We start from the raw sequence: 72,089 nt of genomic DNA, 5'->3' as shown, positions 1-72,089 counted from the left end.
TTTCAAACAGTTCTGCCGTTAAAAGTGAAAATGTAGCAGTATTATTCTGAGTAACGTTTTTAAGCAGTGTGGTTAACATACAATAGGAAAGATGGGTGAATACAAGACCCATTTTACATAGAGAATAAATCAAAGATATTGTGGCTTAGCCTATATTTTGACATACATATACAATTTGCTAGAACTCCATGTAAAAGTAATAAAGGTCTTATTCAGGATACGTGAATGGTTTTGCACGTACCTTTGCCATCCATTCTGGCCGGAATGGAGTGCTGAGTGCATTCCCCATCCATTCTGGCTGCCGGAATGGATGGCTGAGTGCGTTCCCCATCCATTCCGGCTGTCGGAATGGATGGCTGAGTGCATTCCGCTCCCGGAATGGAGTACTGAGTGCATTCTCCATCCATTCCGGCTGCCGGAACAGAGTGCTGAGTGCATTCCTCATCCATTCCGGCTGCCGGAATGGTGTGCTTAGTGCATTCCCCATCCATTCCGGCTGCCGGAATGGAGTGCTGAGTGCATTCCCCATCCATTATGGCTGCCGGAATGGTGTGCTGAGTGCATTTCCCATCCACTCCGGCTGCCGGAATGGATGGCTGAGTGCATTCCACTCCCGGAATGGCTTTCTCAGTGCATTCCCCATTCATTCTGGCTGCCGGAATGGATGGCTGAGTGCATTCCACTTCCGGAATGGATTGCTGAGTGCATTCCCCATCCATTCTGGCTGCCTGAAAGGAGTGCTCAAATCAAAATCAGTATGCGGGGGAACACACAGCCATATTTGTGCTCCCAAGTGAAGCCACATATACTACACCCAGCACAAGACTCTATCTGACATGTGCAACGTTATGAAGTTTGCTGAAATCCCCTATTTTTAAAAAGGGGCATGTTTTACCAAATTGTAAAAAAACTGTAACTTTCTCAAACTTGTGAACCCTCAAAGGCACTCTTCCACCCTAATAGCTTTCTAACAAAACTTAGCTCGTGTCTTTAAACGTCCTGTACACCGAGTTATACTCTCCCAAAAAAAACAGAAAAACAGCAGCTATTGCGAAACTGGAAGTGGAAAAAAATGGCGAGATTTTGAACTTTAGATTGTTCCTAAATTGTCATTTTTTATTCTTTTTTTCTGAAATTTCACATGCAGCACCTGTGGACAGTTCTCCATTCGCATGCCTAATTGCAAATTGATGTTTTTTTACATGTAACCTTAATATAAGGGCACGACTGTGCCCTTGTAATATAACTACCCCTGGGTGAGGAGAACATAGTTCTGTTTCAGTTTGCTACTATAGCGAGCCATGGAATTCTCAGACTTGTTTTTCTTGTGAAGACCACTGTGCTTAAAAAGCAACATAAGAGGTAATTTACTATCATGCACTAGATAGGTAAACGCTAACTAAAGATTGGTTTCAGGGGTCTAGTGCAAATTATACACCTAAATGCAGTGACAGTAAATGAGCCCTACATACTTTAAAGCTCATAAGTGCAAAATCACAGTTTAAATGGACTTTTGGGATGTCACACACCTACTTTTGTGAAAATGTTTCCAGTTTTACTATTATTGAAAGAGATGGGCAGATAAGGGGCATTTATTGTTAAGTATAAATTAGATGCATGAGTTTACCTACTTTTTCACCATCATCAAGAACGAAATTTGTTTTTCCGACACAAAACTCTTGAAATGAAACAAGGCTGTATTTAGCAGGAAATTTCCTGTTTTGTGGCAGGGTGCCACAAGAACTTGATATTCTCAATACGTCTAAGGTGATCGGGTCTCTTCCTATAATTTTAAAAGGAAACAATTCTAACCATTCAGTTGGACTTCTGTGAAAAAGCTAGTGGCACAGTATGATCTGTAGCCTTGGGAGGAGATTCAATTAGCCGCGATGTTCCTCAGAACTCTGTGACTGTGTCACGACTCGCGGCGGTGCCTTAAGCCGCCACGACTCACTGTGCCTGCAGGATGCGTCCTGGCCGTCTCCATGACGACCGGGACGTCACTTCCTGTTTTCGCCCCGGCCGTTGCCTACACAACGGTCGGGACTTTTTAAACTTGTAGCGCCGCGTCCTGGCATTAAGGGCAGCCTGGGCACGTGCGTACACTTAGGAATACTCATTAATTAACCAGCCCCTGAGGCTGATTTACCCCAGGCTGGTATCCTGGTTCCTATGGGCCAGTCTCTGTATATTTGGCAGGGGGGGCTTAGCCTCCGTGCCGGTTATAGTTCCCAGTTTCTGTGTGCTAGCCTGCTCCTGTGCTCTGAACCTGTTTTGCTGTTTGATTCCTCGTGTATGACCCTTGACCCTGTTTATTGGATTTGATTCTTACTGGTTACCCTGAGCTTATACTTTGTTTCTGGATCCTCCTCGTTTGCTGCCAGCCCTGACACCTTGCCTGATTCTGACCACGGTACCTTCTTCAAACCTAGACCTCGGCCTGTTTCTGACCACGCCTGATTCTTTACCCCGCTCCTCTGCGCTACGGTACATTCATAAATCTGTACTACTTTAAGTATAAGACCTGGGGGCATCCGAGTACATATAAGCATAATGAGCTCTATAGGAAAGGAGGTTGCTATAGGTGAAGACCTCTCCATTTTGTTCTACTGGTTTATGATAAGACCGTTAGCCGTAACAGACTGCATATTTTTACCATTACTACGCTAAATTCTCAGCTGATCTCTAGTAAAAAATCCTGTGAACACAATGTTCCTCAGAACATCGCGGCAAATTGAATCTCCCCCTTATAGTCAAGCTAATGGTTCAGTACACAGTAGTGGCAAGGTATGATCTGTAGCCATAGTCAAGCCAAGGGTTAGCTAGATAGCAGTGTCAATGAAGGGTCAATGCCCAAAGTTTAGTAAGACAATGAAGGGTTATCTTGGTCAGTATAAGGCAAGGATTTGGTACACAGTAGGCGATCAGGAGCATAGAACATGATACACTGGTGCAGGCACTCAATAATCTGCCAACCTCATGCTAGCTTCATATATCAGCAGTACATAAACAGTATTTATTAGGAAGATGCTTGTAGGAACTAGCCCTAACTGACCTGATCACATATTGCTCTAGTCTGTGACAGCTGAGGTGCATAGTTACAATGATTCATTCTTCCAGTTCCATATTTGGTTCTCAATTATTGTTGGGGAATGGATAGTAGTAGCACAGCAAAGCATTGCAAAAGCAATAAATGCAGCAACTCAAATTGATATAATTGATCTTGATTTGGTGTGCAAGAATTAATGTTACTACTGGATATTAATTATTACTGGCTAGAGTTAACACCCTTTTTGATCTTCTGTTAAGTCTTTTTCTTTCACAAACTTATAAAAGGTGTCTATGGTTGGTCATACTTCCTGGTCATCATTGTTCAGATTACGTTTAAACGCATTGTAAAGTGGCCCATGAGCAGGCAGTCCCTGGCCTCTCTTCCCAGACTGGCCAGTCTCTTCTGAGACGTCAGGACAGACTTTGAGAACTGGGGAAATATTGGAACTAGAAGTACTGTATTTGGAATTTATAATGAGTTAAACTTACTAACAATTTACTAACAATGTACAGTAAATGTTTGTACAGTTTTTCTTTCCCCAGGGGGAAATGATGGTTTTTGTGATGCAGAGTGGCTACCATACCGAATACAGTAAATGGTCCACTCATGGAATGAGAAAACCTGATCTACCACATTTTACTTTGTATTTACACTGTATATAATATATAGTGCTTAGGAAACAGACGTTGATTTGCAGATAATGGCTCTGTGAATATCTTTTTCATTGTACTGTATTGTAATTTTGAATAAAATAATGATCAGAATTAGAGCAGAGTGCACTGCTAAAAAGGGGAGGTTTCCAAAAGATCAAGCATATGATTTTATTTAGGATTTTGTATATGGTCACCATAATTCCAAAAGGCTTCAGTGGTGTGTATGGTGTTAACTCCTTTCCAAACTGTTTGGGACCATTGTTATTTTATATTCTGTATTAGTTTGTTGTATAGTGTAAAGTTTCTAAACTGATATTTATTTTAATTTAAGAGATCTGTCATAGAAAAATACTACATCATTAATATACAGTATTTCTGATAAAATATTGCTTTCAGGAGAATCACGTTGGGCTAATAAATGGGAGGATATTAGCACCTATATATTTAGACCTCCATTTTTTACACACTGAGGAACAAAGTGTTACTTTTGAAATGCATAGCAGGACACTGACCTGTGGGTTGGCCTGTTAGCCTTAGCAGTAGGCAGGGACATAATAATAGGGGGCACAGAATGGGGCCCGGAGGTGAAGGGGGCCTGGCAATGCGCCCCAACCCCCTTATGAAGTCCCCACTCCTCCCAAGGCCTCCGCTGTAATCTCATAAGAGCAGAGTAGAGACCACTTTTGAGAGTCGCATGCACATTGGAAACGTGCTGGACAGCACATGCTCAGAAGAAGTCCTTTGCCCTCGTGAGCAGAACAGGGACCTAGGCAGTGAAAACTGCATCACTGGGATCCTAACCAAAGTTTGCTATGGGGCCCAGTGATGCACTGTTCCACCCCTTGTGTTTGGAATAAGCCTAAAGTGTTCCATGGTGATCCACATTCTATGGGGCATATTCAATTAGGGTTCCGGTCCGCGGTAACGCGTGTTACTGCGGAAAGTGCGCACTATTGCCGGTAATACGGTACCGCAATAACGCAGATTTTCGTACGCAACCCTATGGGCTGTGAATGAAAATCCACGTTATTGCGGTACCGTGTAGTAAGTTCGCGGCCCGTTCCGGCGCGATCCCGCGGACCGGAATCAGAATTGAATATGCCCCTATAAGTGTGATTCCTTTGATTTGATTGACCTGTGTGGCAGCTCATTCAGGAGAGATAGATCTACTTCCGGATGGCAGGTACAGCTGCATTGCGCATCGATAATATATCTTTATTGTTTAGATTAAGCGCTTTCTGCATCTTTTATTACTAGCTTGTAGCATGAAGCATGTCTGCTCTGCTATGGATCTTTTATACCTGTTCCAGGGAGACAGAGTATGAATTCATTAACTGTTTGAAGTGGTGCCTATATATTTTTTTTTATTGTTGATTGACATCTGAAACAAGCTTTTGTTGTTATTGTACCATTATTAACTGAGCTGATTCAAAGCACTTTCTGCCTGCTCAGTAATTGATTAATGTTATTATGCTGCTGCTATTCAAGCTAGCACAAGCGCTTTCTGTCTGCTCTTGTATCGATCTTGTCGTCCTGCTCGTGTATAACAGACTCACAAAATGTTAACAACGTGGTCAGCTGAGTCAAATAAGGTATCAATACTACTAAATACTTCTACCAAATATGGTTTTGTGTGGTACAGAAAGCAATGAACATTAACCTTAATTAACAAGGTCAGTGCCTAGGTGATGGTTTTAATATAATAAAAATGAACTTCATTAATACAATATTGAGCTAAAATATTCTTTTTTTATCACATACCATTTTATTTGCTTTTTACTTATTCGTATAACATCATTTTGAATAAATGTAACAAAATCGTGATCCTGTATTACTGGAGTGACCATATTCAATTAATTATAGACTTAAATGAGTTTGTATTTGTACACATAATCATAGTTATTTGTGCTGTATTAAAATGTATTTAATTAATAACATCTACTGTACAATCACAACTGAATTAGTAAGTATTGCATCCCGATGAAAACTTACTCAATTGGAGATTAGCAAATATGTTCCATCTAATACTGTAACCCTATAGAACTTAGCCAATTCTGCGTATACTGTAATTACAATAAGTTAATGTGATAAGTGGGGATAAACCACACTCATTTATTAAAAATCTGTATTTCTGCTTCAGAAAGCTCATTTTTTCACAGATTACTGTGGATTTGTTGCTAAATATGTTTCCATGTTAATTAACCAATTAAAATACATTTAGGGGCAGAACAACAGCTATATTCCGTCTCCATTTTACTAATTTGTTCAGTTTTCGCTCACTCATTGCAATTGTCTGCAGCTATTCTAAACTCAAGTAAGATAATGGGGCCTATTTATCAAGACCCTGCAGTTGTGAAGTCTGGGGTTAATCTGTGCATGTGTTTGCCGACATGCAAGGATGTACACAGGAACTGGAAGCTTAGACTTGGGCTTCCAGATTCACTTAAAAAATAAAGTTAATAAAGAAAATGTTATATATATATATATATATATATATATATATAAAAAAAAATTACACATTGTCAGTGGGTTAGGGGGATAGCGATTGAACGACAGTTGCGCTACTTGTTGTATCATGGGATAGGCTACTGCCAGCAATCTCCCTTACCAGCCTGTGGTCTTTGGGAAATAGGGTATCCCTTTGATAAATAGACTCCAATATCTCTTAAATTCTGTCTAAAAACAGATGTATATAGTTGGCAATTTGGCATTGTTTTGAAACTTGAATCTTGTACATTATTTTTACTGGATTCACACTATTTATGATTGTATTGTACAGTACTATGGTATATTCTACTTGGTGGGACCAAATGTCATACAGAGTTGTCATCTCACGTAGTCAATGTACAGTAAGGGCATGCCAAGCTCGAGCGTACGCAGCACTGTCCAATTCAAGTTTTGGGCATCTCAAAGGTACGTGTTTTTCTGTCGTATCACTAGCACCAGCTATAGGTTTGGTGTAAGTGCAGAGTGATGACAATCACGTATGAATGCTAGAATATGTATTTGCAATCAGAAGCAACTGAAAAAAATTATTTTATGTGCAGTAGTCATTCATGATATCTTAATAAATGTATTTTATAAAAAAAAAAAAAGTATTGTTAATAATGACTATATTATTAACAGGTGACATTTTTTTCTGTGTATTCTTTTGTGACTTTATATTCCAAATATGTATTGGACGTGCATTGCATTGTCTGTTAGAGCAGAACGGACCTAGACCCGTATTCATCAACAGACGTATCTTCAGATCTGCTCCTTGTTGAATATGGATTTGTGTATGCACTGTTATGTCTGTTTTTATCATCACCAATAAAGATTGTCCGATGTGATTAATGTGTTTCCAACTCACAAGAGATTTAATAGCAAAATATAAAACAATACAATAAAGTAGAACCGATACATTACTCACTGCACTGGATCCAGTAATCAGCCATCAATCCTGAAGTCCGTATTAGCAAAGAGGCTGAGTGGTACTGTCCAGTGGCTTTTTATACAGTTTGAGTTAACAATAAACAGTGATGATGTCACAATGTACACAACGATAAACTAAGGTCTTCCTTCACTGGTTCAGGGTGTAAGATGGTCCAGTACAATTCAGATCATAGGTCAGTTCAAACGATAGTTCTTTCAAAGGTGGGAGAAATTCACTCAAACAGCTGTGTACGTGTCTTGCCTCAGGAATCGCCTAAATCCAGTTTAAACCAACGTATTAACATGAGCTGCATACAGTATTATAGAGTATCAATCTTATAGAGTATCGCTTAGCCGCTGATACTGGATTTCTGCTGGTGAAATGAGGATTAATATAAGACCAAACACCTTACATTTCTTAGGACCTGAACCATAAATACCTTTAATGTTAATTTATCTTTGTATAAATAACCTTTAAGTCTTACTAATAAAATGATGTGAGTTACAACTTTATTAAAAGTGAACTATTTACAAATGTACATGTGAATGTAAATGTATTTGGTGTTTTTCTAAGTGATTGCGTATTTAACATCACAATCACACAAGATTCTATAATAATCGATATTTATTCATTTAAAATGACTTCATCCAATTATTCGACTTCCGCAGCCCGATTTAAGTGCATTTTTAATAAAAATACGTTTGTTTTACATGCTCTACTTCTATAGTTATGGTGTATTTTTGGACTAATAGGATATCAGGATTTTGTTAGTCCTTAGCAACCAGATTCTAGCTATCATTTATCTTGCACATTCTAGAAAATGATAACTAGACTCTGATTGGTTAATAAGGGCAACACCTCCACTTTTACTTTTTAGAAGCTTAAGTAAATCTATTCCTTTGTCTGCTCATGTGAACACCTGCCTTTTGCAGCCATATATAGCTCTATGTATGGCGCTGCGGACCCTTTGTGGCGCCTTACAAATAAAAGATAATAATAATATATGAATGACTGGTAATAAAACATTACATAAATCTTCTCGTTTCACACATTGTCAAATTTTTGGGACTTTCTCCATGGTCTAAATGATTGTGATGTAGATACAAGAGATAGTGTACAGTGTATTTGTTTTATTTATTATCTGCAGTTTATGACATGAAAAATGCCTGGAGCAAATTGAAAAAAATCTCATTTGAAACAAACAAAATTACATGGAAGTACTTTGGACATTAAAAGCCACAAGTTTGTGATAGCATGCAATGCAACAATTTAAAAAAAATCAACAACAACAATTTATAACCATTTCAGAAATACATAAAGAAGAGTTGAAAAATTATGTATTTCATTTATCTGACCCAGACATTGACTTAAAGCCAACCAAGGACATCGTAATGACTATATGTGCTGCTGGACCTCTTAACTCACAACCTTTCACATGTACACTATATGGACAAAAGTATTCGGATGCTTGACCATTACACCAACAGGAACTGTAATGACATTGTATTCAAATACATCTACTTTAATATGGAGTTGGTCCTCCTTTTGCAGCAATTTCAGCTTCCACTTTTCTTGGAAGACTGTCCACAAGATGCTGGAGTGTTTCTGTGGGAATTTGTGCCCATTCATTCTGTAGAGCATTTATGAGCTCAGACACTGATGTTGGACGAGAAGGCCTGGCTCGCAATCTCTGTTCCAGTTCATCCCAAAGGTGTTCAATGGAGTTGAGTTTAGGGCTCTGTGCAGGCCAGTCAAGTTCTTCTACACCGAACTCATCAAACTGTCCTTGTAGTCCTTGTTTTGTGCACTGGGGCACAGCCATGTTGGAATAGAAAAGGGTTTTCCCCAAACTGTTGCCACAAAGTTGGAAGCATAGCATTGTCCAAAATGACTTTGTATGTTGAAGCATTAAGATTGCCCTTCACTAAAGATAAGGGGCCTAGCCCAAACCCTGAAAAACAGCCCCATACCATTATCCCTCCTCCACTAAACTTCACAGTTGGCATAATGCAGTCAGGCAGGTAATTTTCTCCCGGAATCTGCCAAACCCAGACTCGCCCATCTGACTGCCAATCAGAGAAGAGTGATTCATCACTCCACATGTTTCCACTGCTCCACAGTCCAGCGTCGGTGTGCTTTACACCACTCCATCTGACGCTTGGCATTGGTGTTGGTGATGGCAGGCTTGCATGCAGCTACTCAGCCATGGAAGTCCATTCCATTAACCTCCCCTTGCACAGTTTTATGCTTACAAACTCAGCGGTTTGCACACCTTTTTCAATAATCAGTACCTGTCAGGATTCCTAGCATGAACACCAGAGAGATTAGTAATGTAAAAATAAAGTGTCTTTATTAGGCAGATATTCACATGCAGAGAATGGTGCAGTAAATGATAAACTGAAACACAGTTCAATGCAGCAGATACAAACAGCAGGACTGTCAACATAGCTTGAATAACTCAGGAAGTCACAAATGGTTAAACCGTTCATAAAGGCAGTACAGAGTAGCCAGATACCAGACCTAATTCAGGGGCTGGAGATGCAGAGACAGCTGAAGACACAGGATGCACCACTGTGTCAGAGTACCTGGTAGACTCAGGAGGCACAAGACACTGGATGAACCACAGATATCAGGATATCTGGTTTACTCTGAAGGCATGAGGTACTGGAAGAACCACAGTAAACAGGACTTGAGGTTTTGCCAGGAGGCATAAGGCACTTGATCTATCTGTTGTTGATAGAATAGAGGAGGGTCATACAAGCCAAAGAGTCAAAGCTAGGAGAGCCACAAAGGTACCAGGGAACGAGACTGGAACATAGTCAAGAACCTAGCCTGGTCTGGATCAGAAGATAAGCAGTAAAACCGAGGAACAAGCAGGGGTCAATACCAGGAAGACGGACGAGAACAGACACAGAATACTCTGAAGAATCAGCAACAGCAGGCAAAACAACAATAAACTGCTACAGATTACTGGGAGAGGCATTCTTATAAAGGCAGTGAAACAGGTGTGGGTGCGGATTAGGGAATGAGGTAACTCCTGCTAGTGAGGTGCTATGTACAATGGTCAGACAGCAGCACCTCTGGTGGTAGAGGAGTATTGCAGGTCAGGCAAAATCCAAGCATAGCTCTTAGCAGACAGAAGCTGCAGGAGGCAAGCAGCATCTCTATGGAAGATGCTGCAGTGCAGCTGAGGGCAGATCCCTTTGATCACTGGGTCAACTAGCAATTCTTAAGGAAACCCAGACCTACCAACTTACATCCTTATTAACAAAAAATAACAAGGACATATTGAACGATATGTTCAAGATCCCCAGTGGCACTTGCTGGTTATAAATATAGAGGAACTACAGTATAATGAGCAGTAAATTCAATTTTTGTTCATTATTTTGTTTCTTTTTTAATACATTTGAACAGTATTCATGAAAAAAATATATCATTTGTTTATGAACAGTATAGTAATGTACTGTATGTGTTGCATTCAATACTGTAAATGTATGAGCTGTTGGAGCTAGGAGAAAGTGACATCTGTCACACAGGGCATTGTGGGAGGTTCTGGTTTCCTGTTATTCATTCTGTTATGTCAAAGTTCCCAACCTTTAAAGTCTGGCTTCCGGGAGTCTTGGAGTAGAGAAGGGCGCGAGGGGGCGGGGTTCTGCGAATTGCAACATTTTGGCCCCACCCCTGTAGCGTATTGAGTCATTTTAACACGGGGGTAGGGCAGGCCAAACTGATGCGATTCCCGGAGAATCGCGTCATGGAGACTTCAAATCTCCCCACTTCACTAGGAAGTGGGCAGATGCGGGAGAATTGCCAGCGCTCCCGGGAGTCTGGGAGACCTACCCGGAATTCGGGAGTCTCCCGGGTGTTCCGGGAGAAATGGCAAGTATGTGTTATGTTAGATATCACAAGTAAATATCTCTGTGTTCCATTCCATGAAGTATCATCTCCAGCTGTCATTACACGCTTCTGCAATTGCAAATACTCATGTTTCAATGAGTTGTTAAATTGTGAAGGGCCAATAGTTTATTCAGCACAGTATAAAAGTCAGACAGTATACAGTTAATGATATATATATATATATATATATATAGCTTTTACGTTATTGTGAGAATGGGTACACACATGGTGGGGTAGAAAAACTATTTCTGCTAAGAGATGTTACAAAGAAAAATTAATGTCAAACAGTAAAATCTTGGTGCACATTTTCAATTCCTAAGTGTAAAAAACTTCTGCAAAACATAATAGTAAAGCTAATATGTGGTACAGATTAGTGCAAAAAGCCAAGCAATACATTTTTATCCTGCATATAAAAAAAATACTGGCTGGAAATAACATACTATGGCTGGAAACTGACTACATGCACATCTTGCAGGACAACAGTAATCCTTATTGTAGAAATAGTTATCCATTACAGTATAGAAAGTGCTTACCAATTGTTGCACAATTTAAAGAAATTCCCATTATTAATGAAGATTAAAATGGAAATAAATGTAATACAATGGTCTGTTTCATTCTTCATCATTGATAAAACTGATATCTGTATAGAGTACATGGATCATATGGACATATATCTGTTATACTGGGGTGGGAATGATGTAACTTTACAGTTTACAGATGTTTTTCTTTAATGCACAAACAGATTTTTGATAGATTTAGTGTAATTATTGATCAGCCAATGGGATTGAGGGTCACTCCCATATCATGCCCTCATTTGGCTTTGTGTGGCTCTTTGTCAGGTAGAGCAAAGGAAGTTAGGCAGTTATATAAGGTTGATATAAGTCTGAAGAGTTTGAAGAGAAGTTAAACAGGCTCAGGAATTCAAGGGTGGAATGTGTATGAGCGTGTTTGGGTGGGACTGACCTCTAGAATGATAAGATTGTCTTATTTGGAGAAATTGATGGTAGTTGGAGAATAGAATGGAGCACAGAGAAGTCACAAAAGTCTCGTGGTTTGTTTGTAAGATAAAAAAAAAACCATAAGCTATAATACCTATGTCTAAAATGTATAGTTTTCAAAAATAAATTTTATTGTATTTGACCCATGACTGGAAATAAAGCTATTTTCATTTTTAAAAAAGAACCTAATTACCTCAGGCCACAAAAGCAGCTGGAACCATACTTGGCAGGAATTGAGGATTGTTTCATACAGGGCAGACCATTGTGGCAGCGGACGTTAAATTATACAGCCTTGTGGCATGGTCCCATATATGACAGGAGAAAGAGAAATTATTATGGATGTTAGAAGCTAACTCAAAGTTCCATGACCTGAATAAACAAACCTGGACTGCAACATTCTGCTTTCTATATATGGTTTCAGTTCTCTGAGGTAACGTCTAATATCCGTTTGATTTACATTTTCCCATATATAATTATTTTAATATAAGAAAATGAGAAACTAATATATACAAAATGCCTGCTTTCAAAAAGATAAAAGTGTACATATGATTATTGCTTTGAAAAGATTTCACCTTTGTTATTATTCACAGTACGCATATCTGTAGGAGAGGGAAGCAGGCGAGCCTCAAGCCATTTAGGAAATAATTTACTCACGTCATTTCTTGTTGCCTACCGAATGTTTTTCCAGTACATTTCATAGGATAATGTATAGATGGAAATTCATCTAAGTGAGTATTGTAAAATGCTTCAAACTACGTAATTACAATATTAAACCTAAAACCCAAATAAATACTTGGCAGAGCACAGGATAAAATAAACTACGAGATGATTCTGCCATGAAGAGTAATATTTATTTTTCTGGTTTGATAGAACAGTTCCTTGCAGATGAAGTACAAAGACCGCTAATGTTTCTCCATTCCCTGCCAAAGTGCTTCTTCCCATCCAGATGCTGATGAATCGACTTGCACACTAAAACCAGTCCACTAACTCAATATTCCGCAAGGCTTTGTGCCAAAAACACATTAAGTTGCAGGTTGTCTAAAAATAACAACAGTCGCAGGACAGCAAATAAAGAATGTTTTCTACTATAAGAAAATATATTGCGGAATAAATGCCCAGTTTTCTTTTAGAAATATTTTAAAGGATAACTGTGTGGTATTCTATAAATGATCCAGTGTACATTAGCTGTTGCAGAAAAGGATCTCTAGCAGGATGCGCTTAAGTGCTCACAATCTAGTGCTCCCTTAAAGGAGATGTTCTCCCATTACTTTATTATTCATGTCCTCCAATTGATAGTAAGATGATGTGAAACCTGTGTTATGCTGACTATACACAGTATGACCCTGCCGCTCAGGAGGTCCTATTAGTGCGGGTAGAAGGTGAGTGCTCCACATAGACTAAAAGTCACCTTTCAAAATCATTACCCAACATGTCGGATTATGACCTGGCTAATTTGAATAAATTATCGGACATGGGGTTGTTTTAGAAACCACACACCGCTCTGCTTGCTGATATTGCAATTTTTCAAATACCAATTTTATTAACACATAAATAAAAAAAAAATTGTCAGCAAGTACTAGTGTATTACTTACACTATACACCAACTTCATTGATTTGAAATATGTAATATAATGACCTTGTTTCTTCTCTAGTAACATTAGGTTCAAAATCCTTTTATCCCAGAATGAAGTTATTACATTTGTATTTGGATAACCCTAAAGTCTTTAAAAGATTAATTTAAAGAGGTTTTCAAAAGATGCTGGAATTAGGTAAACATCAAAAATGTTTATTTAAAGCATGAATGCTATTCATATATTCCTCAATAGGCTGTATTAGTGGATCAGCTGGTACAAGCTCAGTATGTATATAATAGAGATGTTCACTGACCCCTGTGTTCTGGTTTTGGTTTTGGATCTGGATTAACTTCGTGTTTTGATTTTGGCAAAACCACCCTTGCATGTTTTGGTTTTGGATCCCTATTTTTTTCTAAAATCCCTATTCTTTTTTTGCTAAAATCACATAATTTTGCTCTTTTTTTCCCTACATTATTATAAACCTCAATAACACTAATTTCAAATCATTTGCAGTCAATTTTGACCACCTCAAAGGTGACAATATTATTTTCATACACTTTCAAAGACTGCAGCGACCTGGCTGGATGCTAAGCGACAGAGCAAACACAAACACCTGGCAGTTCATAGCACATCTAAGAAACATTTCCACACAGCAGTGGCAAAAAAGAAAAGTGGTGCAAGATGGAATTGCTCTTCCACCCACCCTTATGTAAGATATTGAAAAGGACATGTACAGTTTAACAAGCACTCCAGCGACAAGCAGTGCCACTTTTGTGGCTGAAGTGCTTGGTTTGTTTGGGCCCTCACAAAAACAAGCTAACAATGGGCTGCACTTCCGGGTTCAGCGATCACGTGACCGCTACCTAGGGCGGTCACATGATCACCACCAGGGCGGGGAATTCAAATGGGACTCTGCATAAAAACCTAGCTCTGACACTTGGAGAGTGTCAGAGCGACTTACCAGTTCCTGGCTCCTGATTCCTGTGTCCTTCCTTGTTCCTGCTTCGTGTGTATTGACTCCCAGTGTACCGACCCGGCTTGTTCACTCTCTGGATTCCGTTGTCCTCTGTGTATCGACCCGGCTAGCTGACCTCGCTTCTGTTCTTGTGACCCGTGTACCGACCCGGTTTGATTGGCTCCGAGACCGCTTCCTGATTCTGTCTGCATTGCCTGCCTGTGTACCGACCCGGCCTGTCCGACTACTCTCATCTTGCTCCTGCTCCGCTGTACTACACCTTGGGGCAAACCTGAGGACCGCAACCTGCAACTCCTGGCAGCAAAGCCCATCCCGCCTTGCGGCGGTTCTTGGTGAATACCGGGGAGATCGTTAGACTCCGCACCTCAGGTAAGCCAGCGTTAATCAAGGTTAGTAGAGAATCCAGTAAATCCGTTACAGAGCTTAAGGCACCTAAGCAAATAGTGCTGTTAATGAACTCTACTTTGGCAAGTCATGCACCAGTGGAAGCAGTTCTTGCCAGTGATAAGAAGCCATTGTCATGCCTGGGCATAAGACCAAAAAATCCACCTCTTATGTGTGGAATTTTTTTTACACACATCCTGACAACAGTTGTCTAGCCATTTGTAGCATTGTAAAGCCACAGTCAGTAGAGGTAGGGACCTTAACCATCTAGGAACCTCATCCACGTTACATCATTGGAAGCGAGTTCATGGAAAGCTTTTGTGAAAATCATAAACTTATGCTAAAAAATAACAACAAGCAGTCCAGCATCAGCTACCGCCCTTCTCTCAGCTAGATCCCAGCACCTGCAATCTACACCCACACCACCTTCATTATCAATATCCTCACAAGTGATCGTAGTTAGTCCTGCATCCAAGTTGCTAAGGCGAGATGACTCCTCCCCTATCCAGGACTCCTCAGAAGAATCCTTGAGCGTTAGGCCCACTGCTGCTGCTCCTGCTGCTGGGGGTGGATCTTCAACCCAGAAACAGATCAAGAAGAAGAATACTAGTAGTTTACAACAATTGACTGTTAAACAATCCTGTGCAAGAGGAAGCAAGTATGGCAATTGTCAACCAGTTGCACAGCGGATCACAAGCGGCATGGCGACTATACTAGTATTAAATCTTCATCCAATATCCACATTTAATGCAGCAGGAATAAGACAGTTAATTGAGGTATTGTGTTCCCATTACCAAATTCCATCTCAACACCATTTTACTACACAAGCAATTCCTCACCTGTACCAGGATGTTACAAAAAATAAAATTATTGGGCTACAAAATGCCATTCTACCCACTGTACACTTAACCACACATATGGAGTCAAGCGAAACTGGGAAACCTAAAGATTATATGACTGTGACAGCCCACTGGGTTGGTAAAACGCTTTCAGCAGCAGGAACAACAGCAACATCTAAGAAACCGCCAGATATTTCAGAGGCAGGCTACTCTGTGTATCATCTGCTTCACTAAGAGGCATATTATTATTATTATTATTATCATAGATTTGTAAGGCGCCACATTGCTCCACAGCGCCGAACAGTAGGGAAGACAAGGACATACATAAAACAGATCATACGTAAAACAAGAACAGACAAAATAAATGGAGACATGAAAACAAAGGGTATGGAGGACCCTGCACATTAGAGAGCTTACATTCAAAATGGAAGAGGGCACTGCTGAAACAAGAGGAGCGAGTGTGGCTCAGAGTGGAGATTGGGATAGTTGTAAGGGTGCATTAGTGTGAATAGTGTTAGAGGATAAGGTCAACTCTAAAAAAAAAAGATGTGATTTCAAAGAGCATCTAAAGATTTGTGGTTATCAGAGACGGGACAAGACGCAGGTCAGAGGTAATACCACTGACAACCGGTTTGAAAAACTAAGGGATGTCATTTTAACATGGCTTATCCTGCTTGGACTCTCGTGAGGATATGTGATTTCTGATAATGCCACCAATATTGTTAGAGCATTAAAGCGGGGGGGGGATCCCATCACATTCCTGGTTTTGCGCACACAATCAACTTGGTGGTACAGAACTTTTTAAAAAATGACAATGACATGCAGGAGATGCTGTCTGTGTCCCGAAATATTTAGGGTTATTTTCGGCATTCTGCAGCAACATGTAGGTGCAAGAATAATATAATTTAGGGGAAATGTACTTTAGTCCAGCGCAGTGGAGAATACTTTCAGTATTGTGAAAGGTGCTTAAACCACTCGAAGTACTCACCTGTGAAGAGAGTGCAGACACTGTTGGCTTGAGTCAAGTGATTTCCCTAATTAGACTTTTTGAAAAGCAGCTAGAGAAATTAAAGAAGGAAACTAAACAAAGCAATTCCGCTAATTATGTTGGATTTGTAGATTAAGCACTTTATTCGCTTCGCCAGGATCCAACATTTTGAAATCAGATCACTACATTTTGACAACTGGGCTTGATCCTAGGTTTAAGAGCTATATCTTCTCTTTCTTTCCAACTGACCCAGATCTGAAGAGATGCAATGAGCTCCTGGTCAGCAAGCTGACAGCTCAAGTGGTACATGACACAATGACATCTCCTCCTTCAGTTTCTCTGGAAATTGCTGCTAGGAAAAATCTTAGCTTTCCCAAGACACCCAGTGGTGATGCAGATGAGTCTGCACAACATTTTGACATTTGGTCTGGTGTAAAACAATTGCCAAAAATCGTGATAGCTCTGTCGTAAAATTAACTACAAATTCCATGAGGAAGGCCATTACCGGCAATTACATCAAATTACGCAGACTTCTGTGATGGTGGATTCCAGCGGGGATGAATTAGTATTGTTTGAGGATGATGTACTCACTGATGAGGGTGATAAGGTTGACAGTGTAGATTGCAGGTGCTGAGAGAAGGGAGCTAGCTGATGCTGGTATGCTTGGTAATATTTTGGGTAGAATGGCATGTTGGCAATTTAATGTTTTTCTACAGTAAACTTTCACCTTTATTAGAGAGTTTTTTTTCTTTAAAAAGGTACAAGCTTTTTATTTACATTTTTGTTTCCCTGACTTAAAACCACTATGCACTTGAACATAGGCTTTAGCACATGAGGTAGAGGGATTAGTATAATCATGACTGAGACTGGAGAGTGACAAGAACAATGTGACTGGAGAGTGACAAGGCCACTGCCCCCCCTCATGTTTCTGTATGAGCTATGGCACAGTAGAATGTCACTGGAGACTTTTAAGAACACTGCCACCTCTATTATTTCTATTTCAGCAATGAAAATTAGCAATGAAGCAATGGAGTTCTCCTGTTGTGTGTTAGCTAGATAACACAGTACAATGTGACTGCAGATTTAGAACGACTGCCAGCCCTATTATTTCTATTTCAGCAATGACAATTAGCAATGGAGAAATGGAGCTCTCCTGTTTCTGTGTGAGCTATAACTCAGTAGAATGTCACTGGAGACTTTAGAGAACACTGCTACCCCTCCTCTTTCTTTTATAGCTATGACGCTGCCCAACTGCTCTACAGACTGCCAAGAACCGTGCTACACCTTCTGTGTCTTTCTGTGAAATGGCTGGATCGCCGTGGAGGGCGGTACTTATAGAATCCAAAACTCGTGAGATCCGACAATGTAACAATGACGTTTTGCCTCATTTTTAATTCCGAGGGCGCGCAAAAGAACCGAGCCTGAGCATCTCTAGTATATAACAAATTAGTAGTTTTAAAATTGCCTTATCAGATGTTAGTGCAACAGGTTTACATAATATACTTAGCTGGAACAACTCCTTGAATTGCAAGAGAAAACAGAACTCAGCCACACTTAGAACTTTGATCTGCAGCCAAACGAGTCCATGAGGCAAACACCTCTATTCGTTGCTGAAATTTCAGCGTTGATACACAACAAATGAACACAGATCTCCAGGTAATTAAGAAGATCCCTAGAGACTGTCTGTCACCAATGCCTAACGTATTTCTATACCCTTATTGCTTGGAACTGACTCACATTCAGCTATGGCACTATTTAGAGTTACTCTGAACAATCGGATGACTGCTTTAACGTCAGCAATTGTAATTAGCTTCCTCGTTGTCTTGGATATCCAGCGTCAGCATACTACTCCATTTAAATTATGTAAAGAAATCCCATTTCGTAGCAAATGTGGAAAGAAAGGAGTGACACTTAGAGATTCCATTCTATTATGTTTAGACATAAATACTATGAATAAAAAAATATAGTTTACTGCACTTTATTAGTTTCAAAAGCAGTACGCATATCTCTGGATATAAATACATTTTAACCTTAATGTATTCATAAAAAATGTGTGGGCATGATAAACCGATTAAATAAAATATCCAATAGGTATTTTGAACAATACCAATGATTTTTCTAAAAGTAATAGAATAAGGCAAAATAACTAATGTTATACATTTAGAAAATGAATACACTTTGAATCAGACAATACAATACTAATAAAAGGCTATACAACACAAACCAGATTTACCGATAAAAAGCTTGACAAATGCTACACAGCCCATGGAGTTCTATCTTATCATTTAAACCTTTCTCATACATATCCCGAAAAGCTTCCCTCTTACACAGGAGTTTCTAATGGCCAACCCCTCTTTTGGTTACCTTTATTTGTTCAGTTGCTTTTACTTTAAGATATTTTACATCACCGTTCTGGCATAAAACCGTATATCTCGGCAGGCTATGATTTTTTTTTATCAATCAAGGTTCCAAAAATCTAACGATCAAAGATCTAATCATCCTACCGATATACTGCAGTCCACACTTGTATTAAATGAAATAAATAACATAAGCTGATGAACATTCCAAGAAACTCGTAATTCTAAATTTCCCATGTGTTGTGTATGATTTGTACCTTTGATCAGTATAATTGCATGTGATGCATTTAGCCTTTCCGCACTTCTAAAAGCCATTAGGCTTTTGAGATAACCATGTCAGAATTGTAATATGCCTTAATTTTAATATAAATTGTGTTGAGTGTATAAATTCTATCACATGGCTATTCAGGGAGAAATTGGGTGTAGTTACTTTCAGCAGTGTAAGTTTGACCAAGCTGAATTGATAGAAATTACATTGAATAGCTGCCCACATTTGTCTGTGGACAGATGGTTGATTCCCTGCCTCTGTTCATGTAAAACAAGAGCATGGGTATGTAGATGTCTGTGGGAGAGGAATATCGTCACAGGATACAGATTATTTTTATTGAAACGCTCGGACTGTGCTTTTGTGCCCCAAGTGCAAAAAACAAAAAGCGCAAAAGGGTACTGGAAACTTCAGGCCCTCCTTTAAAGAGGAAGGGCCCCTCTATTCCCAACCGCCCAAGAGTAAAAGGTCCCTTAGGGGGAAAGGGTCTTCACATCCTCCTTGACGCAAGACTAGATGTATATCTTTATTTGGGATCTGCCGAAGCTTCAACCAGGGTCTGGAAACTTGCCCACCCCTAGAAAAGAGGCCATCAAATTTTCAGGGGGTGGAGACTTCGGGCCCACCCTGCCACCCTATATCTTCTAGGAATTGCAGAGTCCATACGGGTCTGTCGCACCCCCTAGATCCATAAAAAAAACAAACATAAAAGTGAAGGTGGCAAACCAGGCATGCAATAATTAAATATAGAGTGCTGTGTAGGTATAGCCACAGCCTAATGGCCAGTCAAATATAAAAATCCCACCACCCAGCCAAAAGGCCAGGGCAAAAGAAGACAATTGCATAAAAAGAAAAGTGGAAAAATGTACCTTATAAAAATCACACAGTGTGATTTTCCAGTAGCCCCGGTTCACATTTGCTCAATTTAGCAAAATTCCTGTACTCAAAATTACTGGTGAACTCTGCACTCAAATACAATTTGCAGGAGGATACAGCTGGTATATACACTCCCTGTGAAAGGGTATCTAAACAATTAAAGGACAGAGGTAGGATTTATATGTGTCTAAACAATTTTATATAGTTTATCCAAAGTTAAGGTAGTTTTTTTTCTGCAAAAATGCATTGTAAGCAACATGGACCAGAGACCAATGTCCATAAAACCCAATACTTAAAAACAAATTGAATTTTTCCTAGCATTTGTAAAGGCACATACACACCTCAGCAACCTTTTGGATATAAATTTACATCACACTTTCCTACTTTTGAAAAATTATTTCAGGAAGATTGTGGAACTAACACCAAGGTGCCACATTATGCTGGTTGTGTGTCCTACTCCACCAAAAGGGCATGTCTAGCTGCACCCGTGAGCATATCTAGTGCCACCGAATGGCGTTTCCAGCATCAAAGTTTTTTTTAGTGGATCAGCCTGCAACAGTCCTGGATGGTTATCTTCTCCCTTTTCAAGATGAGGCGGTTCCTGGCAAGCCAAATAGCGTCCTTAAAGTTCATAAGGTGAGAGACCTCCTGGATTGCCCCAATAGTATAAGTCCCAGGAAATAATCCATAAAATACAGAATGGTATAAAAGGCCAGTCTTGGGCACACTGTCCTTAAGTTCATGTTCCAAGATTCCAATAGTGCCTGTGCAGTGGGGCAGTTCCAAACATATGCTGTACTGTTTCCCTTCTAGTGATACAGAAGGGGCAGTGAAAATATCTGCACAGGTTCTGGGAGTGCATGAAAGTCCTGAGAAGCAGACCCAACTGGATAGTCATCCATGCAATCTCTTTATGTCTATTAGTCAGCCTTTTAAAGGCCAAATTCTCCAACATGTGTTTTGCTGTAGCAGCAGGGAGCCCTGGAACAGACTCCATGAGCTCTAATGAGCTTGTGGACAGTTTTTGGCTTCCACAAGTGTGGTTTAAGTCCCTCCAGATGGTGCTCCCTCACAAATTGTCCACCATCCAGGTAAAACCAAGTTGTAGTCCAGTTGTAAGGGAAGGAGCTGTCCCACTTGTCCTAGCCCATGGGCCTCCAAAGAGGCAGGAGGAAAAAACAGGACATGGACTTCCCAGCATAGCAAATATTCTTTTCAATCAAAGTCCTGCGGATGCAGTAAAAAACAAAGAAGGCTCGCAGCATGGTGGGGATGTTAGGTATCCCTTTCCCACCTTTGAGGGTCTCCTTGTACATAACCGACTTCACTCTGTCCATTTTGGAAACCCAGATGAAGTGGAAGACTGTCCTCATGATGGTCTTGCAGACAGCAGCAAGAGGTGGCCAAACTTGGGCCGTGCACTGCAGAATGCAAAGAATCTCGCTGCGCAGCACCAGTGCATTCCCTTCGATGGTAATGTCTCTGAGGCTCCACAAGCCAACCTTCTGTCTCACAGTAGCGAGTCTCTCTTCCCTACACTTCAGGGCCGCTCCCTCTTCCCTCTCCATCAAACCAAACTGCAAGAATCTTGATGAAGTCTGACTTGATTGTGAAGGGGAATGCAGCAGGGAATGACAGGTGCCACTGCCCAAAAAGCATCGCCACTGACTTCCCGCAGTTGACTTTTGCCCCTGAAGCTAAAAGACGAAAGTTCTTGCAAGTCTAGACGTGTGCTGTCACCGAACGCTGGTTAGCGCAGAAGACAGTGACGTCGTCCATTTAGAGCGAACAATTGGCCTCTAGACGATCTGGACCTGGTGCCATGATGCCTCTTATCTTTGGATTCCACCTGATGCACATTGTGAAGAGCTCTATACAACTAACAGAAAGAAGAGGTGAAAGAGGTCAGCATTGTCTGACCCCAGACATGACTAAAAAGGGGTCAGTCTTCCAGCCATTCACCAACATCGAGCTGTAAATATCAAGGTACATCAGCTTAACATATGAACAAAACATTTCTCCCAAAACAAACCTGTGTAAAACCCTAGGCATAAAATCATAAGAAACACGATCAAAGGCCTTCTCCTGATCAAAACTGACCAGGGCCACATGGCGATCTTTGATGTAATGGACCATGTCCCTCAGCAGCACAAGGCTATCTGCAATCCAGACCAGGAATGCACAAGTCTGATGCAGATGAACAATCTGCCCAATGACAACCTTTATGCTGTTGGCTAGTACCTTGGGGGGATCTTGTAGTCCATGTTCAGGAAAGAGATGGGCTGCCAATTTTCAAGGTCACCTCTCTCCCCCGTTGCGCTTTTGCAGGATCGTGTTCAGTACCTCTCTCAGAGTAGGAGGCATTCTGCCCTCCACCACAATCCCCTCGTACAGCTCTAGCAGGTCCAGACCAATGAGGTCCCACAGTACTACATAGAGCTTCACTGGGAAACAGTCACTGCCCAGGGTCCTACCCGGCTTAAAAGAGCAGTTCCACCAATGCCAAGAGGACGTCCATGGCTTCTTTACCTGCAAGATAGTATTAGTTATACCTGACAGGAATGAATCAGCCGCATCTGTGTCGATAGTCTTTAGGGAGTAGAGGTTGCTGTAGTAGTCTGTAACGACTTCCATTACGCCCTCTTTCTGGAAAGGCCGGTCTCGTCTTGCAGCTCAGACAGGGGCATGTGGCCGGAGTGGGGTTTTCTGAAAAAGAAAGTTACATTTCTCACCCTTTTCTAGGTTATCCAACTTGAAACGGAAGACATTGCGACTGGCTTCTTCCTCAAACTGACTTTTCAGGCCCCCATTGGTCTCCACCAAATCATCCTTCACATCCCAGCCACAAAGTTGGGACTGCAGTTGTTGCAGCCTCCTGTAGTTTCTCTTTCCCTCACATGCTTGTTGTCTTCCTGTAGCCTGAAAGAAACTGCGAATTTTGACCTTAATATATTCCCACCAGTTAGACATGCAATCAAAATAACATTTATAATTTTTCTATGTGATGTAGGCATCCCTCAACTCCTCCAACACATCCTTCCTCTCCAACAGAGCACAATTCAATTTCCAAGATCCTGGGCCAGGAGGAAAACCATTTCCCAGAACCCTCTTGAAGAGAATGGCCTTGTGGTCTGAGAAAGGGTAACATGACATGTCTGTTCTGCCTTACTGCTCTCAAGGTAAACACAAAGTCAATCCAGGAAAGCACTGAGCCATCGGGGCGGCTCCTGTATAATTTACAGAGCCAGCCCCCATGGATCTCTCTGCATTCTGCAAGGATGCTTTGGCTACCTTCTCCTGCAGCAACCTAGAAGAAACATCCAGTCTAGCAGTGCTGCTAGTACTACATCCTCCGCCCTCTATAGGACAGTTAAAATCCCCATCCATCACTACCGCCCTGGTGGTCACAAGCTGGGCCCACAGGGTCTGGAAAAGCTCCAAACGCTCATTTTTACCAGGGGTTGCAAACACACAGATTAGCCTGATAGGCTCACCCACCCAAAAGCAATCTACGATAAGCAATCTGCCGCAGACAAACTCCTGAAGGGAATCTAGTGCGAATAGGCTTCTCCTGACAAGTATGGCAACCCCTGCAGACTTACAGTCACTCCCCCCAGACCAATAGGAGGTCCCATGAGACCACTGCCTGCCCAGGTGTCTATAAGAGCTAAAAAAGATCTAAAGAACATTCCTGCAACATGTAAACATCACATTTCTGACTGTCAAGAATAGTAAACACAGACTGACGTCTAATCTTATCCTTAACACTGCTCACATTAATGGTAAAAAGATAAAAATTAGCCATTAGTTGGAAGAAAAAAAGAAAATTAGCACATACAATACATTAGTTACCATCTTTATCAGGTCAGTCTTGGTCCAGTCTGCCCATGTCCCCATGTTGAGATGAGAGCAGACCTCTCTCGTCCAGCTGGTCAAAAAGGCAGATGTCAGGCAGCTGCAGGAATTCGTTCTCTTCCAACTACTCCACATTTCAAAATCCTGAACTGCCAACAGCTACTCCGCCATTTCTTCCAGGGCCCCCTCCTGTGGCAGGGGGGTCCTTGGCGAGCTTGACCGCTGGCTTCTTTGAAGATTCAGAGCCGCCAGCTGGGCTGTCTAGCTCTTTCCTCTTTTTCCTCAGTTTACTCTCCTTCCCTGAAGCGGACACAAGAGGGGGAAACTCTTTCAGGGAAAGGGAGGGAACTGCAGTAGTGTGGGAGGGGGTTAGTGCTACTGCAGGGGAGAGAGGAGGAAGTGTGTCGGAAGTGGGAGGGGTGAAGGAGGGCAGAGGACGGGAGCGGGTTGGGGAGTTGTGACAGCAGGAAGGGAAGGAGATGCTGTCAAAGTGAGAGCAGGGGAGGAAGGAGTGGGGGGGGGAGGTTGGAAGGGGGGTGGGGAGAGGGGGTGGAAAGTTTCTTACCCACTCTTGGCTGTGGTAGGGACTTCTGTTGCTTCCTCTGGGCTGGCGGGGGCTGCAGGGCAGGAGCGCGTCCAGTTTCTAGCAGGCCTTTCCCGGCAGCTGCAGCATAGGTTTTGGCCCTCAGGGGGCAATCCCTGTATATGTGGCTAGCCAGGCCACAGAGGTTGCATGATGTTTTTCTTGGGCAGGCTTTGATCTCGTGCTCTGCCACTCTGCAATTTCTGCAGGCTGAAACTTTGTAGCTTCTCCACAAGTGGTCAGCTTCCACCGCACTTCCTCTAGTTCCTTGGCTGATCAGCGTGGAGAAGAAGGCCGGCAGAGCCGCCCAGGGCAAAGCTTGAGAGCAGGTGTTGTAGACCATCTGTTGCAGTGTCGTTTATCCTCAGCCTCACAATGATGGACCACTTGCCTGTCCAGAAACCGATGGCATCCAGGATCTTTCAGGGGTCAGAGGCAGGCTGGGCCGCAGAAAAAAGTCTGTTTCGGGCCGGTTTTGTCTCTATTGATATGTGGCTGGCCCCTCCTCCGGGACCAGCCACCTTACATTACTGGCAATGATAAGAAACTGATAATCCCTCTCTCCCTGCAGTCTATCTGTAATTGAGTCGATATCACATGGGACGAGCACCAGGTGACAGATGCCTTCCCATATGTAAAGTGAAGAGACAGCGGCAGCGCACGCGGATGAAACAAGGTGAGTGTGGGTGGAGATGGTAATATAGTGTGTTGTGTTATATTGTATTGTATTATGTTATGTTAATATAGTGTGTGTGTATGGGTGGGAGTTAATATAGTGTGTTGTATTGTATTATGTTATGTTAATACAGAATGTGGGTGGCAGTATGTTATTGTAGTGTGTGTGGGGGGCACAGTATGTAAATATAGTGTGTGTTTGAGGGAGGGCAGTATGTTAATATAGTGTGTGTGTTTGAGGGGGGGCAGTATGTTAATATAGTGTGTGTTTGAGGGGGAGCAGTATGTTAGCCTACTGCCCACACTATGTTATTTCATGGTGGAGTGCAGGTGGGGGCTAATTATAATTATTTTTAATATAAACAATTATTTAATGGGTGCTATTTTATTTATGGGGTAATGGTGGGGCAAGGTAATTTATTGGTGGGGCTATTTAATTTAATAGTGAGGTGACGGGACCTTTAATGCTTGGGTGGTTTCAGGCTATTAATTGAATATGGGGCTGAGTTTTGGGAGGAGGGCTATTTATTAAATGTGAATATGAATTATTTAATGCTGGAGATGGTTGTGGGAAATGGTTATATTTATTAAATATAAATGCTATTTAATTTATTGCTGGGGCTGTTTGGAGGGAGGGAAATAGGTTTATATGTTAAATGGGAATACTATTAATTTAATGTTGGGGCTGATTGGATGGAAATACGTCTATTTATTAAATGTGTTTGCTATTAATTTAATGTCAAGGCTAGTTGAAGGGCAATAGATCTATTTAGCAAATGTGAAAATGTTGGGATTGGAGGGAGGCCTAATTATATAACGTGGGTGCTATTGATTTAACGCCAGGGCTGGTTGAAGTTTTTCAAATCTCATGTACCCATTTTTTTTTCCAAAATAGGGCCTCCAACATTTCAGGATCAAGACAAGCAGTAACTGAGCTAAAGACACCAGCAGCCACAAGTGGTGAAAGTGACAAGGACAGGTAGGAGAGAGCAGGACAGTCTGCCAACTGTGCTGAATCTGGTGGGACAGTCCTGAATTTGGATGATTATCTTGCTTATTCAGAATTTGGTCCAACTACAAGGACAGCTGGGAGATATGTCCCGCTTCACACCGTGATACTCGTAAAGGCAGAGCTGCGTGCACCTAACAGTAGTGCAGAGAGTATTGCCATGTGTATTTGTCTAAAATGATAACCATTTTACATCATAGGGGCCCCACTGTCTAAAGTACCCTGGGACCCCGAGAGCCTTAATCCAGCTCTGGGCCAGGGTGTCAAATTCTCATCTAGTGTTCTGCTCCTCCTCCCAGTAGCACACTTCATATTATTTGTTTTAGGTTAACCCTAAAACAAATAATAACCCTATTAGTATATAGGGCGAAGCAAAACCAAGGCTTTTTGCATTTTGATAAATCAGCCCCTGTTTTCAGGACTGTAATAGAACATTATTATATCTATTGCTAATATGATTTATAACCCATTATAATCAGCCAGTTATGTAAAATAAAAAGTGCTGTAGGGAGAAAGAATATATAAAATAAAATGTAATATAAAATGAGGGTTTTTTTGTTGCATTATTTGTTTTCATTTTTTAGATTAATCATTTATAATAATAAAGTATCGCCGAGTTCAGCAACACTAAAATAGCCTCTTTTTATATTGATATTGTACCGAAAATCACACTTAAAGGATGGGCCGCTACCTATGGGCCAGTGCTGTGTTCTTGCTCCCCGGGCAAGAACACAGCACTGGTCCATAGTCTGCCAGCCAGCCCCTCGGAGGGGTCCTTGATTATGGTGCAACATTGGTTCAAGAAGGTAACGTTATCCTTGCCAGGGGTATGAGGATTCCTCAAGGAGACTGTCACCCTTCTTTTATCTCTCTGGATGGATAGTTTAGTAAAAGAAGGGCTGAGTAGGTGCACTAATGCTCTAGATTATTGAAGGAGTAAGGAACACCTAAAACATAACTTTTATTTCTGACATATCAGCGAAATATAAAATGAAAAAATTGAAAACTTAAAACTTGATGTGTGGTTAAAATTCGCTGGATGCTCTACTCAATCCTATTAATCAGTGGTTGCATCCTTGTACTAGATCCTTAATATATCTCATACAATATGAGCTGGCCCAATAGATCAATTATCTCACCACGTCTGGCTTTGATAATATGAGGTAAATAATCCCAGAAGTTAGATCAGAGGTCACCTTAGTATAACCATCGGATTATTCCCAATCACTCCTGGCTGACTTGATAAAACCTTTGCTGGCTAGCTATTAATAGATCTATGAGGCTCGGTAATCTAGCAAATTATCTCCATTAGTCATTATAAAGTGTATTGCTAGCTACCTAACTAACTCCATCTATCTCTGGATCTAATAGGAGCAATGATAAGGATCTAAGATTTGAGTAGGTAAGTAGAAGCACCCAGCGAAATGCCGACGCGCGTTTCGCTATGTGTGCTTAGTCGTGGCTGGATGGGACAGTTACCCACAAATTGAACAAATGGGAATTCTGGTCTTGCAGACTTCACCACCTCCCAGTATCTTTTGCAGATGGCTATGGTGGTGAAGGTGATGTAAAAGATGCCCTTGATGTAGGTCTGAATGCTGAGGGTTTTAGCTTTCGAGAAGCCTTCAAGGATCATCTTCTTCCCAAAGGTCTCTGCCGTCATATCTGGAACTCTTCCATCCATCTCCTTGAGATTCAGGACGACGGTCTGCCTCTCCTAGGGTTCCAGGGTGGGAGTTCTCTGGGAGGCATCCTGGTGTCAAGAGCCGCTGTGATCCGCTCGCTTCCTCCTTCAGCGTCCCGGCTGTCATGGCAACAGCCGGGACGTCACTTCCGGTTCCCCTCGTCCCGACCGTCTCCATGGCAACCGTCTGACCCATTATGAGCAGCGCCGCGTCCTGACAATATTGAGCAGCGGCGCACATGTGCAGGGTAGTAAACAGCCTGTGGGCTAATTAATCATGCAGTAATTTATTAAGAAGCCCCTGGGGGTACTTACTGGGCAAGGATCCTGATTGGCTCTTTTCTGTATTTAAGGCAGGGAGGGCATAGTCTCCCTGCCGGTTATAGCGTTACAATCCTGCACTCTTGCTGACCTGCTGTTGGATTCCTGTATACCTGATCTACCATTGCAACCTTTTGCCTGTACCTTGGACCTTGCCTGTTGCTTGTGACCCTGACATTTTGGCTTGTATTCTGGACTTTGCTGTTTCACTTTGAACCTCTGACCTTGGCCTGTCTTTGACCACCCGCTCCAGCCTAAGCTAGCGCCCCCAGTTCCATCTCTTCTGCAGCCATCTTTGATGAGCTTTTAGTACTCTGAGCCTTAGACGTGGGGGCATCTGAGTACCTGTGAGTACATAAAGCTCTACAGAAAAGGTGGCTGCTAAAGGTGAAGATCTCTACCCTAACTGTTCTAAAAGCTGATCTAGGTGGTCGTGGGCCCTAACACCTGGCTGGGTTTCCCTTGTCCTGCAGCAGCTGGGGCGGTGGAGGCAGAGGTTCGACCCTGATGGAGACTTTGATGCAGGGGTCTTTTCTCCCTTCTTCCTAGAGACAGGAGCAGGGTTGGAGGCAGGAGCTGCAGCAGCTGAAGCTATCTTCCTGGCTCCTCTTACTGGGGCAAAAGGGCTTGAAAAGCTGGTCTGGAGCACGATATTCTTCAGGGGGGCGAAGCTATGCAGATTTCTTCCCGCTGGGCAGAGAAGAGCAGGATCTTTCGCTGAGAAGGGGTGCTTCTTCTGTGGGGTTGATCCCGAGGTCTTCTTCCACTGAGCAGGGAAAAGCAGAGCAGGATCTCCCGAAGAGAAGGCGGCTTTTTCAGCTGGAGTTGATCACAAAGTCACAGAGCTTCTTTCACCGAAGTTGATCTTCCTTGTCCTCTTCTTGTTTCTCGGGCAGATGTTTATAGCAATTTTGCTAAGCCCTGAAAAGGGCCATTGGTCCCAGAAGAAACAAGATGCAGCACAATCTCACAAATGCAAAAGAGACTACACTTGATCTTAGCCAAAAGGCAGAGAAGCCAGAGATGGGAGGGCACATAAAAAGGAAGGAGTATGGCTGATGAAGCAACAGGTCACAAGTAATAGTGGAAAATTAATCCCGAACTGGACTGCACAATATCATGTGGAAATTGCTAAAATAATAGTGATTAATTTATGCATAAAAACTGTGCAGTTCAGGATGCACAGCAGGGATCCGGGAGGCTAGGTCTTCAAATATTCCTAGAGTCTCCTGGGGGCATATTTACTAAACTGCAGGTTTGAAAAAGTAGAGATTTTGCCTTTAGCAACCAATCAGATACTTGTTGTCGTTTACTTAGTACATTCTAAAAAAAATGATAGAAATGATAGGTAGAATCTGATTGGTTGCTATAGGCAACATCTCCACTTTTCAAACCAGCAGTTTAGTAAATATACCCCCTGGACTTTCCTGAACAGTAGGCCCCTATGATTGACATAAAACACGGTACTCAGCACTATTTTGCAACATTGAGCTATTTGCCCGTAATTAAATCTTGCCCCAAGCTATTAATTCATCAGCAATAACTTTTTAACTAAAGTTCTTTTGTCAGATGAGGTTAACATATATACACTTTTATATAACATATGCATAATGTATAAAAACGTTGTACCAATTTATTACAACAATCCACAATTTTGGGTAACAAAACCAAAAAAATTAAAATAGTGATAAGTGCCTTAACAAATAATATAGGCAATCAAAGTAAGAACACTAAACTACATATACTGATTAATTTTTGCTGGGATAATTGGAATAAAAATCAGTTTATTTAGATGCATGCTTTAAAACTTGGGCTGGAGGATGAAGAAAGCTAAATTTAATTCAGCTATTCATATCCACCTTTAATACCCTTAATTAAAAGATATCTTAAAATCATATCCGTTCATCAGCAATGGCAGACATGATTTGCCATTTAACACTGTTGATAATCCTACCTCTAAACCTCTGCTCAATTCATGCACGGTCCATAAAACAGCGAGATAAAAAAGGTATTATATTACATTTATGGCAGCTCTACCTAATTCTCCAGAAATGTCAAGTAGTTACAACTTAATTAATTCCAGCTCATTTAACTATATTAATTACACATTTTAATAACATTTTTTTTAATCAAAAAAGCAAGCATCTCATAGGATAAAATACTGTGTAAACGGATAGAACCAGAAAATAATGGTGCAGAAGGGATGTGGAAGATGACACAATTCAATCAGGACTGCTACAGAATTAGGTATTTTTGAAAAAATGTGTGCACTACTTTATATCTGTGCAAATGAGCCAGATTGTCCACTAATATCCCCCCAGCCGGAAAAGGAGGATGAGCCTACATTAGCACAGGATGGAAACGGTAAAAGTGTCACTACAAAGTACAACCTACTACCACTTTAGGACCATCCCCCTTTATTGTTTTTTTTTTTTTAATAAAACACTGTAAGGGAACTGTCACAGAAATAGGGTTTCTGGGATCCGTCTCGAGACCCTTGGAACTAAGTGTGCCAGGCATGAAGTGGAAACTAGGAGGCCGGCTAAAGGTCTTCCTCATAGAGAGAAGATGTGCTCTATTCCTGTATACCAGATGTTAGGAGGAGGAATGCTGGACTGGACTCTGCACTGGAATCTGGACCTGGTGGACTGGAACTTGGATGTAGGAACAGAGGGACTGAACCCACAGCTAGAGACTCAGTACCCCCAAGGATACAGAAACTTTGAAGATTATAGTACCACAACTGGGAATGCGAAGGCACAACATTTAGGCAGCGGATTATCAGGGGCGACTACCTCCTGAATTAGATAAGCCTGGAACCAGTCCCGGCCAAATCAGAACCTGCGCAAGCCTGGAACTGGAAGCCATTACCCAGAGATACAGAGATGGCTCCAGAAGTTGGAAGACTCAGAGCATTAACCTACTACCCCAAATAGCCAGTAGGTGAGTCAGGAACAGGCTGAAGAGAGCTGGATCCACACAAGGAGTGAAAGCTGGAATCTGTACAGTAGCAGATAAAATGAAGCTGAATCCACACGATTGGTTAATGGCTTAAGGTCTGTACAGCAAAATGAAGCTGAATTCACTCAAAGGGTTAATGGCTGAAGTCTGTACAGCAGCATGCAGAATGAAGCAGTAAGCTAAAAAGCAACAATGATAGGCTGCAAGTAGGAAAGTGTCACACTGGCAATTTGTTGGTGTAGGTGCTTTTTATAGTCTGCAGAGGGAGCTAATTAGTGGACGAAGTCAGGTGCTCAAAATAGCAGGATGTAGCAAAATGTCTAACCCAAAATGGCAGCCTCCAGTGCAGCAGACAGAAGTCACACTTTGTCCCAGGATTTGGAATTGTGCACAGGACGGCGGTGCACAATGATATGATACTGCCGAGTGGCGTAAACAGGGTTAAGACTCCAAATAATGACAGGAACACTGTGACTGTCTTAATTTCATGTATCACACTTGTTGTAAATGTTTATACTACATTGGTCATGGTGCCTCCCTTTGAAAGCATGAGAAAAATTGGGTCTATGGCCAGGAAACTCACCAGACCTTTATCCCATTGAGAACTTGTGGTCAATACTCAAGAGGCGGGTGGACAAACAAAAACCCACAAATTCTGACAAACTACAAGCATTGATTAGGCAAGAATGGGCGGCCATCAGTCAATATGTGGCCCAGAGGTTGACTGACAGCATACCAAGGCGAGTTGCCGAGGTCTTCAAAAAGAAGGGTCAACACTGAAAATATTGACTCTTTGCATAAACTTAATGTAATTGTCAATAAAAGCCTTTGACACTTATGAAATGCTTGTAATTTTACTTCAGTATACCATAGCAACATCTGACAAAAAGGTCTAAAACCACTGAAGCAGCAAACTTTGTGAAAACCAATACTTGTGTCATTCTCAGAACCTTTAGCCATGACTGTCCATATAACAGATCCTGCTCACATGCAGCAAATGACATGTTTTAAGGCCTGATCCTTACTACACCTCCTATAAGGTAGTTAGTATTATTGCATGTAAAAAAAAAATCGTTCCTCTCTTTTAAAAAACAAACACATATATTTATTTTGAAACTTTAACTTTATTATGCCCTGCACAATAAAATGTACATACAGGTCAGTACTGATTTAGAAAAGAAAACTTTATATGTCACACAAAACTATAAATCATTTGCTTATGTAGACTAAGTAGGAAAAATATTATTTACAGCTAATACATTAAAATGGGTCTGTTCATGGAGTTGTAAACCACCTCCCATCGTCAACGGGTTAAACATGATTTTGTATGGATATGTTTCAGTTTTTGTGACTAGCTGGTAAGATTTCCATTTACTGTTTTTGGAAGGAGACCTGTAAATTTACCTTAATGTATTGACTTTTTATGAACCTCTTTTCAACGAAGCTCAAACTTATCCCACCCATTTCTCCCCAGCTTTGTGGTGAGCAACAGGTTGCCTAAACCTCCTTTCCACAAAACAAGATGTCAGCAGCGGCCTCAGTCACATGATTTGCCCATTTTACGTCAGTTGCACCGCAAATGGACGTCTTTTACCGCTGCTGAAAAAAAGACGCGTGACGTCAGCACGCTGCCGTAAAGCGACAGTCAACGTGTGTACACGGTAAGAGATGGGTTCATCGCTTTATTTTAATTGTATAACATAATTTTCGGCGGCTATTTGTCTAGATTATACACTGTAGTAGCACCTCACTCATGATTATTATTATATTATCAGTCTGTGCTCACCGAGAGCGATGCCTGTGAATACAACACGGATTGTACAGGCGTGTGTTATGCCGGCTTATACCAGGTTTTAGAGGCTGCACCAATACATTATTTTATCATGATGAATTATGCTGAATACATGCTGTGATCTGTATCAGTGTTGGGCAACCTGTGGCTCACTAGGGGCTGTGGAGGAACGGGGATTGCAGTTTTCCTAAGAACTTGTCACATGTAATAATTGGTTAGTAGTATTCTTCTCAGAAAGAATTGGCAGCTTTATTAACCTCACTCCTTTTGGTAAAGTTTTAACTTATAAAATTACAGGTTGTTTCCCACATATATTATTCAAGTTACAAAACTTTGCAGTGCCTCACCTTAATGTGGTCCCAGGTTGATTTACTGAATGGAAATGCAAGCCCGTTGTTAGAGTAAACATGAAAGCTCGTAACATTTTACAAAATATTATATTAATACTTGGGCAAGTTTAAGGCCGTTTATATTTAAATATGCTGTGTAGATACCGGGCATTACAAGTAGTTACCATTGTGATCTCTGCTGAAGTAGTTGGTAGTGTTTATTCTGTATAAGCTAAGACAATTCTAATATAATTGCAATGCTTTGATCTAATCACTTGTAATGCACATTACTGTGGATTTGGGATGACATGACGTTTCACAGAAAAATCCTATGTGGCATCATCATCATAGTCAACATTTATTTATATAGCGCTAGCAGATTCTGTAGTGCTTTACAATTGGGAACAAACAGTAATAAAACAATACTGGGTAATACATAAATACAGAGAGTTAAGAGGGCCCTGCTCGCAAGCTTACAGTCTATAGGACAATGGTTTGATACACAAGGGTAAATGCTACATCATATTGAATACTTGTCCAGCTAAAATGCAAAGGTTACAACGTATTTAGTAAACTGTATGCTAAGTCACACAATTATGTTGGTCAGAGGATTGTTGTCTTGTGTTAGCTGTGTAGAGGATGGTAATGGGGTAATCTAGGGAGATTAAGAGGGTGGTATATTATAAGCTTGTCTGAAGAGGTGAGTTTTCAGAGAACGTTTGAAGACTAGAGGAAAGTCTTGAGGTGCGAGGGAGTGAATTCCATAAAGTGGGTGCAGCCCGAAAAAAGTCCTGTAACCGAGAATGGGAGGAAGTGATGACAGTGGAAGAGAGACGTATGTGAGGAGATGTATGTTGGTGCAATTTTGTTGATGCCTTGTATGTTAGTAGAAGAATTTTATATTTGATTCTTTGAGAAACAGGCAACCAATGTAGACATTGACAGTGACTCAGCAGACGAAAAACGATTTGCAAGGAAAATCAATCTAGCCGCTGCGTGCAAAATAGCTTTTAGGGGCTCAAGTCTGATTTTGGGAAGACCAGTAAGGAGGGACTTATAATAGTCAATGCGGAAAATGATGAGTGCATGAATTCAAGGTTTTGCAGTGACTTGTGTGAGATATGTACGTATTCTGGAAATGATTTTTAGATTTATGGAGCATGATGTAAATATAGAGTTGATGTGGGGAACAAAGGATAGTTGAGTCAAGGATTACACCTAGGCAGTGGGGTGGGATTTATGGTCATGTTGCCAACAAATATAAATGTCAGGCAGGAAGTTTCTATTATTGGGTGGGAATATTATTAATTCTGTTTTTGAAAGATTGAGTTTGAGTTGGCGAGAGGTCATTCATGATAAAATGGCAGAAAGACAGTAACGTGAGACAACACAGAGGGTGAGAGATCAGGAGAGGATAGATAAATTTGTGTAGAGAATAGCAGAGGACCTAGCACTGAGCCTTGTGGTACTGCAACTGATAAAGGAAGCATAGTGGAGGTTGTTCCAGAGAAAGTAACACTGAAAGAGCGATTAGATAGGTAGGGTGAAAACCAGGAAAGGACAGTTTCTTGAAGACCTAGGGTTTGTAGCGTCTGTATGAGGAGAGAGTGGCCAACAGTGTCAAATGTAGCAGAGCGATCCAGGAGAATTAGAAGAGAGTAATCACCTTTAGTTTTAGCTGTGATCAGATCATTGACAACCCTGGTCAGCGCAGTCTCTGTGGAGTGTTGAGAGCGAAAGCCTGATTGAAGAGGATCCAATAGGTTGTTTGCAGAAAGGAAACATGTGAGGCGAGTATAGGCAAATCTCAAAAGAAGTTTGGAGGGGCATGGGAGCTGAGAGATGGGGTGGTAATTTGAGAGAGAGTTTGGGTCAGAATTTTTTTTTTTAGAATAGGAGTAATCGCTGCATGCTTGAATAGTGATGGAAAGATATCAGTAGAGAGAGAGAGATTACAGATTTTAGTTAGAGGTGGAATGAGCACATGAGACAAGGACCTACCAATTTGTGAGGTTATGGGATTAAGAGGACAAGAGGTAGAATAGGAAGATAAGAGAGTATAAACTTCCTTTTCATTTGTTGGATCAAATGAAGAGAGGGTGTCAGAGAATACATTATTTACTTTGAAATTGTTATCAATGTGAGCATTTATAATAAAGGACAAGGTTACATTTCAGTTCATATTTCAATTGTTTGTAGTTGCTTTTCTTGTATTACTTATCTAATCATGATTTATTTTTATATTTTTTTACAGTTTTACAAAACAGCAAAATGGATATTCGGCCAAATCACACAGTTTACATTAACAATTTGAATGATAAAATTAAAAAGGATGGTAAGAAATTATCAAGCTTCATTTCATTTAAGCAAAACATAACAAACTTAAATATGCTCTAATTCAAGAGTAAGCAAGGTCTAGTGCCATTTTTGCATGGTAATTGAGCTAATACTGTCTAAACTGAGGTAGCTATCGCTTTGTACTTCCATTTCTTATTTAATTGGCTGAGGAAATATGTAGGTTATCTGAGCTGCTACATAAAGGGGTCTTCCATTTTAAATTTATATTTTACTTAATTCTTTCACTTTGAAGTCCCTCCTTTGAGACCACCATTTTTTTGTATGTCGTTGTATCGCAACATTTACAGATATATTGAATTTCCAGTTTTGGGGCAGCTCGGTTATTCCCCTTTAAGGGAGCTCAGATATATATATTTTTTTTACTTATCAAGCCACAATATTTTTTTGGGATCAAATTTTGTATTTTCCTACAATGTAAAAATGTAGATGTGTGCGATAATTCTATGTTAAGTTAGGAGTATTACCAGTAGTGTGGTGGTGTTATAATCTGGTGGGTCCCCCAGGTGCCTGTAATTTAGTGCAGCTCTCCACTGTGATACTAAGGACTTGCTCTGTCAAACAGGTAGTGGTGGTGTTAGTGCCCTCCTCCCCTATGAATGTACAATGACTGGGAAACCCACAGTGGAGATGCATTGACAACCTGTTCAGAAGAATGCTGCACTGTCAATATTTAATACTCTGGATTGTAGCTAACTGCACTGACTTTGTTTTGGATGGAGTTTTTCTGTTAAGAATATCCCTGCTAATAGTCTTAGCGATGAATTCTTTTAGCTGCAATGTGTCAGCAGAGACATATTGCTCAGTGTTTTTCCTGAAATCTCCGCTCATTTTCCCTCATGTCCCATAGAGAACATAAAAGGAGACAATGAGAGGAGATTCTGTGACTGCCAATACGGTAATGTGCGCAGCAGGACATTGAGGCAATGGCCAGTGGCCCCTCGCGGCTAATTGAATTTTCCTACTAGGGTCTTGAGATAGCTTTAAAAAATCTGCAGTGGTCCCATTGTTGCAGGACTTAGCATGGCCTGAAAATCCTGTACTGTTGTAAGGAGTTATAACATTGACAACATGAGGTGACCAGTGACAACAGAGACAGCTCAATGTATTAACACCATTCATAACAGCAGATTGTTCAATGAGTTGTTACTTAGTGCTCAGTAAGTCACTAGGCTTGATCTGTTGAGGCTTATCATGTTACAAGTGCTATGTGAATGTATCAGGATGGTGGTCAGAATTACTATATGAAGGTCTTAGTGGGGAATAGAGAAGAGTTGGAGTAAAGCCACGTCGGTCTTGTGTTACTGACATAGTTATCCATTGTTTTAAGACTTTTAACAACTGCAGTATGTTCACTGTATAAGTGTTTGTGATCCTTTTGGGTATATAATTTTACATAAAATGCTAATTTATGAGAAGTGGTGTAGGGGGGGGGGGGGGGGGAAGTGTGGTATTGACCTCAGCAGCCAATCGTATTCTGACTTTATGTAGTGCAATTTAGAAAATAAAAGTAAGCATCTGGTTACTATAGAAAATACCATCTTTTAGATTTGCACCAGGTTTAAATATCCTATATAAAGTTTCCAAGCTTACTGGTATTGAAAAACCATTGCATTTCAACCATACAATAAAGAAAACGTGTGCTATTTCCGTAGCCCACTCAACCATAAGTCCACATTTTTTGTTTCTCTTGCACTGTAGGTCAGGACTTTATAACTAGCAAATTTGATAAGTTATATTTTAAACAAAAATCTATATAGTGCCTACAATAACTGAGTTATACATAAATACAGTAAAGCATATCTCCATACAAATAGTATTTAAAATTGAATACATGGTGGGTTGCTATGTAAAAATAAAATATGTACTTTCCTTCCTGGCTCATCTTCATTGTGGTGTGATGCCATTGTTACTATACAGTCTTGCCTGTGCTTGTTTCCCGCATTACATATGTGCTGGTCATAGCAGTCTGAAACTGTTCCAGTTAAAGTATTGGGACCTGCTGAAGACTAGTTTATTTTTTGACCTGTTTCTCTGGAGGCTAACCACGTCATCTGTCAAACATGAGACGAGCCATGTTTAAGGATGCTGAGGCAGGATGGAGTAGGTGAATACAATATGTATTATTTTTAATAGATGCTCCCCCATTTATAAAATTATGCTTTTTAGTGGAGAGACACTTACCTGTATTTTGTAAAAATAACTACCTGCACCCTCTTCCTATACGCTGTAGGCATCCTGAGGAAGTTGGTCATCCACAAAGTCAGACCTGTTCTGCAGAGCAGACTGCAACAGGTTGTTATTATAGGTTCACGTAAATCCTTTTTATGAAGAGTTTACCCCTATCTAACCACTCCAACCCATAAAAGCTTTTCTTTAAACTGTGGGTCCTGAAATTCCCAGTCAGAAAAAGGTGTTGGATATGTATCGGTGGCTCCGTTTTCTTTTGTTTATATATATATATATATATTTATTTTTATCCCCGATTGGTGTGCAGAACCTACTTATACTCTTATATATGTAAATACATGTAGCACAAGACAAATTGTCTTCTAACGCTGGTTGATTTCCTTACTCTCCCCTCTGCCAATGAAACGCATCACATCAAGGTGTAACATTGAAATTCCCTGCAATACAATGTTCTGCACCAGATGAGATTTGAGGGAAATATACAACGCATGTTAACTGAATGGAAAGTAAACAACATGCTTCTGTGCTTTGTGAATTAAATTACTATGTTTACCTCGCAGCTTAAATGAATGAATTTGTGGTGTGCGGTAACTCGCTCACTTGCCGAAAGGACTAGCGGTTAATTAGTGGATAACGACAAGTGATTGCCTCTTACCTCTGTTCAGACCACAGAACACTGTGTGTAATAAAAAATAAATTAATAATAATAAAAAAGGTTAATGTGCTCCTCTCCCCCAAATGTCCTCAGTACTTGACATCTGTGGCTGGTGCCCACAATTATGGAGATAATAGGGTCTCATCCAAATTTTATGTATGCTACTTCTGTAGTGTGCATTCATCTGCATTGTCTAAAATGTGCATAGATTTCAGTATAATTTTTTCACTGAAAAATGTCCAAGGACACATTCCTAGAAAGTAAACATTTTACGCAGATTTGTTAGATTACAATAAATTGTGGGAGATGAAATTCATTTCATTTTCTTATAACTATTCCTATTGAGACGATATTTTCTGGGATAACTAATTTGATGTTAATGTTTAAGCTGACTTGTCTTATACATGTTCTTTTAACCTATTTTGATTTTGTTTGTTCAGAGCTAAAGAGATCACTGTATGCGCTGTTCTCACAGTTCGGTCATGTAATGGATATTGTGGCTTTAAAGACCATAAAGATGAGGGGACAAGGGTTTGTCATTTTTAAGGAGCTCGCTTCAGCCACCAACGCGTTACGACAATTACAAGGATTTCCGTTTTATGATAAGCCAATGGTATGTGATCTCTAGAATATACATATTCTTTATATTACTCTAGACTACACATTACTACACAGCTCATTTGCCACGTTGCTGTGCTGACACACTACACTTGGCTCTTCTTCCCTGTTCTGCTTTTGTAGCCTTGTGGCAGATGCTGAACCGTAAGTGTAGAGCCACATGTACGCAGATCTCAGGGCAGTTCCTTAGTGTGGGGGTGAATGTGTTAAATAACGTAATCAATAAGTTCTGATGTCTGAATTTGTCACTAAGCTTGTCTACAAAGATCTATGCTAAATAACCTAATATTTTTTTTTTTTGTTAAAATATCATTGACGATTTGCACACTGTCTAAAGACTAATTGGCATCCCGCTAAGGTTGTAGTTTAGACTCTTCCTGTAGCTTTTTCTGGTGTAACACTTAATATGTCTCATACAGCGAATTCAATATGCAAAGACTGATTCTGATGTGATATCCAAGATGCGTGGGACTTTTGCTGATAAAGAGAAGAAGAAGGAGAAGAAAAAGAACAAACTTCAAGAACAGGCGGCTAATGCAGCCAATAAGAAGCCTGCACAAGTGAGTGGCTGGAATCTGTAGAATGTAAATCTGCTTGTGTGCAAAGCATGTTACAGATTGTATTACTAGTACAGTGTTCTCCCAAGAAAAGTTAGCCAGCTGGATGGCAATAAGAAGCAGCTGTGTTGGGGCAGTTGTAATACTTGGCAATAATAATGGTTGAAGTTATTGCCCACTCCTGTCCGTACTGGTCAGTCTAGAGATCCATGGTCTAACACACTGCTGGTTGTAGTGCTCACATGGTGACTGTTATTATAGGAGAAACAATGGTTTATTGTATAATACTAGGACTCTGTTGGCTCCAAGTGCCAGATGGCAAGTAAAACCAGCCAGGTGTTGCACCTGGGAAATAGATGCTGGAGAGAACACTGTAATACTCTGTAGGGCTTATTTACTAACTTTGTGTTAAGATGCAAAATGTGCACTAATCATAGTATCTAATCTGTTTTATCTGATTAAGAATGCGTGGTGTTCGTTTTCTATTGGCTGAAAATAGTGCAGCATTTTTTGTCTGTTTAGCAATACAAGTCATTTACAAAAATCATAGATTGGAGAGAATCCAGCTAAATTGTGCCAATTTACACCCTGTTAAACCATGTTGTAATGTAATGGGTGGAAATGCAATTTTTTTTCCTCCCATGCAGAGAAAATTCTCCCACTTTTGCTTGTAGCACACAAATGACTTTGAGTTGCAAAGAAAGACAAAAGTGGGAATTTCAATAGTGTGTATAGCAACTTCTAACGTCTAACGCAGCCTCAATCGAGCGGCTTTATTTTTACACTGCGATTTAGAGTTGAAACAGATGTTCCCCCTCCCAACTCTAAATATCTCCACACATTTTAAATTTGCCCCTGTGCAGTGTAAAATTGCACCTTTGTTTTGGATTTACTGCTAGCTCTGAATGAGTTCCATTTTGTTTCATGCTTTAATAGTCTTTCTTTAAAAGTTTATAATTCATATTGTATTCTCTTTTATGCTTTATCAATGTATGTGTTTTATATACTTTATTGTGGCACTGGTGTTAATGTAAAAATAATTTGATAATCTGCAAAATATTTATTGGTAAACCGATGTCATGGTGTCAATTGCAATAGCTACTGTTTTTTGTTTTTTTTAAGCATCTGTAAACTGGTTCTTATATTACACCCAGTTTTATGTGCTGATCTTTCACTGTTCTAATTTCCAGGCTCAGGAAACAGATAACGCATCACCCGGAGGGGCACAGAACCAACAGGTAAGGCAACATCAGAAAACACTCTTTACATTTCAATGTCAACTGTTTTAACCACTTAACTCAGTACTTGAAAGTAAACTGCTTTCATCCATGTTCTGCTGTAAAAAATATGTAAAGACCATTTTCATGATAGATCTTTGAAAAAGGGAAAATTACAATGAGTGTTGTCTTTGTATTACGTTATATGTGTGGAATGCGCACAGTCCAAAACATCAGCCCATGGCATTCTATCCCATAATGGGTGCATGGTATAAGACAATACGTAACCGTAGATGACTGCCATGTTCACAGCATGCTGCCTTACACCACATGTGTGTGCCTACTTGAGTGATGATCTGCAACTATTTTTTAATGATATGTAGGCTTATTAGCTGTAGAAATATCATAGTTGCCTCTAGGGTTATTTTCACCTTTCATTTACATTTAAAATGTGACCCAATTTAAGACCTTTCCTTTACACTCAGAATTATGTAGTACACTTTTTGGACCAGAAGAAGTTCACTTTTATGCCAAAAATGGATTATGGTTCAAATAGTGGTATCCAAATTATTTATACTGTACAAAGAAGGGCAACTAAGATGGTACACGGCCTACAGCACAAACTTACCCGGAAAGATTAAAAAAATCCATAATATGTATAGTTTGGAGCAGAGGAGGGAATTAGGGAACATGATAGAAACTTTCAATTAAATGAATGGTTTTAACAAGGTACAGAAGGAACATTCTTCAAGGGAAGAGAAGTATTAGAACATGAGCACATGCACTGACACTGGGAAGTAGGTTCAGAGGAAATTTGAGGAAACATTACTTCACAGAAAAGGTTGTGGATAAGTGCAATCACCTCCCATCAGAGGTGGTAGATGCTAATACAGTAGAGTAATTTATACATGCTTGGGATACACATAAGGATATCTTGACAAAGATTAAAGGGCCAAATAGTTTTTGAGGTTACCATAGTTTAAAAAAATGGTCGGACTAGATGGGCCAAGCTGTTCTTATCTGCCGTCATATTAAGTTTTTTTGCATCAAATGGGCACTACTTCAGTCTTACATCATTCCCCAAATGAGATACAACACTAATGTGTCATCAGTATACACAGTAACACGTGTCTGAGTGTTCACCTTCCTATAAGGAAATTCATTGACTTTACATTGTTTTGTTTTTATGTATGTTTATTGGTGGCATTTAGGCAGCATCCTATTTGTACAGCTAAACATTATTTGGATACAATTTACAGACATTTAAATAATTAAGTTTAGTTAATCCCCTTCAGTGTCACATGTTATTAACAATTGCATAATTAGAGTACCTGTAATTGTATTCTGACATTTTTGTTTTTATCTTGAAATAAAACTAGGTGCCAGACAACCCGCCAAACTACATCCTTTTCTTGAACAATTTACCTGAAGAAACCAATGAAATGATGCTTTCAATGTTATTTAACCAGTAAGTATTGTACATTGTATTTCAGCGATATCAATGTTCTGTTTTGTCCAGTAGTTAGAGGTTTTAAAAGGTGATGAGATCTGCTTAATGTGACCGGTGTATCATGTTACAGTAAAGTGTGTGTATATCTGGTCTCATCAAAATGATCAGAGGCTGGAAATGTGAGATGGAAGTAGAGTACCTAGACCAGTGATGGGTAACCTGATACTGTACGGGGGGTGGGGCGTGTGGTGCCCCCCTATAACCTTCGAAAAGGGCTGCATATTACACATAATCTTAGTCATATGATAAAACAATACATTTAATCAAATAAACACCTATCTGTACTAACATATCACCAGACATTTTAAACAAGTGTTACAAACTATAATAAACAAATCTGAAAATGAAGCCGTAAGGCGCTTGTGGACGCAGTTGAAGGATCGGAGAGCCGCATGTGGCCTGTCACTGACTTAGACGATGAGGAACGCTGAATATCTGTCATGTGCATATATGTAATGGAGGCATATGCTATATAGTTTAACGTACATTTGGAATCCACTCTGAGTGCCTTTTAAAGGGTTTGCAGTTGTTATGAGAAGTGTTTAGCATAGAAACCTGAAGGAATCCATTAAAGTAAATAACATGAAGACTTTCCATAGTCTATAATTAATTTCTGGAAACTAGAAATGTATAACACAGAGGCTTACCAATCTAAGGGGGGGAATCCCATTCTCTGTAATGAGCCACCGACATCGCTGCAATGCTCCACTCATTGCCGTGTACTACGGTACTCTAACATCACATGTTTTCCTGTGTCACTTCTATGGGTTGTGAGGAAAAACTTGTGATGTTAAATCGGAGCCGAGGACCTTCACAACTGAAGTGAGAGATTAAATCTGATTGGTCTGTGGATCTGAAATCGCTTGACATTGTTGACAAAACTGCTCCAGACTGCTCAGGATGTAAAATGAAAATTTTGCCTATGCAAATGAGACGAGCTAGACCTATCGCCATCGTAATCCATTTAACTATTTCATATTTTTTTCCCCACTGATGTTGCATATAAATAAAAGGGAGGAGGCAGGTTCGGCACACCAAGTAAATGTACCCAGTTACTGTAGACAAGCAATTGCAGAAGCTTGTTTCATATTTTTTACCTACTCATCTACAAACTACAATACAATACTTTACATGTTAAAACCTCTTAATGTGGCTATAACTAATCCAATTTAAACAAAGTTTTATCTCTGCACCTCTCACCCTCAAGACAAAAAATAAAATCCCAAAAACTATAAAGATATTTATTACTGCATAATAAAGCACAGGTATTACAAGATGTTTATCACTTTAAACTAAGCTGGATGTCACTCCTATTCTGTTATGTTCTACATTATTAATTGCTTATTTCCAAATTATGTAATTATTTAATGTTTTCCCAGGTTCCCTGGCTTCAAAGAAGTGCGTCTGGTTCCTGGAAGACATGACATTGCCTTTGTAGAGTTTGAGAATGAGAACCAGGCAGGGTCTGCACGTGATGCACTTCAAGGATTTAAGATTACACCATCTCATGCTATGAAGATCACATATGCTAAAAAGTGAAAGATTTAGCACTACTGGACTTATTTATGATTTTGTATTGGTTGTTGACTGACCATTTACATGTTCTAACATTGAGGGATTACAGGTAGGTTTTGTAATTCCCACAGATGCTAATTTTGTACAAATAAATTGTTTCTTTTAAAATGTCTGTTTTTCTGTGTATAAGTCACTGTAGCCTAACATAACTCCAAGTGAGCTGGGTTATGACAATCAAATGGCATTTTTGACCTAGAACTCTTAAGGTAATTAGTTCATATGGAACAGAAAGATAAAAACGAGATTTCGTTTTGCAGGATTATTGAGATGAAGGGTGGATAAGGCACATTTGGGCAGATGTTTCCTGTTTCACATGAACATTTTTTGACCCTCAGAGTTTTATTCCACATTCTCTGCCTCCTATGCTTCAAATGGGATGTATTTTGCAACTCCCCAGTTAAACTTCAACCCATGTGATAAAAACCAGCAAACACCCAAAAGTGAGACATTGAATAAAGACAGTCCTGATGTCCCCTCACTCTCATGGAAAACACATAAATACAACTATACCAAGCAGTGTGTTAGGATAAAATGTATGAGTGTACAAGAATGAATGGGGGTAGGGTCCTAAATTGGCTGTGGCAGGTTGGAGTGGTGATTAACAGTTCTCACCAATCACATTTTCAGGTGCTTTCCCAAACCTGCAATAGTAGGTGCATCCCATTTAACGGGGCCATTCCAAGCCTATACCTTATAATGCATATTCATATACGTGTCCACATTTCAAATTTACCCTTATTGTGTTTCGCTATCTAAATTGAAAATGGCACAGTCACCGTATATATATATATATATATATATATATATATATATATATATTGTCGAAGTCAGTAAATTGGATAAAGTCATTTCAATTAAAGTCTAGCAAACTTGGTTGTCTTTGTCTGAAAAGATGCGTACGGTACGCATCGACGTACAAGGGCACGCTACGGCGTGAAAGGGCGTACGCATCCACTACACGTGGCAGCAACAGTAATTGGTCTTTTACCATACATTCGCACAAACACGCATACTTATAAAATAGTACACATTATTGGTAGTTGCAACACATAGTCAGTTATGTCGAAATATAGTAGTATTTATATGTTATATCAGAGTTACATGCATATTAGTGAAATACACAGAACGGGTTAAAGGAATAACATCATGAGTGGTATCATAATGAACCTTGTTACATATCCTACTGTTTGGTTCACTCTGCGAGGGAATCGCAGAGTGCATACGCAAGTTATGAATGATAGGGAATTATGAACTACTTAAGACTAAGGAATTCTGGCGGGAAGAGCAGAGCATACCCCCTGCAGAGATGACCCCCTCCTTTGGATTCCTTAGGATGAACCAGCCAATGATTGACGACCCCTTGGACATTCCTGAGACCCGGACCAATAGATGCAAGCCATACCATCTTCATTGTATTACTGTATTTGATTGTGTATATAAGCAGCAGCTTGTGATCCAGAGTGCAGACTTCTTGTCCCCAGACTTCAGGATTGAATGACTGCACTGGATCCAGAGCGCCTGCGATAAGTAACGGCTGTATTTACTATTACTTCGCTTGAGCATATTGTTTCCACTTATTGCGAATAAATCTTTGTGCGTTGGAAACACAAACCGAGGTTCGACAATCGTTATTGGTTAGCGACAATACGCACATAACAATTGGGGCTCGTGAGCTTTGGAGGTTTCGTTGCCGATGATACGCAAGACCAACGGATTTCGGTTCCTCAACAAAGGGTGGAGACGCGTCATAAACGGGTAAGAACGCATGGTGTTCAAAACCTGAATTTTACTCTGTGTTGTGAAACCGAATGTCCGTTTTGCATTATCTAGGGCACGCTAACTAGAACCTAGGGACAAAAGAGAAAACTGTTTCTTTTTTCTGTCATTGTGCGTTTTAACTGTATTGCATTGTTTAGCGTATGTGTACTTCCTGCTGTGCGTACGCGAACTTCCGGTAAACTTGCCACGTGGTTAAACAATCGTTTTGATAGTTATTATACATGCATAGTATAATTACTTGTGAAAGCCTCTGAGACATTATTACTATTGTTGGGAACTTTTGATTTTCTGCGCAGAAAAGGTGTATAGTGTGTGATGTTGTAACGTAGATACACTGTTTTATTGTTGAGGTGCTCAGTTGCTGTCTGACGAGGCGGATTGCCCAACTGAAGGACGGTATACAGGGCAGGTATACCGAATGCGAAAACTGGGTTTTCGCAAAGCGCTACCAATAGATCGCAAGGTTTGCTAATAATTAGTATTGGTAGGCAGTGCGATCCGGTCGCACCGTTAGTGCGAATTGGTGAAGCAGCTAGGAGGAATTATACTGGAAAGGCAGGTTGATTGTATCGACTTTGCGCTCCCAGCGATAATAAACTCAGCAGATTTTGTGGTTTAGCCAGGGTATCGAGGAGCGGATAGCCCTTGGGGCCCACAGTGATATTTCTGTATTAGGGAAAAGCGAGTGAGCGCGGCTAAAGGAAATACGTTCACCGAGGATTATAGATCTCTAGCGGTGAGTATAGCAACAGAGTTGAAATTATTAGGTGGAAAGAACAGAGCATTGCGGTGTGTCTGTATTTCACATTTGGCCGGAAGGAACAGAGCATTGCGGTGTGTCTGTGTTCCGGGTAGAAGGTATATTGTTCAACATGGGTGCTAAGCATACGCTAGAGATGGTCAGTGTACTGCCTAAGGAAGGCCCTATTGGTTCAGCGAGGTTTCTCATGTGTAAGAAATATGGTGCATATGCAACTGTGTATTGTGACACGTGGGTCGGGATGACCAAAGCTTGTGATAGGCCTTTCCCAACAATAGGGAGTTTTAATGCAGAGGTACTGAATACTGTAAAAGATAAAATATGGTTGATCAAGTCAACGTAAAAGAGAAATAGACATAATGATTGTTTAAAATTGTGGCAAATGGAAGGTAACACGTGGCAGAGCAGCGAATACAAACCGGAAATAGGCGTGGCGAAAAGCGCGCGCAAGGCGGATGTAACCATTGAGAAGCGTGGCAAACTCAGCGCAAGCGCGCCCCCGCCACCTTATGTGGCGGGAGGGGTAAGTACAGCCGTTGTTAAAACTGAAAATAGAAAAATTACTAAGTTGTACCCTGTTTTAAATCAATTTCAATCAAGTGTATCTGAAAACGAAGATGAACCCACTGTGATTTCGGCCATTGCCCATGCTGTTAATGTACTAGAGGCTCAGCGCAAGTATGAGAAAATGGCTGAGATAGGTGAGAGTAGCGTGATCACTAGGAGTGAAAGTGTTCTAAATCTAGGGCCTGTAAATCCTGTAGCGTCCCCTGAAGTTAGTGTACCAGAGGGTGTGTTCCCGGTCCGCACAATATCAGTTCCCAATGGGAAACTGGATAAGGATGGTGTAGTTCCTTTAAGAAATGTTACAATGCATTGTCCCTGGACTAAATCAGAATTACGTTCCATTATGACTGAATTCCCAGATCCTAGAAAAGAGTTGGCTAAATGTCAGAAATTTGTTAAAGACTTAGGGAATGCTCATGAACCAACCAGTAAGGATTGGCGGGTAGTGTTGAGGGCGTGTCTTCCTCCCAATACTAACATACAAAAATTTATTGGAGATTGTTTGTTGGAGGAAGATGACACCCTGACTGATGAGATTAACCAACGGAATATAGAACAAATTGTCAAACACTTAGCCATCTGTTTTCCAGTAGTAGTAAATTGGAGTAAGATTTTCACCATTAAACAAAAGGATAGTGAAACTGCCTCAGATTACTTTGCTAGAGCTATAACAGCGATTGCACGATTTACTGGGATATCCAACATAAGTGAGGACCCACATCACAGAGAGGTAGCTGTAGGGGTACTGATGGATGGCCTTAGGGAAAATTTAAAGACGAGAGTACAAACCACATTACCTAATTGGAGAGGCGTCACGGTAGACTTCCTTAGGGAGTCTGCTGTGGAGCATGACAAGAACCTTTTTAGAAAAAGGGAAGAGAAAAGTGATAGGTTAATGACGGTAAGTATACAGGCTCTAGAAGGGGTGCATACACGACCACCAGCATACAACCCATATAACAGGAAACCTAAAGTGATCAGGTGTTTCAACTGTAACGAGGAAGGACATTACAGGAGAGATTGTAATAAAGAAAGACTCAATACACATAGGGGTGGGTCACATAGATATCCTCCAAGAAAGGATTCACATAGACTAGAAGACTCACATCTACCCGCGCATATTACGGCAGCAAATGCTGCGCGGGAAATCAATAGTCAGCGCTAGGGGTCAGGTCATACCTGTAGTCTACAGCCAGTGAGGTTAACTGAGAGTCAGAGTGAAGAACCAACAATGATAGTTGACATAGCTGGCAGGAAACAAACTTTTCTTGTAGATACAGGGGCGGCCCGATCTGTGATAACCTCTCCTTTCAATCTACAGGTGACCAGCAAAACTATTCCAGCTATGGGGGTGACGGGAAAAGTGTTACATTATCCTCTAACTAAACCCGCCGAAGTTACTATCGGGCCTCTGCATACTAAGCATTCGTTTCTCTTGGCTGCAGCGGCTCCTACTAACTTGCTAGGGAGAGACTTGTTATGTAAAATGGGATGTGTCATATACTGTACTTCAGATGGTGTGTTCCTAGATATACCCGAGAGGGTTGCACATGAGGTACAGGACATATTGGACACCCCTCCAAGGTTAATGTTACACTCTCCTGTTATAGAACAAAGTCCATCTCAAGTAAAGGGGATGTTGCTGGAAATACCAGGTTCCCTATGGACCAGAGATGGACAGGACACTGGACTGATGGCAAACGTAGCCCCTGTCATTGTCAATCTAAAAAGTGGTAGGATAGCTCCAAAAATCCCACAGTATCCATTAAAACCGGAGGTGGAACTAGGGGTATATCCTGTTATTGAGAGGCTGTTACAACAAGGGATTTTAATTCGTACAGCCAGTACAGCAAATAGTCCCATTTTCCCTGTGAAGAAGAGTGGGGGGAGGGGCTATAGATTAGTCCAGGACTTAAGGGGAATTAACAAAGTTGTTGAGAGCCAATTCCCCGTAGTGCCGAATCCAGCTGTCATCCTCATGCAGATTCCACCGTCTGCCAGTCATTTTACTGTCATTGATCTATGTTCTGCTTTCTTTTCAGTCCCTCTTCACCCTGACTGCCAATACCTTTTTGCATTCTCCTACAGGGGAGTGCAATACACATGGACCAGACTACCCCAGGGGTTCATTGACAGCCCCAGTATTTTCTCCCAAGCCTTACATGACTGTTTGCAATCCTTTCAACCCCACAATGGGTCTGTTCTAATTCAATATGTGGACGATTTGTTGTTGTGCTCTGATTCTTTTATGTCATGTTTACATGATACTAAATTGTTGTTGCTTCATCTTTCACAAACAGGGCACAAGGTGGCAAAGGATAAATTACAGCCATGTCAGACTAAGGTCAAATACTTAGGACACTGCCTCACTAAGGGGCTAAGACACCTGACAACCGACAGAATTGAGGCCATACAACACATGACCCTGCCGCAGAGCCAGAAGCAGATTCGTACTTTCTTGGGGATGTGTGGATACTGTAGGTCCTGGATCCCAGGTTTTTCTATTCTGGCATTACCATTGCAGGAGCTAGTCTCTTCCTCAAAACCAGAACGTGTCGTACACACAGAAGAGTCGGAGCAAGCGTTCTTTAATCTTAAAGATAGTCTGACAAAAGCACCTGCATTGGGAATACCTAATTATGAAAAGCCTTTTGAGCTATTTTGTACAGAAGCTGATGGCTGTGCAGCAGGTGTCCTCACACAGAAACATGGTGACGCTAGCAGACCGGTAGCATACTACAGTGCACAATTAGACAATGTGGCAAGGTCACTCCCAACATGTTTTAGAAGTGTAGCAGCAACGGCCCTTCTAGTAAGTAAGAGTGAGGATGTAGTATTAGGACATAATTCAACCATCTATACACCCCATGCTGTATCAGCTCTGTTAAATTCAGCCCAAACCAGACATGTTTCTTCAGCTAGATTCACAAAGTGGGAACTAGCCCTGATGGCACCCTCAAACATCACCATCAAACGATGTAGCACCCTAAATCCAGCTACATACCTTCCGTATGTGTCTCAAGAGACACAAAGGGTGGGAGGTGAGGAGACCCTGGTTGATGATGAGTTAGGCAAGAATACTGACACGCATGACTGTATGGAACACCTGAATCAGACCTTTACTGCAAGGCCCGACATACGTGACACCCCCTTAGAAAATGTAGATTTTACGTTTTATACAGACGGAAGTTGCCATAGACAGACAGAGACAGGAGAGCTATGTACTGGTTACGCTGTTGTAGACGATCAGGATGTGGTAGAAGCTGAACCCCTTGGTCCACCTCACTCAGCCCAGGTGGCGGAACTAGTAGCACTAAGGAGAGCGTGTGAATTGGCAGAGGGTAAATCAGCCAACATATATACTGACTCTAGGTACGCCTTCGGGGTAGTGCATGATTTTGGGGCCCTTTGGCGTCTTAGAAACTTTACGACAGCAGCAGGTACACCAGTGGCACACTCACAACACATAAAAGGACTTCTGACAGCGATACAGTTACCCAGAACAGTAGCCGTCATAAAGTGCAAAGCCCATACCTTTGAAGAAGACCCAGTGTCATTGGGCAACAACAGGGCAGACGAAGCTGCTAAATGGGCAGCAGGGCAACCTATGACTGTATCGACCGAGACTATGATGGTTTTTCAGACATTAGACACGCAGAAATTAATTGAAATGCAAGATTTGTGTTCCCTGCAGGAAAAGGCGGTCTGGAAGGCGAAGGGATGTGGTCAAGAGTCCTCAGGACTCTGGAGGGATGGACAAGGTAAGCCTGTAGCTCCCCGAACATACTATCCAAGCCTGGCTGAAGCAGCACACGGCCTGACTCACCTGGGTAAAGAAGGTATGTGCAAACTGGTGAGAGCATATTGGTGTGCTCCCGGATTTTCCTCTCAAGCTGGTAAGAAAGCAATGTCATGTCTTACTTGTTTGAGGAAAAATGTTGGGAAAACTATTCCAACTGAGCCATCCCACATCCCTCCTACAGACGGACCTTTTCAGGTAATACAAATTGACTATATCCAACTACCACCGTGCAGGAATCTAAAGTATGTGTTAGTGTGTATTGATGTGTTTTCCGGTTGGGTAGAAGCATATCCGGCAGCCACTAATACTGCTGTGTTCACTGCAAAGAAAATTGTACAAGACTTTGTGTGTAGGTTCGGTATCCCTAGAATCATTGAAAGTGATAGGGGTACCCATTTTACTGGTGATGTCTTCCAAAATATGTGTAAACTCATGGGAATCAGTAGCAGACTTCACACCCCTTACCGACCACAAGCCAGTGGTAAGGTGGAGAGAGTAAACGGTACTATCAAGAACAAACTAGGTAAGATAATGGCTGAAACTGGGTTGGCATGGCCTGAGGCTTTGCCGTTGGTCCTCCACAGCATTCGAACCACTCCTAGACCTCCTCTTAATCTGTCCCCCTTTGAGATACTGTTCGGACGACAACCTCATTTGATCGTGAGTCCACAAGACGACTTAAAGTGTAATAATGAAGTGACTGTACAATATCTTATAAGAATGAGTAGACAGCTGAAACAACAACAACAAAAACTAAAAATGCTGTCACCTGGTATGCCAGAGACGAACTGTCATGATGTTGAACCTGGAGACTATGTTATGATCCGCAATTTCTTACGTTCAGGTTGTTTAACAGACCGTTGGGAAGGCCCGTACCAAGTGCTGCTGACCAGTACTACATCACTGAAGGTTGCAGAGAGAGACACTTGGGTCCATTCCACCCACTGCAGGAGAGTCCATAATCCGGAGAAAGTGCAAGACAAGACTCAGACCGACGACATAGAGCTGTCACTTGTGAGCCTGTTCCGGGAGACCTAAAGCCTGCAGTTGAGACACCTGAACCAGAGACGTTGCCTCAGAACTATCTTTCCAGCGATGGAGTGGCGGTTTTTGTTTTTCTTTTTTTCCAGGATTTTCCTTTTTTTTACTTTTTCTAGGACATTCTATTTTTGTGAAGGAGGATGGAGGACGGAGGAGAGTTCTGGGAGTGATACGGATGAAATAGAGGCCGAAGAAAAGTTAATAGGATATCCTGAGCAGCCCATTATCAAACTTGGTCCAGGGGTTATGAAAAGGTCTGCTAGCTCAGGAACTCGGAGGCAGTGTGAGGGGCTATTGTCTGATGAGTATTGTATCTGCAAGTTCTGCAACTCCCTAGTTGACGAGAGATGCATCCAACGATGCCAGTCCCCCAGTACTCTGAATATAGGCGGGCATCCTTTGGAGGATTATCACTCCCTGGTGGGTAAGGTGCTAAACCAAACTGAGTGTTGGGTGTGCTCTCACGTGCCTCAAGGGCAGCATAACATAGGACTAGTGCCATTCCCGCTAAACATATCCGAAGTACTCGAATTAAGGGGTGGGAGGCCCATAGAAGGGAGGTACAATAACACTAGGTCCCCTAGTCTGACGCTTCGACAATACTCCATAGGCAGATCGTTGCTGTGCCTAAACATATCTCATGCAAAGCGCCTGGAGAATTGGGAGGCTGACCTATCAGATCAGACAATGGCTCGCCACACTCATTTTAGAGAGAGACTCACAAGGTCACTACTAGGCAGGAATGCTGATGGAAGTCACAAGTTAGGGCGTATAACCAAACATAAGAAGGTATCTATTGGAAAAGTCTCTACAGATAAATGTGAAAATATCATTAATGCCGACACGTGTCTAGAGCAGATGGAGACACTAGGCATGGGTAGTTTTATCAAAACTCTGTGTGATATAATTCATGGGCATACTGCTCCTTATGTTCTCCCTGAGGATGTGTATTTTGTTTGTGGGAGGAAAGCTTATTCCTGGGTGACTCCGAGTTCCAAGGGCTTGTGTTTCTTAGCTAAACTGGTTCCTGAAATCATGACTATTACTCATGAAGAAATGGTAGATATTCACAAGACTACATCACCACCATACATACACACACAGTATGAACACCGTGGCAAGAGAAATATGATTCCTGGTGAGGAACCCATAGCTACAAAATTGATTAGTGAAACTGCTGGTTTCCAAGTTATGGTTGCTCTAGATCTCACCAGGACCGCTCGGGGAACATTAAACTTTAAATATATCCAAGACCTAGCTAAATTAATAGATAATATCACCGAGATGTATGATGACACTTTCAGGTATACTGGAAGGGAGCTACAAGCGTACAAGAAGGAGTTGGTGCAACATAGACTGGTACTAAATTATCTCACCTCTATTACTGGTGGGTACTGTGTGACACTGGCCACCCAGTTCGGTGTCAAATGTTGCACGTACATTACTAATAATACGGAAGACCCTAAAGAGGTTATAGACCGGAAGATGGATGAAATTTTGCAGCTGAAATGGAAATTTCGAAGGAGCCATAATTCTTCGTTATATGAGGTCGGGGAAAAGGTGGCGGGTTGGTTCTCATGGTTGAACCCAGCAAAATGGTTCTCCGGTCTGGGGGAGTGGGTACTGGAAATGGTTGCTAGTGTAGGTAAGCTCCTTCTCCTTATACTGGGTGTCATCTTAGCAATTGGTTTAGTTGTCAAATGTGTTCCTACTGTGTTGAAGTGTGGAAAACGGTCTCATGGGAGTAACACTAAGAAAGAGACGGAAAGGGTGGTACCAGATACCGAGATCATGGTCTGTGAAGAAGTATTGTATAATCCTGAACTTGAAACGGTGATTGGGTGATAGTTTATTACACTATCAAAGGGTGGAACTGTCGAAGTCAGTAAATTGGATAAAGTCATTTCAATTAAAGTCTAGCAAACTTGGTTGTCTTTGTCTGAAAAGATGCGTACGGTACGCATCGACGTACAAGGGCACGCTACGGCGTGAAAGGGCGTACGCATCCACTACACGTGGCAGCAACAGTAATTGGTGTTTTACCATACATTCGCACAAACACGCATACTTATAAAATAGTACACATTATTGGTAGTTGCAACACATAGTCAGTTATGTCGAAATATAGTAGTATTTATATGTTATATCAGAGTTACATGCATATTAGTGAAATACACAGAACGGGTTAAAGGAATAACATCATGAGTGGTATCATAATGAACCTTGTTACATATCCTACTGTTTGGTTCACTCTGCGAGGGAATCGCAGAGTGCATACGCAAGTTATGAATGATAGGGAATTATGAACTACTTAAGACTAAGGAATTCTGGCGGGAAGAGCAGAGCATACCCCCTGCAGAGATGACCCCCTCCTTTGGATTCCTTAGGATGAACCAGCCAATGATTGACGACCCCTTGGACATTCCTGAGACCCGGACCAATAGATGCAAGCCATACCATCTTCATTGTATTACTGTATTTGATTGTGTATATAAGCAGCAGCTTGTGATCCAGAGTGCAGACTTCTTGTCCCCAGACTTCAGGATTGAATGACTGCACTGGATCCAGAGCGCCTGCGATAAGTAACGGCTGTATTTACTATTACTTCGCTTGAGCATATTGTTTCCACTTATTGCGAATAAATCTTTGTGCGTTGGAAACACAAACCGAGGTTCGACAATCGTTATTGGTTAGCGACAATACGCACATAACAATATATATATATATATATATATATATATATATATATATATATATATATATATATATATATATATAGACCCTTAAATAGAACACAAGTTAATTTGATTATGTGTGTACAAACGCAAGAACGGTGACTGTGCCATTTTCAATTTAGATAGCGAAACACAATAAGTTAATTTGATTTAAGCAATACTGTTTCTATAATCATAATTTATTTCTATAGTGCCAATAATATTATGCAGAGCTGTATGGAGAATATCTGATCATCCATATCAATCCCTTCCCCATTGCAGTTTTATTTTTTTAATCATTTTCTATGGACACAAGTTATATATATTTTTGTGATAACAATGAGAGAAAAGAATATGTAGCTTAAAATTTAAATCCTCTACCATACACACTAGGTCCATTTAAGCCAATTTACCTACCTTTTGTGTTTTTGGGCTGTGGGAGGGGACCCGCACAAGCACTGGGAGGATATACCTACTCCACACACATAGAACCCTGATGAGCATAAAACACATGACCCCAGCACTAACCACTGTGCCACAGTGCTTAAAAGCCCATGATGCTCACTGAGCATGATTGGCTTTTCAGCAATGCCAATGTCAAGCAAATAAGATGTAAATAAAAACAATATCTGGAAATTAATACTGTTAGGTGATTATTTTTCACATTTGTAATATTTTTTGATCATTCTGACCATTATTATTCTTTATACATTGCTGACCTATTACACAGTGCTGTACATTAAGCTGATTGTGACACAAACAATTTAAATACAATGACATGAAATGGAAGATAATGATGGCCCTGCCCTAATGCACACTACAAGAGGAGACCAGGGGGTAAATGTATCAAAGTGCGAGTTTGCCAGCGTGTTGAAATCGCGGCAAATATTTTTTTAAAAAAAAATGGAAATGTATCAAGCTGCGATTTTGACACTCATGTTCAAAATCGCTGGTCATCTCTGGCGATTTTGAGCGATGTAAACACTCCCGAGTTTAGCTAACTCTCCTGTGTTTGGCAAACTCTCCTGTGTTGTAACAGTGAGATGTAAACACATCACTGTTACACTGACCTGTCATACAGCTGCCGGAGCTCCGGCAGCTGTTAAAATGTTAAAGAACAGATAAAAGTTGAAAAAAAAAAAAAGCGTGAGGTCCCCCCGCTATTTATGCTTAACCCTGGTGCTGCCTGACTAGTGCTGGTCCCGTGAAAATCGGGGAAAAATTTTGCGTGGGGTTCCCCCGATTTTCACTTTACCAGCACTAGGCAAACCAGCCAGGGTTGGCGGCACTATAGCAGGGAGACGCGCAGCAGGGGTCCCACTGCCATAATGACTAACCAACCCTTGACTGTTCAGCCCTGGGCTGGATTCCCTAGGGAGTGGGGTCCGCTGAAAAAATTGAGCGGGCCCCCCCCCTAGAAAGAACCAGCCCAGTGCTGATAGCACTAGGGCTCTTCCTACCACCCCTGGGCTGTGGGTAGTAGGGTAATACGGCGTAAAGTAGTTAAAAAAACAAACTGACACCAATTTTGTTTGTGGAACTACAAGTCCCAGCCAGCCAGGTTGCCAAAAACAGTGTGGCCATGCTGGTGCTTGTATAACTACAAGCACCAGCATACCCATGGCAGCCAGGGCATGTTGGCACTTGGAGAACCACAAGTGCCAACATGCCCTGGCTTGCTGGGCCCTGTAGTTCCACAAAGAAAAAAGTTTACAAAGCCACAACACCCTCTTATAAACCACATACATTTAATAAAAATAATAAAACCCACAATAAAGACACTAACCACCCTCTTTTAAACCACAAGTATTTATTAAAATAATAAAACCCAAATACTTACCGATGTTGCCTTCTTTCTTGCTCCAATGTCACTTATTTGTAAATCCATCTTGCCGGCTTGCCCCAGTCCCAGCCATTTGTACCTCCATAAGGGAATCTTTTCCAACAGGACCTCTTCGCCCAGAAGGGGCACATATTTGTACATCCCGAATCTTGAGTCTTGATTGAAGATAAAAATAAAAAAAAGCCAGGAGCCGCCGCAAACACCTCCTACCTAGTAGGAGGTCCGTTCCGCAATGCTCTTACGCTGTTTGCGTAAGAGCTAACTACTGTATTATGGTATTTTCCCACGCTAGTGGGGAAATCACATAATACTGTATCTAGCGCTTACGCAATTAACGTAGCGCATTGCACATGCGCTACGCTACTTGCATAACCTGTAATACAGTAAATACAGGTTACGCAAGTAGCATAGCGCATGTGCAATGCGCTATGTTAATTGCGTAAGCGCTAGATACAGTATTATGTGATTTCCCCACTAGCGTGGGAAAATACCATAATACAGTAGTTGGCTCTTACGCAAACAGCGTAAGAGCATTGCGGAACGGACCTCCTACTAGGTAGGAGGTGTTTGCGGCGGCTCCTGGCTTTTTTTTATTTTTATCTTCAATCAAGACTCAAGATTCGGGATGTACAAATATGTGCCCCTTCTGGGCGAAGAGGTCCTGTTGGAAAAGATTCCCTTATGGAGGTACAAATGGCTGGGACTGGGGCAAGCCGGCAAGATGGATTTACATATTAATAAGTGACATTGGAGCAAGAAAGAAGGCATCATCGGTAAGTATTTGGGTTTTATTATTTTAATAAATACTTGTGGTTTAAAAGAGGGTGGTTAGTGTCTTTATTGTGGGTTTTATTATTTTTATTAAATGTATGTGGTTTATAAGAGGGTGTTGTGGCTTTGTAAACTTTTTTCTTTGTGGAACTACAGGGCCCAGCAAGCCAGGGATGTCAGGGCATGTTGGCACTTGTGGTTCTCCAAGTGCCAACATGCCCTGGCTGCCGTGGGTATGCTGGTGCTTGTAGTTATACAAGCACCAGCATGGCCACACTGTTTTTGGCAACCTGGCTGGCTGGGACTTGTAGTTCCACAAACAAAATTGGTGTCAGTTTGTTTTTTTAACTACTTTACGCCGTATTACCCTACTAACCACAGCCCAGGGGTGGTAGGAAGAGCCCTAGTGCTATCAGCACTGGGCTGGTTCTTTCTAGGGGGGAGGGCCCGCTCGTTTTTTCAGCGGACCCCACTCCCTAGGGAATCCAGCCCAGCGCTGAACAGTCTAGGGTTGGTTAGTCATTATGGCAGGGGGACCCCTGCTGCGCGTCTCCCTGCTATAGTGCCGCCAACCCTGGCTGGTTTGCCTAGTGCTGGTAAAGTGAAAATCGGGGGAACCCCACGCAAAATTTTTCCCCGATTTTCACGGGACCAGCACTAGTCAGGCAGCACTAAGGTTAAGCATAAATAGCGGGGGGACCCCACACTTTTTTTTTTCAACTTTTATCTATTCTTTCACATTTTAACACTGCCAGGGCAGTGTAACAGTGATGTGTTTGTACAACACGCTGCTATCAAGCAGCGTGTTGTATCTGGCGTGTTTTGAAGCAAACTCTCCTGAGTTTGCTAACTCGCAGCTTCATACATTTGAGAGCTGTATAGCTGCAGTGGCAAACAGTCGGGAGTTTGATCACTGGCGATTTTGCAAACCGATTTTGACAGAAGCACAACTCTGGCGATTTTGCATGAAATCTCAGCTTCATACATCGGATAGTTTCAACTCTCCTGAGAAAATCGCTGGAGTTGCAAACTCGCAGCTTGATACATTTACCCCCAGGCGTTGTGTTTGACCCAAGTGCACTTTAGTTTCTCCTTTGTTATTTCAGTTGTGTTATCTGTGTTCTTATGTAATGCTGGTTAAAATACATGCACCCCTGACTTACTCCTAAGAAATCCCAATGGTGTTTTGCTTGGCTAGTGCTTTACAATAAATATGACTATACATTGCACAGGTCTGCGATGAAAAAGCTTTTTTAACGAATTTATGTGATAGTTATAGATTTTTGGCTTCTGAACACGAAAATGACTCCTGATTTTGCATATCACATCACGTTTTTCTGCAAAACATGTATTTATGAAAGTCATTTCTTTCATATTCTTTAAAATAATAAACGTGTTCTGCCTACATTTATTATAAAACATTGTCTGAATTCAGTCGGTAGTATAGTACATTGCAATTCAGTTCTCGTCTTAAAACTTTCAGTGCCAGATTAAGGTCCACATGAGCCTGGAGCTGAAATTTACAAAGGGCCTTAAACACCATACTGTCTAAAGGAATATTGCACACACAACAACTGCAACTAGAAGGTGAGCTGGCGAAGGTGGAACCAAATACAACAGATGCAACACAACTTTGCCCTGTGTTGGCTCATTTTAACCCCTGCATACCATCACATACATACATACCCACAGTACATATAGATTCATAGATTCTTCAAAAAAGTTTAAAAGCTGTTTTATTGCATAATGGCAACACATACGCGTCAATACCATTAGCACATTCAGTCTATCTTAAAGAAACATGAAAATTTGAAACCTGTTTTGGAACTGATTGGATATGAAAGACACAACTGGTTAATATGTGAAGATCTTAAAATTTTATGCATGGTACTTGGCCAGCGACAAGGTTACACCACGTTCCCATGTCTTCTCTGTGAATGGGATAGCAGAGCTAAAAATTTACATTGGCAATAAAACAATTGGCCAGCTTGAAAAAGTTTAGAAATTGGAAAAAATTATGTCATCAAATCCAGTTTAGAAGATCCAAATAAAGTTTTACTTCCACTGCTACATATAAAATTAGGACTGATGAAACCATTTGTAAAATCACTGCCTAAACTTTCAAATATCTTTGCACTAAATTCCCTAGCATAAACAATGCTAAACTGAAAGAAGGCATTTTTACAGGCTCTGACATTAGAAAGTTAATAAAAGATGAACATTTCGGGCGTGTAATGAATATTGTGGAACTTTCGGCATGGACTTTGTTCAAACAAGTGAGTTCAAAATTTTTAGGCAATGTCAAGGATCCAAACTACAAAGAAATTGTCAGGGAAATGCTTAATAGTTACAGAAACCTTGGCTGCAATATGAGTTTAAAGGTACATTTTTTGAATTGCCATATTGAGCATTTCCCCCAATAATCTCGGAGACTACAGTGAAGAACAGGGTGAACGGTTCCACCAAGACGTTAAAGATGTAGAAAGAAGATACCAGGGTCGTTGGGACGTCAGCATGATGGCTGACTACTGCTGGATGATACAGACGACACAGAAAAAACTTACAAGCGAAAAGCGACAGATTTTTGCAATAATTATGGTTTTGTTTCTAATATTTGATTTTATTGTTATTTTAGTATGTAATTAAGACAAAAACACAGTGATATCATCTACACTTCTTCGTATTTCACAATAAATATGTAAAGAACAATTAAAAGTTCTTGTTTTTTTTCTTAAAAATGTATGTAACCCCCTTACAGGTAAATGTGATGTGATGTAATTTTTTGATGTACACAGGAGTATAATTAAGAATTTAAAAGTATTATTGAAGAAAAAGCTTTCAATACCATAAATTTCGTAAACCTGTGTTATTAAATGGAAATGTTTTTCTGTGTCTTTAAATTCTTTTTGAAGTACCTTATTAAAATGTTCTACAGCACTGCTTTTCGGATGTGTGTTCTGACTGATGTCATTGTTCAATCACATTTTGACAGCTGTCAGATTTCAGTCATGTTGCTCATGTGTAAAAGAACCGTACACTACTGTCTGTAGGTGGTGGTTTATTTTTTACAATTCATTGCATTCCTTTCTCCTGTGACAGAGTTAAAGCAATGTCTATAAGGTCTACAGTGTTAAGAAAATCTGGCCATGCCTGGAACGTATGTCAAACTGTGCTCACTCTATAAAATTGTTCATTAAATGTTATAACCTCTGTATATTTAACTTATTTATATTTTGGCTATCGTTGATAGCATATTGCTCATCCATTCAATTTGGGAATTGTTTATTATAGCAATGTCTATAGTTAACAAAAGATGAAAACACTTTTTAATATCACTTTAAATTAACCAACCTGGCATACAAACATGCTTTTTCCCAATAATATATACTCGCTATGTGTCCCCCGAGAAGAAGCAGCTTATTCATATCTCCGTTACAGACCCTGGAGAACAGCCTCCATAATTTATCTTCTTAAAGTACCTCAAATTTTCTTTAAAAATGATATCTTGTGATTATGACATACAAGTTCGCTGATTTAGAAGTTCACTTGTCAGAACTGAAATTTAAATAATGAAATAGAAAATTGTATTTGCCTGAGCTGGCTTTCATCCATTGATATTTTTTATTTATTTTATCTTCTCTATATTGCATTTTGAATTGTGTATTGTTTCAGACACAGCAGTGTAGCACATTTTAATATGTTTGGAATTTTATTGTGCAGACCAACTCACCCTGGAGTTTTGTATGTTTTAAAGGTTGTGACTGTCTTCTTTTTAGCCCAGCACCCCACCCATCAATGCAGCATAGTCAGGTTCCTATCAATATTACTTATACTTTAGAAGCACTAAATGAGGCAAGTCCTATATTGTGAAATTACAAATTGTTAGTGTAGGTACCCATTTGATGTGCTTGATGGGCATTCATAGCTTGATCAAAATGTGCACTAAGAACTTCAGGTTTATTCAGGAAATTATATTAGTTTATTTTCCTGCAGGGTTTAACATATATCTGTCTTTAAAATGCATAAATATGCATGAAACCTTTGGGAACTGTTTCTGTCTGGTAGTTTGCATGGAATCAGAACACAGCGTCCTGCCCTTATTAACTCAGAGTTGTGTGCAAAGTTGCCTCTATTCAGAAGCTGAGCAAATTGCATGCCCCATTCCTTCGAGTGCTTGGATAATTGCACAGCCCAAGCAACTTCAGTCTCATTATTGTGAACATGCTCAATACGTTGGTCTATTTTTTTATTTTTTTTCTAGAGCGGGTTCGCACAGTACAGGCAGTACTGCTTTTTGTTATACTCCCTGTAGCTATCCATATTTCTTTTAAAACTGTTTGGACGGACACCATCATCTTTTCGGCTTCCTTTGTTTAAAACACTCCTGTCATCAGGTTGAGAATTGCTGTGCGTAGAACGAGTGACTATGTTACTTCGTATTGTTTCACTGAACCACATTGGCACATCACCATTGCTGTACTGGTGCCTGAACCACTCTCCTCTGAAGGGTCAGGGACATGCATGTCTCCAGGCTATGGTTGGAGCCACCAATGGACTGTGTCATGACCCACTGTCCCCCACTTTCCTTTAAGCTGCAGGTTGTGACAGCCTCTCTTATTCTCATTGTGTAAAAGTGTGGAAAATCTGCAATCCCTTCATTTACAGTGCTTTAATAAATGTTTAGAACTTACAAACAAAGCATTAAATATAAATAAATAAGATAAAATAGTGCACATTCATTGTCCATAGATCAGATCAAACTGAATTCAATTTATTGAAGAGAAGCATAAGGGTGACTGAAAGCAAATTCAAGTTGGTCCAAATACATTGTCCACAATACATCTCTCATGCTGCTACCTATTTCTGGAATTCCCTACCATGACCAATCAAACCCCTACAGCCTTCAAATCTTTTTATGCTCTCTGAAACCCATCTCCTTATTACAGCTTACCCTACTCCCACCGATACTACAGAAGCTAATGTACTCTCCATTCCATTCTGAGTCACACTAGCTCATCTTGTTCCAGCTGTGCCTTTTTCCAGTTATATTAGTAGTAGGGTCCTGTCTTCCCTTTGTTTTCATGTCTGTAATTATTTTGTCTACCTTGTTTATCCCTGTTTTATGTGTGTCCTGTATTCCCTGTTGTATGCTGCTCCAGAGTGTGATACAAAACTTTGTGTCAGACGCCGTCCCGCACTCTTACCTGGTGCCGGGACGGACGTCTTCTCGATACCCGCTCGTCCCGTTGCTAGGCAACGGGACGTCACTTCCGGCCACAGGAGCCCAGGCGCATGCGCCCGAACAACGCGTCTCGTTGCTAGGCAACGGAGACGCTTGCCAGCAGTTCCTGTCGGTGGTCAGATCAGCTGACCGCCGAACTCCACTCCACCAATGACAGGGGTGGCGCCTCTATTTAAACTAGACTCTGGCATCACTAGGGTGCCAGAGTATCTAGTCTCCCAACCTGTCTCTAGGCTCCCCTGTTATTCATTATATATCTCCTGCCCGCTTCCTCCGGATTGACCTTTGCCTGTTTGACTATTCTTTGGATTCCCCCTGGTTCCTGTTACCTTATCCTGGTTCTGACTCTCGGCTTCCTGACTACCCTTCTGTCTCACCCTTCTGTACCTCGTTGCCTGCACGGATTTGACCTCGGAATGTTCACTACGTTTGTTCCGTGACCTCGCTGGTGGCTACCTGGGAGAACCGCGACCGACACGTCTCAGCAGCTAAGCCCATAACTCCTTGCGGGGTTCCCTGGTGAAGACCTGGGGCGTGGATAGACTCCGCGCCTCCTTGCGTAGCAGCGCTAATACCAGCAGGTAAGGCCGTCCAATTACTTTGTTTGTGACAGAATACTCTGGCCATGACCACGGATGGCCAAAATGAACCTTCAGCCCGGGACCTCTTACTGCATTTGGCCCAAAAGGTTGAACAACAGGACGCCGAGCAAGCCAGGCTTCTCCAGTGTATCCAGGGTATAGCTACCCGACTGGATTCCATGCAGAGTTCGCTAGCTGCCTCCCAATCTGTTGTTGCCACTCCCCCGCAAGCCATTTCTCCGGTCCTCGCTCCCTCTCCTGGGGCATCCTCCTCGCTACGGCTGCCCACGCCAGAGAAATTCGATGGGGATCCTGCTAGATGCAGAGGATTTCTTAATCAATGCTCCATACACTTTGAATGCAACGCAGGAGCCTTTTCTACCGAGCGTTCCAAGGTGGCCTTCATCATGTCACTGCTTTCTGGACAAGCCCTGGCCTGGGCTTCGCCACTGTGGGAACGAGATGATCCTCTTCTTCTAAATGTCTCCTCCATCACATCCTTTCGCAAGATCTTCAATGAGCCAGGCCGAACATCTTCAGCAGCCTCCAGCCTTCTCTCCTTACGACAAGGCTCTCTGACGGTGGGTCAATACGCGGTACAGTTCCGCACCCTCGCTTCTGAGCTTAACTGGAACGATGAGGCACTCACGGCAACCTTCTGGCAGGGTCTTACGGATCGTATCAAGGATGAATTGGTGTCCCGTGAGCTCCCAGCAGATCTGGACTCTCTCATATCCTTATGCAATAGGGTGGATCTCCGCTTTCGGGAACGCACTCAAGAAAGAGAGAGATCTTCTCCCAGACGTTTTTTCCCTCGCTTAGCCCCTCGTTTCCAGAACCCTACACCAGCTGTCTCTGACGAACCCATGCAAATTGGGCGCTTCCGGCTATCTCCTGAGGAGAGGGAGAAAAGGCTCAGGCAGAACCTCTGTCTCTACTGTGGAGAATCCGGACATCGGTTGCTGTCCTGTCCTAAACGGCCGGGAAACGCAACATCCTAGTCGGTGACAGGGAGGCCGTCCTAGGAGTAAGATTTTCCACTCCCTTCTCCACCTCCAATCCAGACTTCCTAATGACCATCACGTTGGACTCTCCTAGTGGCCCCTTTTTGACCTCTGCCTTTGTGGATTCCGGCGCTGCCGGAAATTTCATCTCCGCCACCTTGGCATCACAACTCCAAATTGCGATTCTGGACTTGCCCCAGCCGCTATTCCTAACTGCCGTGGATGGAAACCGTGTCTCCAATGGCTCCATCTCCAAGGTTACTGCACCAGTCCGGCTAACAGTAGGGGTTCTGCATTCTGAACTGATCGAATTTTTGGTTTTGCCCCAATCCATCAATTCAGTCATCTTAGGTCTGCCATGGCTTAGGTTACATGCACCCCAATTCGATTGGAGTTTAGCTCAGGTCAGTTCCTGGGGTCCCCAATGTCACAAAAGGTGTTTAAATTGGGTCAGACCCAAGAAGTTATGCATTTCCTCCACAACCCCTCTGGCGCACTCTCCTCATCCAGAGGTTCCCGCTCCCTATGTATCATTTTCGGATGTGTTCTCCAAGGCAGCTTCTGAGCTTCTACCTCCTCACCGTCCCTGGGACTGTCCTATTGAGTTACTACCAGGGAGGCCCATTCCCAAGGGCAGAATCTACCCTCTTTCTCTTCCTGAGGATCAGGCCATGTCTCTGTATATCTCAGAGAACCTGCAACGTGGATTCATCAGAAGATCTACCTCTCCTGCGGGGGCGGGTTTTTTCTTTGTGAAAAAGAAGGATGGTACCTTACGTCCCTGTATCGATTATCGACAGCTTAATGCCATCACTGTCAAAAACAGATACCCGCTACCCCTCATTTCCGAACTGTTTGACCGGATTAGTGGCTCCAAGATCTTTTCTAAACTTGATTTACGGTGTGCTTACAATTTGATCCGGATACGTGAGGGCGACGAGTGGAAGACTGCCTTTTGTACTCGCGACGGACATTACGAGTACCTCGTCATGCCCTTTGGATTATGCAATGCTCCCGCTGTTTTCCAATCATTTGTCAACGAAATCTTCAGGGACCTCCTCTATAACTCAGTAGTAGTTTACTTGGATGACATACTAATCTTTTCTTCTGATATCACTACTCATCGGTCTCACGTCTCAGAGGTCCTACTTCGTTTACGGCAAAACAGACTCTTCTGTAAACTGGAGAAATGTAGCTTTGAAGTTCCTCAGATACCATTCTTGGGGTATATCGTCTCAGGTTCTGGTTTGAAGATGGATCCAGAGAAGGTTTCCGCTATCACCAATTGGCCTCAACCTCTGAGTTTGAAAGCTATTCAACGCTTCATTGGATTTTCTAACTATTATAGGCAATTCATTAATCAATTCTCTACGTTGATTGCACCCATAACGACCCTCACTAGACGATCTGCTAACCCAAAGGTTTGGCCCCCGGAGGCCGTTTCTGCTTTCACCTCCCTGAAAGAGGCCTTTTTATCAGCTCCTGTTCTATCCCAACCGGATCAAGAGAGACCGTTTTTTCTAGAGGTGGATGCATCTGCTGTCGGAGTAGGAGCTGTTCTCTCTCAAAAATCCCTCTCTGGGACTTTTCGGCCTTGTGGGTTCTTTTCTAAGAAATTCTCCTCTGCTGAACGCAACTATGGAATCGGCGATCAAGAATTACTGGCCATTAAACTTGCATTTGAGGAATGGCGTCACCTTCTTGAGGGGGCAAGACACCCGGTGACAGTCTTTACGGACCACAAAAATCTAACCTTTCTCCGAGAAGCACGCTGTCTAAATCCTCGTCAGGCTAGATGGTCTTCGTTTTTTGCCCGATTCGATTTTAAACTTACCTTTCGCTTTGGTGCTCAAAATTCTAGGGCAGATGCTCTTTCCCGGTCCTTCAATGAATCGGATGACGCTCCTGCTGCCGAACCTCCTCACATCCTGGAACCTTCCAGTATTGTCGCCCTAACCAGGGCCAAGACTCCTCCAGTTGGCCGCTCCTATCTGGAACCCCATCTTCGTTTAAAAGCCCTCCGCTGGGCTCATGCTACTAAGTTTGCTGGCCACGCCGGGTTCAAGAAATCTTGTTCTCTCCTTTCCCGAAGCTACTGGTGGCCTACTCTTCGATTGGATCTCAAAGAGTTCATTAAGTCTTGTGTTACATGTGCCCAAAACAAAATACCTAGATTCCATCCCTCTGGGCTGCTCCTGCCTTTACCAGTACCTGATCGTCCCTGGACTAGTATTTCCATGGATTTTATTACCGATCTCCCGCCCAGTGAAGGGTTCAATACGATTTGGGTGATTGTCGATAGATTCTCGAAAATGGCCCATTTTGTCCCTCTTAAAGGTCTGCCTTCTGCCCCTAAACTGGCTCGAATTTTTATTAAAGAGGTGTTCCGGCTCCATGGCTGTCCCCAAGAGATTATATCCGACCGTGGGGTACAATTCATATCTCGATTCTGGAGGGCATTCTGTAAGGATCTTGGAATTAACCTAAAGTTTTCCTCGGGTTATCACCCACAGACGAATGGCCAGACAGAACGGGTCAATCAGGACCTCGAGATGTTCATCCGCTGCTTCTCCTCCGGCAATCAAGACGACTGGTATAATTTGCTCCCATGGGCAGAGTTCACACACAACAATCATATACATGACTCCACGGATTCCTCTCCCTTTTTTATTGTCTTTGGTACTCACCCCATCCTTCCTGATTTTTCTCATTCTCAACACCTTCGGTTCCTGCAGCTCATTCTCTGGTTCGAGATCTGGCCCACATCTGGACATCTACTAAGGAAAATTTGTTAAAAGCAACTCAACGATATAAGCTAACGGCCGATCGTCACCGTAGAGTTGCCCCCATTATCCATATTGGTGACAAAGTATGGCTCTCTACACGGAACCTTAGACTTCGGGTACCCTCAATGAAATTTGCTCCACGATTCATTGGGCCATTTCCAGTAACACAAGTCATAAATCCTGTAACTTACAAATTACTCCTTCCCCCCTCTCTGAGAATCCACAATTCCTTCCATGTCTCTCTACTAAAACCTTTGGTGCTCAACAGATTCTCCCGCAAGACCTCTCCTCCTCAACCTCTTGTTACCACCACCGGTGACGAGTATGAGATCAGCCACATTCTGGATACTCGTAGCATCCATGGACGTCCCCAGTACCTGGTTCACTGGAAGGGTTTCGGACCCGAGGAACGGTCGTGGGTATTTAAGGAGGATCTTCATGCCCCTTGTCTCCTGGCCAAGTTCATCAAGAGACTATCCTCGAGGCCTGCACCTCTTCGATGGAGAGAGGGGGGGGGTACTGTCAGACGCCGTCCCGCACTCTTACCTGGTGCCGGGACGGACGTCTTCTCGATACCCGCTCGTCCCGTTGCTAGGCAACGGGACGTCACTTCCGGCCACAGGAGCCCAGGCGCATGCGCCCGAACAACGCGTCTCGTTGCTAGGCAACGGAGACGCTTGCCAGCAGTTCCTGTCGGCGGTCAGATCAGCTGACCGCCGAACTCCACTCCACCAATGACAGGGGTGGCGCCTCTATTTAAACTAGACTCTGGCATCACTAGGGTGCCAGAGTATCTAGTCTCCCAACCTGTCTCTAGGCTCCCCTGTTATTCATTATATATCTCCTGCCCGCTTCCTCCGGATTGACCTTTGCCTGTTTGACTATTCTTTGGATTCCCCCTGGTTCCTGTTACCTTATCCTGGTTCTGACTCTCGGCTTCCTGACTACCCTTCTGTCTCACCCTTCTGTACCTCGTTGCCTGCACGGATTTGACCTCGGACTGTTCACTACGTTTGTTCCGTGACCTCGCTGGTGGCTACCTGGGAGAACCGCGACCGACACGTCTCAGCAGCTAAGCCCATAACTCCTTGCGGGGTTCCCTGGTGAAGACCTGGGGCGTGGATAGACTCCGCGCCTCCTTGCGTAGCAGCGCTAATACCAGCAGGTAAGGCCGTCCAATTACTTTGTTTGTGACACTTTGCACAATTGTGGCCAGGTCCCCCTCCCCTCCCTCATGGTCAAGGTGACTGCTGCAGCATCGAATTGGTTAGTACATGATATTGCTGTGCCGAATGCATTAAACCTCAGCACTAAGGGATTTAAGATGTATTAAAGGGTATATTTATTAATTTAAATGTAAATATTTAATGTATGGGCGCTGTGGCCCCGGTTAGTAACCAGTGCTAAGTCCTGGCTCTGGAACTGTAAATGTATTTATTTTCTTATTGATTTATGAGGTATTATGCCATGTTGGAGGAAGCTTGTTTTTGTAAGAAAGGAACTCCTATGCTAATTAAATATTTTCATTGTGAGTGACCAACATATCTTTTTAGTCTGAATGCACAGCAGTGGGTTGTTACCTTTCTGTTTTGTGTAGTTTTTCATCCCGTCTTAAAACTTGTCTGAATAATGGAACAGCAAGTGATTTGGGAAATCACAGATTGATGTAAACTTAAATTTAAATTGTGTTCTCTCCAAGTCTAGAGATTATTACATCCTGAGGGTAAACATCGGATGTGATATTTCAGACTTTGTGGTGCCAGCTAGGATCAAAGTCTACCACCTGCCAATGTGTGTAAGAAACTGTATAAAAAGAGCTCTGTTTGACCATTTTATGTTTTATTTCATCTGTAACTTCTGGATGATCACTAGTACCTTAAACTAGTGTATAACTGACTTATAATGACTTCTTGAGCTAATAAACATCACTGCTCCTGCTTTGACACCTACTTACCTGCTGTAATTCCTGTGATTTACAGATTAGACCAATCTAATTTGTAATCCGGCTGTCCTGAGGTTGGGATCCAACGTCTAGTACCAACGATCTGCCCGCTAGCTTGAAGCTCTAGCTAGTGCCATGGGCCAGGGGGAACCATCCACTGCATCCCTGATCTGAAAGAAGAAGTCAGGGTTACCAACCCAGGTGCCAAGCAAGGGGGTACAGTAGCAGCGAGAGTTATCCAGAAGAAAGATGTTCTAGGCACTGGTGAAGGAGCCCCTCCTACTGTGTTTAGAGGGGCGCAATTGGGATAAAGAAAGAGGACGGTGGCAAGACAAGCCCAGCCTTTCCCCAGCAACATGACAGGGTGGCATAGGAGGTCCATCCTGTTACAGCAGTGTATTCTTTTTCTCTCCAATTACCTACGTTTTTGCCTGTGGTAGCCTTTCCCGGGGATCTCCGGCAAAGTATATTTACCAAGGACATCACTGGTACACGTACTGCCGGTGTCCTCCTGTTGCTTTTGCCACCTCAGGATATAGCATGCTGTATGTAAATGTCAATTGTACCTTGAGAACAACCTTTAACATCAGCTTGGTCACATTTATAGTTACATAGTAAGATTCAAATATATACATCTCCGTTGAATTAGACCTCTCATAGGTCTTAATTGTGTTGACAGTCACCCTGTAATGTCATCTACTAATTAGAGCTACAGATATCAAATTTTGTAAAGAAGGCATCCAATCCATTTTCCACTCTGATAGTGAATTTTCCATTGAATGATTATGTGGTAAGAAATTCCACAGCTTTACTACCCTTACAGTAAATAAGCCCTTCCTATGCTGATGACGACTACTTGTCTACAGTTTATTAGACAAACTTTTGTATTGACCTGGTGTATTTTTATACATATTAATAGGTCACTTTTCCCAAAGTAAACAGACCTAGGTTTTCTAGCCTCTCTTTATAGTTTAACATTTCCATTCCCTTTATAGAGATTGTCTAATTCTAAACCCTCTCAAGTTCACCTATGCCCTTATTAGAGTTTACCCCAAAACTGTACCCATATTCAAGACGAGGTTTAACTATTGACTTATAGGGGGGAATTCAATTGGCCTCGTTACTGTAAAAATTAACGTGGCCTGCTTAAATACCATTATTACGGTAGATGCAACACTGGCTTTTTGCTTGCAGCTCACAAAGCCAAGTTAAATTTACCGTAATAATGGTAATAAGTTTAACACTGCGCTAATTCGGGGGAAATTGAATTCCCCCCATACAATGGTAATACTACGATTGCATCATGTGCATCACTTTTTATGCATCTCAAGATTTTATTTACCTTGGCTGCCACTGGTTGCTGCTACTCTGCTTTCTTTCAACCAGTATTCCTAAGTCCTTTTCAATGTCAGTTTTCCCTAATTATATCCATTCAATGTGTAAGTAGCATGTTTATTACCATGGCCTCGGTGGATAACCCAACATTGATCTACATTAAATTACACCTGCCTCTTCAAAGCCCAGTTTGTTATTTTGCCTAAATCATTACCCTGCTCTATGTGAACAGCCTTACATAGCTTTGTGTCATCAGAAAATACAGACATATTACTTTCTATAAAAATATTGAAAATGACAGGACCAATACTGATAACTTTAACCCAGAGTATGTTCCATTTATCACACCATTATGGTAAGGATTTGGCTGAACCCGAATTTTCCTCAAGCCATTAATATTCAGCTAAGTCCTGAAACAAAGCCTGGATTTAGTGTACCTATAAATTACACTTTGGAAAGTGATAACTATATAATATATACAAACCTACATACTGTACATATACAATATCACTATTTGCTGACTGAGAATGGGAGTATCTGTGATGACCTGTTCTACTGTATACTACGCGCTAAGAAAATTCTATTAGCATGTAAATATTCTACTCTTAGGGGCATATATTGTTGGTGGAAACGCCGAAAATCTCGCGCTATTACGGTAGTTTTCTCACTGGATTTCAGCTCGCAGTTCCCTGAGCCGCGTGCTGAAATCCAGCTAACTATTACCGCAATAACGGTAATAGTTTTTACGCGGCGGGGAATCCGGACAATTGAATATGCCCCATATTGACTATTTTTTTTTTGTAAATGTTATATGTATATATAAGTATGTAAAAAAGTAAGCAAGAAAGGACAAATACCTGCTTTAGCAGATGCTGCTACTAATAGAGTAGTTTATTTAGTTATCCACAGCATTGACTTAGAACAGAGTTTTAGAAAAATACAATCTACTTGCGTAGAGAGCAATTTGTAATACACAACTGATGTTATATGTATAACTACTTTAAGATAGATAGGTGTGTGTGTGTGTGTGTGTTTTTATCTATACATCACACCCTGTCCTAATCATTACCTTTTGTCACATTACATTATGGAAACTGAAAAAAAAACCTTTTTCCAGCTGTATATACACATTAAAACCCTCAAAATAGCATGAATTCTTAGCAAATAATATAATTTAATTACTAAAATACCTGATTTGGATGAGTGATCATACCCTTAGAGTAACCATTTTAAACTTGCTCAGGTACAACCAATTTTCTTCCAGATCACACATCAGGTTATTTGGCCACCACCTGACATCAATAGTTGTTTTCATTTCTTCAGAATAAAACCCGATGTTCCTTGAGGATTCCACTACTAGTAGTACATGGTACGGCAAAGAGTTCATCATGGTTGGAAAGGTGCTTTCAAAAGAGTTCAGTTGTAAAGTTGTGGAAAGGCACAAGTTAGGAGACGTATGCAAGAAGATTTTTAAGGCTTTTAATCTCCCTCTCAGTACTGTTCAAAACATTATTAAGAAGTGAAAAGTATCTGGCACCACGAACACCAACCCTAAAACGGGTCGTCCCTCGAAACTGGATGACAGAGCCAGGAGGATATTGATCACAGAAGCTACCAAGAGGCCTATGGCAAATTTGAAGGCTCTGCAAGTCTTTATGGCTGAGATTGGTTGATCTGTGCATGTGAGAACTATCCAACAAGCTGCCCTCTATGGTAGGGTGGCAAGAAAGAAGACTCTTCTGGAAAACTGCCACACTCAGTC

At 41.5% G+C, this 72,089-nt stretch overlaps 1 protein-coding gene across 2 annotated transcripts; it reads left to right on the top strand.

Moving 5' to 3' along the window:
* Window positions 1-32,937: 32,937 nt before the first annotated feature.
* On the top strand, window positions 32,938-44,268 carry SNRPB2 (small nuclear ribonucleoprotein polypeptide B2). 2 transcript variants are annotated; one of them, XM_075203939.1, is made up of 7 exons: window positions 32,938-33,023; window positions 35,738-35,818; window positions 39,124-39,296; window positions 39,721-39,861; window positions 41,049-41,096; window positions 42,455-42,543; window positions 43,965-44,268. In XM_075203939.1, exons 2-7 carry the CDS (start codon window positions 35,755-35,757, stop codon window positions 44,122-44,124), a joined length of 675 nt encoding a protein of 224 aa, XP_075060040.1. In that variant the 5' UTR covers window positions 32,938-33,023; window positions 35,738-35,754; the 3' UTR covers window positions 44,125-44,268. The 2 variants fall into 2 exon arrangements, with proteins under 2 accessions (XP_075060040.1, XP_075060041.1); XM_075203940.1 differs by lacking the exon at window positions 32,938-33,023 and adding an exon at window positions 33,094-33,368.
* The last annotated feature ends 27,821 nt before the right edge of the window (window positions 44,269-72,089 follow it).

This window comes from Mixophyes fleayi, chromosome 3, assembly GCF_038048845.1.
Source record: "Mixophyes fleayi isolate aMixFle1 chromosome 3, aMixFle1.hap1, whole genome shotgun sequence".
In the NCBI taxonomy this organism is placed as follows: domain Eukaryota; kingdom Metazoa; phylum Chordata; class Amphibia; order Anura; family Limnodynastidae; genus Mixophyes; species Mixophyes fleayi.
The sequence above is the reverse complement of the archived record's forward strand: the minus strand, read 5'-3'. Positions and strand labels throughout refer to the sequence as shown.

Coding starts and splice junctions, on each gene's coding strand:
- SNRPB2 (XM_075203939.1), top strand. CDS start 35,755: ATGGATATTCGGCCAAATCACACAGTTTACATTAACAATTTGAATGAT. Junction 39,297..39,720: donor CGTTTTATGATAAGCCAATG/GTATGTGATCTC, acceptor TGTCTCATACAG/CGAATTCAATATGCAAAGAC. Junction 39,862..41,048: donor CCAATAAGAAGCCTGCACAA/GTGAGTGGCTGG, acceptor TCTAATTTCCAG/GCTCAGGAAACAGATAACGC.